At 40.7% G+C, this 71739-nt stretch overlaps 3 protein-coding genes and 1 long non-coding RNA gene across 4 annotated transcripts in view; 3 read left to right on the top strand and 1 right to left on the bottom strand.

Annotated features, from left to right (window-relative positions):
• The window catches only part of LOC121665167 (desmoglein-1-like), a 24865-nt gene extending 10091 nt beyond the window's left edge, over positions 1–14774 (top strand). Inside the window, exons 8-16 of the mRNA XM_042029110.1 lie at positions 543–728; positions 907–1166; positions 2129–2271; positions 2419–2637; positions 3805–4335; positions 6472–6620; positions 7120–7180; positions 8621–8829; positions 10350–14774. Of these exons, the coding sequence (XP_041885044.1) occupies positions 543–728; positions 907–1166; positions 2129–2271; positions 2419–2637; positions 3805–4335; positions 6472–6620; positions 7120–7180; positions 8621–8829; positions 10350–11321 (2730 nt within the window). The 3' untranslated portion in view covers positions 11322–14774. The remainder of the gene's footprint in view (positions 1–542; positions 729–906; positions 1167–2128; positions 2272–2418; positions 2638–3804; positions 4336–6471; positions 6621–7119; positions 7181–8620; positions 8830–10349) is intronic.
• A 9979-nt stretch (positions 14775–24753) lies between these two features.
• Positions 24754–48580, top strand: DSG2 (desmoglein 2). The gene is made up of 15 exons (XM_042029109.1): positions 24754–25002; positions 30928–30963; positions 31837–31971; positions 32891–33049; positions 33318–33462; positions 34563–34723; positions 35568–35702; positions 35852–36037; positions 36999–37258; positions 38053–38195; positions 38816–39043; positions 40477–40707; positions 41726–41868; positions 42979–43329; positions 45369–48580. The coding sequence occupies exons 1-15, from the start codon at positions 24769–24771 to the stop codon at positions 46392–46394; spliced, it is 3573 nt and encodes a 1190-aa protein (XP_041885043.1). The 5' UTR covers positions 24754–24768; the 3' UTR covers positions 46395–48580.
• LOC121665166 lies at positions 30428–31825 on the bottom strand. Its single transcript, XR_006016257.1, has 2 exons — positions 31610–31825; positions 30428–30606 (listed from the first exon to the last, which is right to left on the bottom strand). It is a non-coding gene; the product is annotated as an uncharacterized LOC121665166 (long non-coding RNA).
• Positions 48581–68210: 19630 nt separating the features above from the next.
• Positions 68211–71739, top strand: part of LOC121665163 (transthyretin) — a 7934-nt gene continuing 4405 nt past the window's right edge. Inside the window, exons 1-2 of the mRNA XM_042029106.1 lie at positions 68211–68387; positions 69164–69303. Coding sequence (XP_041885040.1) covers positions 68319–68387; positions 69164–69303 — 209 coding nt within the window. The 5' untranslated portion in view covers positions 68211–68318. The remainder of the gene's footprint in view (positions 68388–69163; positions 69304–71739) is intronic.

The raw sequence follows: 71739 nt of genomic DNA, 5'->3' as shown, positions 1-71739 counted from the left end.
TGATTTAAAACCCTGTTTAAAAGCCCCGTTGATAACAGGGCCCTTACTAACCCATAGAGAACTTTCACAATTACATGGTCCACTGGAATAACATGGTTGTTCCCTTGAAGCAAGCTCAAAATACAATCCATGACTTGTGCACCAATTCTGGTAACATACACATAGGTTATTTTTGTATTCAGAGATGTCAATCCAGACACTGTCAGGACTGACTTCTTTGTATTCAGAGAAATCCTGTCATTCAGGTGCCCAGACCCCTGCAATACGGCCAGATTATGTAGATTAACCCAATTTTTGGAAGATCATTTCTTATGGAAAGCACAAATCCTTTTACTCTATGATGCCTCTGCCTTTGAGCTGATAGAGTTTTTCAAATCTGTAACAATAATCACAATTTGCCCAGAAGACTTTTTTTTTATTGTATTGGCATGGACTGTGCTTTTGAAAGAACAGCTTTCAAAAGAACCTCTTCAGACAGCTGTGTTTTCCTCACATTATATATATATTAATATTTGCTAATAGGTATTTATCTGTCATTTCAGTTTTCAGCAAGTATTTCAGAAAATTCACTCAGTTCAGAACTGCTACGAATACAAGCTCTGGATGCTGACGAAGAGTTTACAGACAATTGGTTAGCAGAGTTTTTCTTTATATCCGGTAATGAAGATAACTGTTTTGAAATTGTTACAGATCGAGCTACAAATCAAGGAATCCTTAGAGTAATTAAGGTATGGAAAAATACTGTGATTCAGCTCTTGAAATAGTCATCTTAAAATTTTAATTAATTGTAACAGAATTAAACAGGCAGTAAAAACACTGTCACTCAACCACTTATAATAAAAAATATTTTTAAAATATTAAAGGAGCTTTTATGTACTATCTAGTTCTCTGTGGTTTACCTTTTAGGAGCTGGATTTTGAACATATCCGAACTCACTCACTGATGATTGGTGTCAGGAACGTAGCTGCCTTCCACCACTCTGTTGCACATGAGTACCAAATATTTGGAACACCCCTCACAGTAGAAGTGAAAAATTTGATTGAACCACCAAAATTTCATCCATCTTCAGTTGTGTTTTCCCTGGCAGAAGGTGCAAGAGCAAATTATGTTGTAGGAACGTACACAGCCATGGATGAGGACACTAGAACTATTGCATCAAATGTTGTGTAAGCTCTGCTCTGCTTAACTTCCTGGATGGAATAATTCTTTTGAGATTTCAATAGGATGAGGAATAGGTATTTTAAAGGATGCTTTAAAAAACAATGTTTATTGATTAGCAATAGAAAAAATAGCAATAGAATAGTATTATATGGTATCATATTATATATTATATAGTATTATATTCTATATTATTATAGAATAGTATATAGCCCATTTTTTGTGCTATAATTGCTTTTCTTTCCTGACTACTTTCCTTAGCCTTATGTACAAGACAAAGAAAATATCATTTCTCTAACAGGCTGTAACTCGAATAAATTAGAACAGGGGGGGTTTCTTACTCAGCCTAAGAATGTGTTTTCTTGAAACTTTTGCTACAAATAGGGAATTCTTTAGCATCTTGAAAAAAGCAGGCAAAAAATCCCAATAATGGTCAATATTATCCAATCAGAATAGAAGATGTCACTACCAGTTCATTCTACAGTTAAAAAAATATTTACACTTATTTCTCTTGAAATCAACGATAATAAGTGGGACCATAATTTGCTTTACAGTGTATGTAGAAATAAATACAGCCTATTTAAAAATATTTGAAAAAAAATTCATAAAACAGAGAAATGTGTCAGCAAATACAAATGTATAGTGTTACAGGAAGGGCTGTGGATTTAAACATTGATGTCAACAATGGTTCTAGTTAAGGTTTACAGGATCAAAAAAAATTTTACTTTTGGACTATGATGCCACTTTCAAACTAAAATGGGCTTCTATGCATTTGCTTTATTCCTAATTACTTTTCTAGTCTACATCTTTTGGAGTCTGTGTGGATTTTGCTTGAACTGGGTGAAATGCAATAGGACTTAGCATAGCCTAAAGAAAAGTGTTCCAAAGTGCCAAGTTTCATCTGGAATATAAATATGTAACACCTATATTCATAGCATAATGCTGAGTATTTTCACTTCACCAAACACAGATATAGTATAGGACGTGATCCAGCTGCCTGGTTCAGAATCAATCAAAACACTGGTGAAATCACACTGAACAAAGTTATTAACCGGGATTCAGTCTATGTAGTCAATGGGCAGTACCAAGCAGAGGTCCTGGCTATCACCCGAGGTAAGAAAAGAGATTAAGTTTTGCAAAATAAACTCTTTCTGTTCCAGATTTCTCTCAGTGTTTTTCCTGTTTCTAGTTTTCCAACCCTAACTGCATTATTTATAGTGTCAGTATTCCCTCCTGACTACAAATATCTTATTTTTACAGGGGTTCCTCGATATACTGCTACTGGCACAGTTGTGCTTTCAATAGATGGCATCAATGCCAACTGCCCAACTATTAATACTGAAATGAGGAAAGTATGTATGCATTCCCCATCGGTGATTATCTCAGCAAAGCATAGGGATGGTGATCTCTATGCTACTCCCTTTACATTCAGCATACATGGTGAACCTCAGACTACATGGATTATCAGGCGAATAAATGGTAAATTAACCTACATTTTATAACAGAATAAATCACAGGAATAAGCTCTTATCTAAGATATCTGACTAGGATGTTATTTTATTAAAAAACAAAACACTTACTAGAATCTATTCAAATCTCAGTTAAATATGAATCTAAGAAGTTACTCCAAATTCGAACATATGCATGCATACATATATCTACAAATCATGTTACAACTAGAATCAGAATTATTACATGTGTTATCATTTAAAGGAAACTGAAAAATTACTGATAAAAATAGAGCAGCAAATCTGTACTTTGAGTATAACTATGACAAGAGCCTTTACTGGTCTAAACATAATGAGGTAAATCAAAAGGAGTAATTTGATACTTTTTTATTTCTATGTTATCTAAAAAATCGTAAGCATACGAAAAAACTCTCACATTTGTGTTAGAATATGAAGTGTATAGTTAGCAGAGCTTTACTTTTATGAGAGGCATATGAAAATGGCAAATTAAGATTACAACTTTTGTAATTTATTGCAGCAATCACACCTACTCGTATTTTAAAGAAAATTGGTTTAGTCAGTGTCCAGTGAAGCTATGCAGTTTCCTTCAATAGGACATGACAAACTAATGAGTTCATCAAATCTCATGCATTACTAATTGACAGAATTTGCATAACTTACTGTTTACATAGAAGACTACATGAAATGGCAAATATCAGAATTGCGAGTATTCTTGAGTCTCCTACCTGTCCTCAACAGTTGCAAATATGTAGTTTTAAATATTCTAAACCTACTGAAAAACTTTTTGAAAAACATATATGAGCTCCTTGAGAGAGGAAAAAGAAATGCATAAAACTTTCAACTTTTATATTTACCATCGTGCAAATAAAATTCAGGAAAAGCAGCAGTGGAAATAAAAAATTTCACTTTCCCCTTTTGTATTTCTCAAGTGTAAAAGTGATAACTAGACTGATTTGGCTCAGGTTTTCCACAAAAAAACCCAGGCATAGATGACTATCATATGTTTCAGCTTTGCATAAGTACTCTAGATGCGTAAGTAATTGAGGTGCTTAGAAAGGGAACAGTTTGTTTCATTCTGTTCTATGAATATAACACACAAGTAGTATAGATTTGTAGAACATTTAAGTCAATACATTCATCTAAATATTTTTCTCTTCTTTTTTTTTCCCCCTCCAAGATTCCTCTGCAGAACTAGTGGGCCAGAACATAGACTTTTACCTTTATAGGATCTATGTCGTTGTGAGAGATAACCAAGGCCGACGCTGCGCTAGACCACATATCATTCCTGTGCAAGCTTGCCAGTGTGATAGTCGGAATTACTGCACCAGCGGGGCCACAAGAATAATTATCATCGGTGGTGGTGGTGCTGGTGGCGGTGGTGGTGCTGGTGGCGGTGGTGGTGGCGCTGGTGGTGGTGGTGGAAGTACTGGTGGTGGTGGTGGTGGCACTGGTGGAGGAGGCTGGGAAGAGGGAGGACAACAAGGTGGTGGTGATCATGGTGGTCAGACTAGACCTGGAGGAGATTTTGAGGACCACACAGACTGGCAGGGTTATACTGATGGATACGATGGAGGTGAGGAAGGATATACTGCCTCCACTGATGACGGCTATGCTGGAAATGAAAATTATGGCAGAGACTACCAATCAAATACCACACTTAGCGGTGCTGCCATTGGCCTGATGTTTCTTGGTGGATTAATATTTGTTTGTAAGTATAAAATTAAGAAAACAATTTTATTACTTTTCTAAATAGTGTAAATAGAATTTTTAATTCGTCTAAAGACGAATTTTTAATTTGTCTAAAATGAGGTTGCTTTTTCAGTTGACTGTTAATCCATGGGCTTGTATTGGCCATTTGACAGAGAAAAAAATGGTCTTTTAAATTAAAAGAATTTCTATATATTTTATGTTATACATACCTACATTTTTCATTCAAAATTAACCATTTCCTTTCTAAGACCTGTTATCGAATTCTTAGACAGAGCTATCCTGTCACTTACATTTTGCAGTTTGTACTTCCATTACACTACTAGAAGAAATGTGCAACTATCAGCTCCAAATTGGGTATGAAAGGATCTAAAGAACAAGATTCCTTTGAACTCAAAGCCAGATTTCAGTAGTGGAACAGTAAATCATCTCAGATTTTGAAACTTTTGGCTACTCCTTCCAAACATTGCATCTAATAAAAAACAAGTCGCATTTATGATAACAGGATCAAAACAGAACATTAATTCATTTGTCCTAGCATTCATAAAGAATTATGAGCTTCATGGATTCAAGTTAGAATTTATATAAGCAATTATTTCTCAGACCACCACAATCATAGGTGATCAACCTTCTTTCATGGCCTGGGCATCAAGTAATCAACATCCAAAATTTCCCATTGAAGAAATACTGACTACAAAACTTGAGGAAACTGAGGGGTTTTCCACTGATTTTTTGAGGAGGGGTGTTTTGTTTGGGTTTTGATCTTTGTTTAGTAGGAACAAACAAACACAAAATCTTGAAGCTTCAAAAGGCTGTTCAGTTTGTAGTCCCCAGATGGTTTATCTTACAGGACAGACTGTCTCTGCCTTTGGAAATCTCCCCTGGTAGCCTGGAGTAAATATGTCCTTAGTCATGCAGCATGAGGCAGCACTTCGTACATGGTATAGCCCCTTCCCATTTTCATTTCACTTTGATGTTCAAGTAATCAGAGGGCTGGAGCAACTCTCCTATGAAGACAGGCTGAGAGAGTTGGGACTGTTCAGCCTGGAGAAGAGAAGGTTCCAAAGGAAACCTTAGGGCAGCCTTCCAGTACCTAAAGGGGGACTGAAAAAGACCTGGAGAGGGACTTTTTACAAGGGCAGGTAGTGCCAGGACAAGGAGCAATGGATTTAAACTGAAAGAGAGTAAGTTTAGGAAGAAATTCTTTACTGTGAGGGTGATGAGTCAGGGGCACATATTGCCCAGAGAAGTTGTGGATGCCCTATGCCTGGAAACGTTCAAGGCTGGGCTGGATGGGTCTTTGAGCAATCTGGTAAGTGGAAAGTGTCACTGTCCATGGCAGAGAGGTTGGAACGAAATGGTGTTTAAGATTTCTTCCAACCCAAGCCATTCTATGATTCTATGAATTAATATTGCATTGCCTTTCTAAAATAAGCAGTGTTTTTGATGCTGGCCATTACAGCATTCTGCAATTTCCAGCACTGAGTTCTTTAAACTACTAAGTATAATACCGCACTCTGGGAAACCTGACTCACTCTACATAAAGATTTGGTGAAACTAGGGCTTGGGATTTGCCCCTACTGCGTTTTCAAATCAAACATTATGCATACGTGATGTGAAAATTGCAACTGGAGCCTTAGCCAAAGATCACTGTAGTGGGTGGATTCTCCACTGATTCGCATATTTCTGTAATTACTAACGTGTATTACTTTTCAATTACTATACTTGAAGAGACAAATGTATGCTTATACATCAGGGAAGAATAGCACTGAATGCTATACATAGCAAGACTTGTCCTGTATGTTTAATTTTCATATGTACGCAATTTATATTGGTTCAGCTGAGATAGATCAAAGTCTATTCCCAGGTGCACAAGCATAAATTTGGAGTAACAGCCCCACCTACCCCTGTGTTGCTCTGCTATAACTAAAGGTACAAATTATTCTGAATTTCTAAATACATGCATCCCCATAAGCAGCTAATGATTCTGAAAGCCAGACTTACAGGCTGCTTGGTTAGAAACATTTTAAAGGCATATTTTCAAAAGTTCATCAGCACCTGCCCTCTGGGGAAAGCAGCTATTTCTGTACTAAATAAGATGTACTAAATCCTTGTTTCCTGTTCCTTTCCTGTTAAGTGATACCAATTTTGATGTCAATGAGCGACTGTTGTGGCTGTGGACCTGGCGCTGCAGGTGGAGTTGGAACTGGATTTGAACCTGTACCTGAATGCACAGAAGGGGCAATTCATCCATGGGGAATAGAAGGTGCACAGCCTGAAGACAGGGTCAGTACATCCCATGTTTCTAAAATCAGAAGAAATTCATATTTAGAGAGAAGGCTGCATTTGACTATAGTAGCACTGTGTCATCTAAAACAAGTCTAGCATTGTCAATAATTGCCAGGCAGATATGACAGGTGATTCTTAATTACATTCGCTGATGGAGTTTATGTGTTTAAAGTTGTGCTCAGTTAGCTTGGCACAACAGCTTGGTGTTACTATTCCTTATGTTCACTTACAATGAAACAATAACTAACAAGCTTCTTCAGCGCAAGTTTAGGAGAAGGGAACACAAATCATCTTCACTGATCATTGTTCGTGTTGACAAGGAAAAACCTTGTAGTCTCTTTTTTTGTTTCGTTTTGTTTGTTAATGGAGATGGTGATAATGAATAACTGTCATTAACAGTTTGGACTGCTAATTCCTTAACATAATTCACAAAGTCTTGTTCTTCATATGGGAATTTCAAGGTAATCATTCAAGGAGTCAAAATGTTGTTTTCCAGGATGTCTCGCACATTCTTGCCCCAACAACAGCAGCAGGAGGTGATTTTGGTGAACCTTCTGGTAAGCAGATCCTTAAATCTTTTATTTTATGCTGTCATAAATCTATCTTTCAGAACCTCATGCCTTCTGATCCATGAAGTCCTTTGGTTTCCTAACTATAACCCAACTCTTCCAATCTTACATCTGCACATAGTCAAACTAATGCTGGTAGGACCTCCAGTATGAATTAAGAATCTGGGGTTTGAGCTTTTGAGCAGATTCATTTCAGCAAACTACACTTACTTTGAAATATCTGCCAAGGCTTTCAAATCCCAGGCATTTTTTTTTTATCAGTGCAGATACTGAATGGAGGGTCTTTTCAAGACACCAGAAATCAATCTTGAGCCAGAATAAGAATATTTCTTTCATAACTTGGGTAAAAGGTTCAGTTCTTCCCAGATTCCAGGCTCTGCTTCCCATAAGGGAGCACGTCAAATAGCTAGTTAATTACTGACTGTCTAGGTGTGTTAACCTAGACAAGCTGGAACATAGCATAGTAAATTTATGCTTCTGAGATAAAGTTCCTCTAGGAAGTCAGTGATCATAGTGAATAAGCCAAGCTGTGCAGTGCCACTTTCTCCCCAATTCCTTACTTCAGAAGAGGAAGGAAGCATGCTGGCACAGATCCATTTTCACTAGCTTCTGACAGGAAGAAATGTTACTCTGCGAGACAACTTCTCTGCTGACTATTATACAAAAATGTTCTCATATTTCTCATTTCATAAAAATGAAAAAAATATATAATTTAGCCTGTTTCCTAGTGTAACCATAGTCAAGGTTACTGCACGCAATTCTTTTATTATAATATGTGCTGATAATTAAGAAAACTATTTCCTTATTATCATGTATTAAAAAAATCTGGAGAAGATAAAATCCTGTAAGTATTACTTTATAACTTATTGTAAAGACCATTTTCATTCTGGATTTTAAACTGGTGGTTATTATGATCCATTGTTGTTCTCCCCTAAAAAATCTCACTACTAGAAAATGTGAAAGGAGTTACAAAACTCTTTATTTTCTAGGATTTACAAAGCTCTTTATTTTCTAAGTGTGTAAGGGAAAAAAATTTCTATGCTTATGTGATCATAAATATATATTTATGTATTTTCATAAATATCCATAATTATCTGATTTTCTAACACAAATCCCATGACAGCATATATATACACTAGACAGAATAATCTTTCCAGCCAATAATAGAAATAAATCACTGATTTTCTAAAACACATGTGCACATGCTGCCTAGCCAGGAATAAAATCAAAGGCTTAGGTATCTGTTAATATGTATGTAATTATTACTGCAGTTTAAATGTTTGGTACTTATGCACGTACCTGTGACTGAAATTGATTTAAAATACCATCAGAAACTCAGTAGTTTCCTTACAGCATTTATAAAAGCAACTGAAAAATTGTGTGTACATTTTCACAAAGCACAGGAAGGATAACTTTTTCTGTTTTCAGAAATATATAATAACACATATGGAGGAGGAGGAGTAGTAGCTTCTGGTGTTGAAGAAACTACAGGGGTTGGCTACGGCACTGGTACAGGCTACGGAACAGCTGGAGGAATTTCTGGAACAGGGGAAGCAAAAGGGTCAATTGGAGGAACAATAAAAGAGTATCGAGAAGGAGGAGTGAACATGGCCTTCTTAGACAACTATTTCTCTGAGGTAATTAGTTGTTTGCTTTGAGTTACATCTGTGAGCATACTTTCTGTTAGATTCTCCTCCACAGGTTACATGGTGGAAATCCAAATTAATTCTACTCAAATTGAAACTTCCATTATATAATTCTGCTGTGAGAGCAAAGTTGACCACACTGACAGGAAGTTACAACACTAGTAGTAGTACTGTCTTAGAGCTGCTGCCATAGTAGATTGATTACTCAACAGTCTTATTGTAAAATTTTTTAAAATTACAAATTTTGTAAAATTTGTACACTGCAGGTATGACTAGGAAGCAATTAAATGATTTCAGCTTCATAAGTAGCAACCAAATTTATGTATTTTCCACCTGTTTCAGTGTATAAATATATAATATCTTCGTGAAATTGTTCCCTCCTACTTCCTGTACAGCTTGTTTGATGAAGTCATTTTAATCCTTAAAGAACTTTAAACATCCATTCTTCCTTATTTTTATTGCCCTTTCTGCTCCCTAAAAGACTTGTGAACTGCCAGTGACACTGATATGCAGTTTTTTCAATTGGCAACACCTTAATTAGCCTTTACATATGGGATTAAAAAAATAGTATGGAATTTACATGATTAATGGTTTCATGGGCTATATTTTTATTCATATGCATGAACTGTGAGGCATAAATATTATAATTGCCTGTCACCAAAATATCAATTAAGATATAAGGATTGCTATATTTCAAAATCTAAACAAGGTTTAGTAGAGGAGAGAACAGAGCAGTCTGTTCTCTCCTCCACTGACATCCTGAGCATGGATTTCTCCCAGACTGCAATCTTCCTGCCTTCGCCTGGAGCCCTATGTATTAATTGTCTGCTGGCCATAGGCCTCCACATATTACTCCTGTTATCCTCCTGGACCATCTCAATCCCCAAACTCTCTGACTCTCCCTCCCAGGCCTCCCCTTCCACCCTTTCCTGCTTCCTTCAACCTCATGCTGCACTTGTTTTAAATTCTCCTCTTTCCTGCCTGATCTCTCTGTAATGACCACTCCAGGATCCCCAACATCATCTCCAGCTGGCGATTTCCTTCTTCCTCAAAATGGACTACCCTCTGCACTCACCAAGTCTCCCTCACTGTGACCATCTTCCATCCCATCTCCTCAATCCTGGTCTCTCCACTGCTCCCCTCGCCACCCTGCTCCACTCCTCTTCCTACCATTTTGTTCAGAAACTGCTGCCCAAAGAAGGCATCTCTTTGCCTGTCCCTTTTGCCCCACAGACAGAACCACTGGTGACAGACCAAATTTGAGATGCTACATGCTGGCAGAAACAAGAATAAAACACAGTAATATTTTAATGAAGTTATTTCAAGGTTAAAAAATGTTGATGGTATAGTCTGTCCTGTTGATGTCCTATGTTTCAAGTCAGCTGGGCCTTACTGTGGTTAGGGAAACTTTACTGTGGTTTGAGTATTCATGGTTAAAAACCTGACGAAATGAATTCTGTTCTTCTGTTCTTTTTTTTTTCTTTTCTTTTTTTTGTTTTTGCAAACTACAGAAAGCATTTGTGTATGCAGATGAAGATGAAGGTCGGCCAGCAAATGACTGCCTATTGATTTATGATCATGAAGGAGTTGGTACTCCTGTTGGCTCCGTGGGTTGCTGCAGCTTTATTGGAGAAGATACAGATGAAACATATTTGGATACATTAGGACCAAAATTTAAGACCCTAGCAGAGATCTGTCTGGGCAAAGAGATTGAACCTTTCCCTGATGTCAACCCACCCTGGCCAGGCGTCAACGTTGCCTTCCCCAGCCCTGAGAGTGATCTAAACCTCCCGCCACCTGGTACCACCATCGTTGTCAATGGAAGTGCACCTATGCCTGCCCCAGTTGGCACTACAACAGTTGTTACCGAAAACACCTACACATCTGGTGCAACCATACAGCCCCCAAGGCCTATGCCGGATCCCTTGCTCCACGGCAACATGACAGTGACCGAGACCTACACCTCCAGCTCCCCCTCTTTTTCCGTTGACCCTCTGCGCGCATCCAACGTCGTTGTGACAGAGAGGGTTGTCGGGCCTGCGTCTGCCTCTGATTTGCGTGGCATGCTAGATATCCCCGATCTCACAGAGGGCTCCAACGTTATCGTCACGGAAAGAGTCATTGCACCTAACTCACGACTTCCGGCATCTCTCAGCATTCCTGATTTGGTAGATGGGTCAAACGTGGTAGTGACAGAAAGGGTGTTCAGGCCTGCCTCCGGAATGCCGGGCAGCCTAATAAATATTCCCTCAGAGTTATCGAATGCCCACAATGTGGTGGTCACCGAGAGAGTAGTGTCAGGGTCTGGGATGAGCAGCCTGGGAGGAACAAGTCTAGGGGGAGCAAATCTGGGCGGCCTGAGCAGCACGGGTCAGATGCTCAGTGCTGACTGTCACCTTGGCCAGGGAATGGGCACAGCGTCTCCAGGCACCTCCCGGAGGCGAGTGACAAAGTACAGCACCGTGCAGTACTCCAGTCAGTAAGGCCTCTGCCGGCACCCCTTCCTGCTGAAATCGCCATTTGCACCGACACTCATTAGCTGCCACCCATCAAGAATATTGTTATTATTTATAACTAAGAAATAGCGCTAAAATTTCAGGGATTCCTACTTATGTGAGGATCTCCGAAGGGTGCCCCATTTTGAGGTCAAGTAGAAGTTAGCTTTAAATTTATTTCTTTCTCTCCACCTAGCACTGCAAGTGTATAAACAGACTCTAGTATTTTTGGAGAGATTTCTGATGACCAAGGAGAGCAGTGAGAGGGGATCCTTGCGTGCACACAGTTCCAGCATGAATTAATGTTGTACAAAAGCATGTTAAAATACTGTGCAGCTGAGCGATCTCTCACAATGAGCAGATTTTGGTTAATAGCCCCTCACTGACAAGAGAGGAAAAGAATGTAGTTAATAATTAGTCAACTCAAGACTAAATAAGCACTTTCAAATGCATCATTTTACTTTGCATGTAATTCAAGAAGCGCTACAAAACAGCACTTTCAACCATTTCTCCCATCACCAACAATAGTTATAAATAATAATTATATAAACATAATACACTTCCATTGCTTTCTGAAGTTCTCAGTAAACAAACACTCTGCCACAGCCTGCCATGCTGTTACTGTCATGGTGAGGAGCATGACCAGCGATTCGTCACAGCTGGTGCTGCCACGTTGACACTGTCACCCAGGAAGATGTTGGCTTCATCCTTTCTCCATTGCTTACAGCTTTGCTTAAATCTAAAAGGACTTCAATGACAACCAGGAACTCTTAGTCAGATTTTTGTGCCAAACTATGACTCCCATTTAAATTGCCAGTGTCAGGTTATATTAAGAGGGCTATAATACACCATGCCAATTCTCGTTTCAAATACTGATAAGAAAAGAAAATCTTAGAAGCTTTGTGATATGAAGAGGCAATAGCAAGTATTGTATTACTGACACTGGTAGCTGAAGTCTTCCTGAAAAGAAAAAAACACTTGGAAGCAATATAGATTTGCTAATAAGCAATGTAGAGAATTTTTATTTCATATGTCAATGTATTTTGCATTGATATTTTGAAAGTTTATTTGAATGTATTAATTGAAAAAGTCTTTATGAGTCTATAAACTTAATTAAATCTGGCTTTTATTTTCCAACAAAAACAGCTCTACTTGACTCTGTTACTCTAATAATACCTTAACGTGTCTTAAAATATGATCTGAAGGAACAAAATACTGAAATATAACTTCTATCTCATTTTACTTCTGTATCATATGTATAGTAACCATAGCATAACCAATATTGCTTCAGTGTAAATAAAATAGAGTTATAGGGAGGAACTAGGTTTTTTTTGCTAGACCACCAAATCAGTAGTTTTCCCGCAAATTTTGCTTCTTTGGCTTTGACAGACAGGTTAGTGAAAAGTTTAAGAGTTGTCTGTGAACCTTCCACTCTATAAAATGGAAAAGAAACTTTCAATTGTGTATCCAGACTAACTTACCTCAGAAGAAATGGGTGACAGGTTTCTGAGTCTGATATCAAGAAAAGGTTTTTTTAAAGATGTCTTTGGAAATGCAGCTAGATCTGCTGTCAACAACAGCCTGCAGTGCCTCCTGAGTCAATGTCACTGCCATTAACATGAGTAATCCCCAGGAGTCATGACCAAATCCAAGGCTACCTCCAGAAAAGGTCCTTTCCATAGCTTCAGGTTCTTTTCTACAGCAGCTGAGCATGCCAGATGCTCTCCCCATAAAATCTGATGTATTGCTGGTTTTGCTTCTTTCTGTAGCCTTGATTATCTTAAGTGTCACTAAAATTGCGTTGACTTCAAAGGGATTAGTCTTTCCTATAAGTTATGTACCAACTGTAATTGTGGTTCCTGGAACCGTTCTTTAAAGAAGGAAAATAGGTACTAATATATAAAGCTGTATCCTTTCATATCTGGAGAATTTGTGCAGAAATTCACTAAAATGCTGACAAACTCCCTTTTATTTTGCTAACCATCTGTTTACATTAAAAAAACCAAATATTTTAAATATATATGACTATCTGGATATATAAATAGCCTATGCAATATAGCCAAAGCCCACAAAAAAAATATTTTAATGTAAAAAAAAAAATAAGTCTTGTGTAAATATTTCTATAATCATCTTAAGAAAATCAGAAATATTTTTCTGAATTGTGTTCAAAGTAATGAAACTAATCTTCAGGAGCATGTGCTGAATTCCTTGAACAGGAATGCTGTGTGAAGTGTGAGTGTCTGAACTATGGTCTCTTGCATGTCTAGAAATAGGGGAAGAATGAATAGAAAAAAAACTAGGGAAATAGAAAACTAATAGAAAAATAGAGAAAAAAATGTTGTTTCAAAGGACATTTTGGTTATGTGGTGGTTGTCTACTCATAGTACTATCTTTTACCAACTTTTTAATTATCAATTATTATGTAATACAATTTCTTTAAATATTTCTAGCATCTTTTAATATTGGTTTCTCACATCAAACAGCAACTGCATTATCCCCCAATGCATTTCCAGTGCACTTCTGAATATTAATTCCTATTGATGTGTAATTTTTACAAACTTCCTAAAAATTGTTTTCTTTGTGAATTGAGGATTTTTTTAGGTTACTACAAATTGTGGAAGAAAAAAATGTGTTTGAAGATGTGAACAAATACTTGGTTCATTAAAAATTCTGTGCAAATTCTTTTTCCAGCCTTATTGGTAAAAAAAATAACATATAGTTTAATTCTGACCAGCAGAAATTAGTTTTGTTTCTTTTCTTCCAGTAGTAGTTTAGAAGCCTGTTTGCTGTCTTACCTTTAATCATATTGTTTAATAATGAAGTAGGAATGGTTTTCAGGGAAGAAAGACAGTAGTGATATCAATTCTGCTCTAAACCGTTCAAGAAAAATGTTCTTACTCAAGAGTCAGCAGCATGCAACACCAAGTGTATCACTTTCTTTTGTTTTTTTAACTCGAGTTAATTTGGGAGTAGGATCCTACAGTTTTAAACAGGTTCTTTGAGACCTTAGCACAATGACAAGTATACTGACATGGAAGAAAACAGAGCCACAAGCTGAGGGTCTCGTTAGATTTCTATCTTAGGAACACTGTCTCAATTTGAACCGCAAGTTTCAATACTTTTTGCTCTGTCCTTAGTCTGTGGTAATAAATAACACTTTTAAACTGTTGTGAGCAGCGCTTACTATGCACAATATGAAAAGACCACACAATCTAAGCAACAATTTTTTTAAAACTCTGCTGTTTTGCTTGAATTAACTTAACTGCATAATTCAAATTCTCCACACTATTGAGTCACCAAATGCATCATTTTAATTTCATTTAAAATATAAGTAATATTACTGTGGGCTTGTGTTTTCATAAATAAAAATATTAGAGATTTGTTTGTAATAATTTCTGAATGGCACTGAAAAAATACAATAAATGATCATTTGGAACATCATGTTTTACATAGAGTGGCTCGGGATATTTTTTTTCCATTTATCAGCAGGAAATACAGTTTCCTTAAAACTGATGGGTTTTTTTCAGAAAAAATGTCATTCTTTCAGGAAAAAAAAAAACCAAAAAGGAACAAAAGGTGTTGATTTAGGAAGTCAGGTCATCCCAAGACAAAATTAGTTCATGATTCAAATTGACTACAATACTTTGTTTCAGGTTGTCAAGCAGAAATGTGTGTCAGGTCTCACAAGAATTACAGTACAATTTCCTCAACCCATCATTCTCTGCATTATTCTCTCTCTTTAGGCAGCCTTTTCTGTGATACCTTGCTATCCTGCAACTCTGAAACAGTGCTTTAGAGGAGTTATAAATTAATGCTGGACTACAAGCCACAGAGAAGAAGGAGAGCAGAAGTCTCTAGAAACAGTATTTGGGCAGAACAGACATCACAGGAATTCACTGCAAACTGGTCAATATGAGTTGAACCAAGCAAAACCACTTTGGTTCTAAAATCAAATTTCTTTCTAATGTCCCAGACTGGTGTTCATGATAATAATTATTTTTTGTACAGAGATTTTTATTTTAAAAGCTTTATCTGAACTCAGTAAATGGCTGTTTTTAAAAATAGTATCATGTATTAAGCAAATGTCATCTAATCTATCATTTTATTTTGCCTTAACATTTTGACATCTTTTTCCTTCAGTGTTTCATACAGAATGATTATTGGCATTCACACATATTTCAGATAATGATTTAAGTATCTTTTCAGGAAGTTAGAAGAAAAAATTGTCCATCTTCAAATTTAAAGCAGCTTTGCTATCAGTCTGATGATAGTGCCAATTCCAGTGCAACAAAGATAATCTATCATTTATCTTTTGTGCATTTAGAACCTGCCTAAATGGAAATGAACCAAAATTATGTTACACAACATTAGTTCTTATGCTCAATCAACTTTAGTTGAAATCTATAGGAGCACAGGTACAAGTCAAAAATGGTTCAGTAGACAAAGTTATTTCATATTCCAAGTGCACTTAAATTTTGTAAAAAGAAGAAAAGAAAAATGACAAAATTACAATTGGTGACAGTTTTGGATGCACACTTATATAATGATGAATTTGTTATATTTTCTTATCGTGACAAGTTGTTAAACAGCATCTTGTAATTCAGGATACAGTGCAAAAAGTTATGAAATGGAACAGTCACAAAATGACAATTTAGGAAGCAAAAGCTGCTTAGTTGACATCCATCATGTATCCTGACTTCTGACATTCATCATGCACTGTTGGGTCTACATGCAAATTTAGATAGTTACCTCTTTAACTGTTTTATTTTTCCTACTTTTTGGGAAAGCTCTAAAAAATGAAAAAAAAAAAACCTATATTATTTCCAGGCTTTCCTCCAGCTCCTTCATTAAAGATTTGTTTCAAGCCAGTCAAACTCTAGGTAAAATAAATAGTCGTTTTTCACCTGCAGGCTTTGATTTTACAGTGATCCAGTACCAAAGATCTAGGTGAGGGTCTGTTCCTATGCCAGTCACTGCAGGCTCAGGTTGTCAGGGAGGTGAACTGTGACCCCAGAAAAGGACTCAAGAGACAAAGGCTCCCCAGGACTCCTTATAGGATCTCGGTAAGTTGTTTAATTTTTCTGAATTTTCAATAAACTGTCTTTGAAAGGGGGAATTGCAACTTAATCTCTTCCCCTTAGGAATATGAGTACAAATTCATCAATGACTGTAAGAGGCTCAGGTGTTAAGGTGTTTTGGTAATCCCTATAAATAGACTGTCAGCAATGCACCTGTAGCACACATGCAGAGGACACTTCTCACATCTTTGATGCTGAATGTCTACTGTAATGAATGTTATTTGACTGTAAAATCCACTCTAGATCAAATGTTTGAATATAAATAGCGAAGTAACAGCTATTGGACATGCAAAATTTATAAACACTAGTAGGAAGGTAATGCTTTTCTTGTGTTGTTTCTGGGTATGTACATCTGACTTTTATCTTCTTGATCTTCTCAGTTAATATATTACCTTATAAAAGTGACCATGGTAAGCTGTAGGTGCACCAAGAGCCTTAGAAAGGGACTGGAGAAATTCATGTGTAACAGGTCAACAAATACAAACTAAATAGACCCATCTGGGTGAGTACCAGGGGATGGACTGCAAATAGTGTCCAGGCTTGTACCAACTTCCTAAATGGCATCTTCCATTGCCATTCTCAAAGAAAATGAAAAGAAATACACCCATTTTTATTCTAAGTCTAATCAGTTCTGCTCCACTGTCATGCGGGGGTTGCTTTAAATTTTATTATACCTAGGTTCAGAATTTAAACTAAAAATACAGCAGTATTGCCAGTGATTGCAAATAGCTTTCTTTATCACATTTGAAAAGCTGTCTAGTCTCAGTTCTAGGAGATTTCACTTTTTAAAGAGGAATTATCTGAAAGCATCTGAAACAGGCAGGTCTTAATGGAAAGTTGTCAGTCAACACTGATGTTAACCAATATGGTTTGCACATTCAGAACAGTGTAACTATTGGGGAAAAAAAAATAGAATGCAGCCCATGGGTTATTTTTTCTTTTTGCCATTTAAATCAGAACGTATTTTGATTCAACAGAATATCAATGGTCTTGAAGTGGTGGGATACACATCCTGTAACCATCCCACACAGAAGTTCATGGCTCTCCCTGACAGAATTCCTAGCAGAGCCAGCTCTTACTTCGTTCTATCACCATTCATGATTCACAGAGTAACTCTGTAGTTGTTTTTTATCAACATAATTTTATATTTCAAAAAGAAAATATTATTAAGGCAAATGTGTGAAAACTACTTCGGCATCATCCTTAATATTTCATTTCTCTAAGAAAAACCTATGCAGAAAGATTACAATTTTAGTAGTTGCATAACCCACTGGAAAATAAAAATGACTGGGCCAGCATGACAGACTTGCAGCTCTTTACAATACTTCAGATATGTGCCCTTCAGTGTAATATATCACAAACTGTGCCCTACCACACACCACAAATGTCACAGAGCAAATCATCAGCAAAGGTTTCATCTCAAAAGTTTCAATGGCTTTATTATACATATCATAAATGAAGAGCTTGCAAGAGGAAGCTGGCATACACAATGAAATATCTGAATACAATATACTCTGATTTCCCTCAGACTGAGGTATGAAAAATGTCAAAAATGTTGAGAGCAATTTTTCTCCCCACTAAGCAAACTGTTGCTGATTTTCTAATTTTACAATCAGTTGAGCTCTCTGTTGAAATCAGCTGTGTCCAGACTGACTCTCTTGATATTTTAAGATCCTGAAACTAGTTCATATTACTTCCTCACTTATCCTGAAAATCTTTTGTTATTTAATTTAGCTAAGATTCAGTTGTGACAGGCCTTTGACACTAATAGTTGGTGACAGGCATGAGTCTTCTTCACAGCATTGCTTCTTTCCACTTTTGTCATCAGTGAGTACTTTTAAACACTTGTAATTGGTCACAGGAAACCCCTACAGTATGAACATAAATAAGTGAAGAGCGAATCTAGGATTCACTGTAAAGCCCACAAGCAGTATTCAAGAGAACAAGGGCTGAGGTGCAAAGTTCATGTAAAACTAGGCAACACGGCCAAGTCTTAGCAACATATATTCTTGTTCTGATTTGTAGGTGAAAAGAGAAAGAGAAGATGAAAGAGCATCTAGACCTTTTCCTTGGGTGTGATGGGACAAAAGGGGAAAAGAGAGGGGGGAAAAAAGTGTAATTCTGGGAAGTGCTTTAGACCACAGCACCATCCAGTCAAGTCATTACAAGAAAAATCAAGTGCACGCAAAGTTACAAGAACAGAGTTTACAGCAGCCTTCCAGTACATGAAAAGGGCCTAGAAGAGAGATGGAGGGGGACTTTTTACAAGTCATGTAGTAATAGACAATAGAGAATGGCTTTAAACTGAAAGAGGGCAGGATTAGATTAGATATTAGATTGGATATTAGGAAGAAAATCTTTACTGTGAGAGTGCTGAGACACTATGCCCCATCCCTGGAAGTGTTCAAGGCCACGCTGGATGGGGCTTTGAGTAACCTGATCTAGTGGAAGGTGTCCCTGCCCCTTTTTGCAGGGCTGCTCTCTGGTCACTCCTCTCCCAATTTATACTTGTGCCCAGTTTTACTCTGTCCAAGGTGCAGAATCCAGCACTTTGACTTGTTAAATTTTATCCCATTAATCACTGTCCAATGCTCCAATCTATCTAGATCTCTTTGGAAGTCATCCCATCCAAGGAGGTTGAAACTAGATCTTTAAGCTCAAAAGATTCTGTGATTCTACATCCCCAATCACTAATAAACAGCACCTGACTACATCAGCAGCCCCTCTCATATCACCAGGAGATGCTTTAAAGGCCAGTGCTTCAAAGGACTGGAGTTCACTGTCCCATCTAACTTGATTGTGTTTTATTCAGTCAAACTTGCCTAATGCAAATGGGAACAGAAGGGACTCAACGGAAGATCAATTCTACCACTATCTTTCCTGACAAATGGCCATCCTAACCCTAAGAATTTCTAGTGAGGAGGATTCAACAGGCTCCCAGTTGTCCTTTAATTCCTACTGGAAAGTTCAACTGGGAGCTTACTTAAATCTTCCTTTTTTGCAATTTGTTATCCTCTGCAAATGCAGAGAGCACATAAGTCCTTTCTAATGCACCTTTTAAAAATCATGGAATCAAAGAACAGATTGTTTTGGAAGGCCTCTTAAAAGATTATCTAGTCCAATCTCCTGGGCTTGTGATTACTGAAGTTTATTGGACTCTGTAAGGACATAGGAACCAAGATTGCCTTTTATCTTCAGATTGACCACTTTATTAGCTTGAATCATGTGACTCCTCCTGAGTGCACTTCTCACTTTATATATCAAAGACTTAGAAAATCTGAGAATATGTATATATATTGCATCTTGAGGGTCTTTTTATTTTGTTAATTTGGAATTACCTTATTAATATATTATATTATTATAACCCAATCTAGTTGAAGATGTTCCTGTTCATTGCATTGGGCTAAATGACCTTTAAATGTCCCTTTCAATCCAAACTATTCTATGACTCTATAAAAATGTGAAGTGACTTTCTGTTATCACCACCAGTCCATTGATAACTGGCAAACACATTATAGAATTTCTGAGTTGACCGAAATCTGCCCCAAAACCCCACTGAGTTCTCATCCCTAAATTTCCAACCAAGACACTCCAAACTCCACCAATCAGAGTTCAACATTCCTCCAATTTCCAGCCTAAACTTCGGGTCAGTCGATATCTGGTTTTGTGCCTGCATCGTTCTTCAGTTTTAAATGGAGCCCTCTTTTTTTTCCTAAGCCAACCCCTTCTAAGGTTACCTACTGACACAGTGCAGAGGCACACACAATAACTTTATATTTATTAGCTCGTGTACCTCAGTTGTGACAGAAAAAAATGACAGAATAATCCTCTTTTTCTTCTGAGACTGGAAATGCCACATTCCTGTTTCTACAGTCCCTGAAAACTTACACGGTACCATTGCAGCTGATAGTGGACGTGACAGATTAGAGTAAGATCAGAAGAGATTGTTTCTAAGGTGCAACTTTTCAAATTATCTTTCTGCTGAATACAGTTCAGTGGTTCAGCATTGATGAAAATTCATGGACCAAAAAGAGGCTAATATTTCCACTTATGCCAAACACAAGCATAAAATGGGAAAGGAGTGGTTGCAGAGCAGCCCTGCAGAGAGGGATTTGGGGGTGTTGGCCAGCAGGAGGCTCAGTGGGAGTCAGCATTGCCCTGACAGCCCAGAGGGCAAACCCCAGCCTGGGCACATCAAACACAGCACATCCAGTCAGTCTTAAAAGGAAATTATCCCATTGTGTTCAGCGTTGGTGTGGCCTCACTTGGAGCACTGTGTGCAGTTCTGGGCCCCACATAAATCAAGAAGGATGTGAACATCCTTTAATGTGTCCAGAGAAGAGCAACAAAGCTGGTGAAAGGTCTGGAAGGAATGTTCTATGAGAAGTGTCTGAGGGATTTTGGGTTTGTCTAGTTTGGAGAGAAGGAGGCTGAGGGGTGACCTCGTAGCTCCCTACAACCTCCTGAAGAGAAGTAGAGAGGGAGGTGTTGATCTATTCTCCCTGGTATCCATGACAGTTCATGTGGGAATGGCTCAAAGCTCCACCAGGGGAGTTTCAAACTGGTATCAGGAAGCATTTCTTTAATGAGAGGCTGTTCAAACACTGGAACAGGCTTCCTAGAGAGATGGTTGACGCCCCAAGCTATCAACAGTTAAGAGGCTTTCCAACTGTGCCCTTAATGACATGCTGTAGCTTTTGGTCAGCCCTGAAGGGGTCAGGCAGTTGGACTGACTGATTGGTGTAGGTCTCTTCCAGCTCTTTTATTCTATTCTGCTAGCTGCACAGCAGAGCAAGTGTTTGTTTGTATCTACCTAAATGCTGTCTGTCATGTGAGTTTTCCCAGAAAGAGAGCTAGACCACCTTGAAAAAAGTCTACAGGCAATTTCACAGCAGTGCCAGTTGCTATGCAGAGGAAAGCAACAACAGGGTTACTCTGCCACGCCTTGTTTCACACACACATAAAAGACGGTATATCACACTGTCAGTAACAAAACGCCTGTGTTCAGGGCAAGGATCTGGCCTGGCTATTTTACAGCTCTGCCAATCCCACAGCTCACAGCTCATCAGGCTTACTCATTTCCACGGCTGCACCTGGCACCCGAAAAGTTAAACAACCTGGCCACACCAGAAAAGGAAAAAAAAACCAACAAAAAACAGGCAAGTGGCAAACAGGAGAATGCATATAAGGGAAAGAGCTGAACAGAGAAAGATAAGGAGAAAGCAGTTGAGTGAGAGAGAGGAGATAAAGCAAAAGAAAGGGGTGGATTATTCCTGCTTGAATTTGTTTAAGGAGCATGACAGGAGGCATGAAGAATCAAAAACATAGTTAACGCACACAGGAACAACAATGACTCCATTTTTAGAATGCCAAGTGTTTGCTTAAAGTATCAAATTCTGGTGCTAATCTACTTCTCTCCTCAGTTAGAGGATTTTTGCCCACAAAAAAAATGTAGGTGCTTGGTCATGCAAGCACATTGAAGCTGGTGACTGTACGTATTGCAATTGCTCCAGTCTCAAGAGCTGTCTGGGGGTTGGAAACCATCTGTGACGTGTATAATTTTTTACAGAATATGCATTATCCATTACCTATTTTGAATAACTAAATGTTCTTTTGATATATTTGTGCAATGCCCTGATACACTGCTTTCTACTGGGATCTTTTCCCAAAAAATGAGTGCCATCTGCAACCACAGTGCAGTAAAGAATCTTTAAACAATGCAGAAAAGATTAATGACATAATCTCAAACAATGCAAAATATTTGTATAATAGCTTCATGTGAATATAAATTAATTTCAACATTTCATTACTAAGACTATACACTGGGTTTTCCAGCTTAACACCATTCGCTAGGTACTGCACTTGTCTCATTTGGTTGAATCAATTTTCTAAAAGAAGAAACTGTATTGTTCTAGAAAAAACAACAACAAAAACCCAAAAAATACAATTGCTGTAAAGTTAACCTTGCTTTTGTAAGAAGCAGAGATGAACTCTGCTGGTCTGATCAAGCATGTCCTTGTCCTCCACCCCAGGGAAGCCAGAAGTTTCCTAGCACTGCTGTAAGGAAGATTAGTCAGCATGAATAGGGAGTGGCAGGCAGAGGTGGGGGCAAGGCAAGGTTTCGGGGGAGTCACCAAGATCCAGTCACTACAGCAAGGGTTTGATAGTAACTCGCTAGTAACTTGTGCTGACCACTCTTATTCCTGAAAGCAAACACTCCTGACAAAAGTTAGGTTGTTTCAGATGATAACTAATTTGCTGTTAAAAGTTTATCAAGAGAATTTAGACAGCTGTTTGTACTTTGAGACAACAGCAACCTGGCACATGCCTCACACCTTGAAACACACTCCCCTCACCAGGCATCAAGAAGGGCTCAGCGGCTTGTACGGTTTGAAAAGCAAAGATTAATTTTCTCTTTGTTCTGCAGTGTCGGTGAACTCTGAATTGCTGCTGTCCCCAGCAGGAAAACAAAGATCATGCTCAATGGATCCTCCAGTGCAAACTGATTGTAGGGACAGAACTGCGGCCTGGTTGTGGGAGGAGGAGTGTTTAGCTGCTCCCAGGTTAAAGTGAAGGAAAGGCAGAAATAAATTAGGCTTCAGTGGTTGTTGACACACTTACTAGCTGTTTTAAAACAAAATTGATACTGTTTGACATTCTTTTTGTAACAGCAGGCAAATTATTTTTGTTAAATATGAATAACAGAAGTTTTTCATACAAGGGAGCCAAGTCAAAGAAACTAAAAAACAACAAACAACATTTTTATGATAGCTGAGGTTCTTGTAGGATGTCCAAGACATGTAGCTGGCCCACACTTAAGCTATAAGCAACTTAAGAACAGACATCTAAGCTCTAGCAAGATAATTTGCAGAAGAGATTCTGTATCCTGTGCTATTGAGCTCTGGGAAAAGATTATTCTATTCATGTCTCCTGTAAGCACATGCGACTTCAAAGGGAAATCAATGCTAACGATTTTTCAAAAGAAATTCATTTAGCCTTTTACTCCATCGTATTGGCATTTAAAGTTGGCAAATAGTTGCAAATATATATATATATATATATATACTATAACCTCATTAACAGTGCACTGGATTGGCAACCAAAAACTGTTTCAGAATTCTACAAAGCAACCTGCAGATTAAGAAGAAAGTTTCAGATCAAGGTTCTTCTCTTATAGCTTTTTGATGCAAAGAAGTACTTAACCGTCTAGGAAGCGTAACAGAAAGCAGAATCTACATCTAAATCACCATATTAAAAGAGTTGTAATATGAATGCTCTCCGAGACATGCTCTGCCTCATTTATCTCAAACAGGAACAACTAAAAGAAAACTCCACAGTGCCTCTACTACCATTAGCTGCAGCAGCTACAATGGCTGTCAAACCTGGGCCAAAATACATCCCTGTCCTCCAGACCTCGAAGAAGATCCTCACAGGATCTCAGTGTGTACTGCTGTGTGAACGTGCGCAGTTCTGTTTGGTTACAAAGTGATAGGTGATTGGTTACAGTGACTCAGTGACAGAACAAGGAAAGAATACAAACCCCCTTAATACTGCGCATTTCACATATATTAGCTTGTTTATGCCTTTTGTTTTCTTTAAATTAAGACAACTATTTTTATGCAGGGGTATCAGCAAACTCTGTAAATTGGGATAGTCTAACTAGATAACACAAAGATATATGTGACTTCAGGAAAACTTGTGAGGTAAATCTCTTCCCCTCATGATGGCCATGGAAATTATAACTGTTGCAACTGACATTGAATTATTTATCGTGCATTGTTACAACATGCAATGAAGGTACATAATGTGATTGGAAAGAATCCCATGAGGCTGGTTCTCCTCTCTGAGCCCCAAAAGTATCACAAATAGTATCATAACCAGCGAGTTCGGCAGTTACTTACCACACTGAGTGTGATCCTGGAAAGATTAACTAGGTGACTGCCTCAAAGAAGAGAGGACGTACAGAAAGCATATTTAATTGTTTCGCCATCACGAAGAATCAGTTATACCTTCGTAAGTACCAATTAATCAGTTGTATCTAGGAAAGATCTCTGCTAGATAGGGGTAGGAAGGATATGGCCCGGAGCGTATAAAAATGAGGATTACAGGGAAGGTTGTCCTCAAAAACACCCACAATTTTATTTTCCCGTGAGACTGCGCTCCCCCCATCAATTACTCGTTAATGTATCCGTTTGTTGTCGCAGCTGCTCTGCGCGTCTCCTGCGCGCTCCGGCTCGCCTTCCTCGGCGGAAGCGGGGAAAACAACCCGCAAACTTTGGGAGCCCTGGGGAAGCTGGGGCCTGGTACTCCGAGGGCTGCCCTGTGCAGCCTCCGCGGGCGGAGCTCGGCGGGCGCGGATGGGACTCGCCGCCGCGGGCCGGGCCGGGCCGGGCGGGGCGGGGCTCGGGGCCGGGCACCTCTTGTCCCGTCCCGGCGCGGCTCCCGCCCGGCACACTCCACCCACCCGCGGCTACTTGTGGCCCCTCCACGAGTGGCCGGCATTCCCGTGGTGGGCGGCCGGAGGAGCTGAGCCCGTGCTGGCGATCATGCCGCGGGGCCCCGCGGCGGCGGTGCGGCTGCTGGCGCTGCTGGTGAGTGCGGGGGCACCGCCGCTGGGGTCCGAGGGCGGCCGCCGGGGAGTGGTGTTCCCGTCGGGGCTTGGCGGCCCTCCCAACGCCGGCTGCGTGTGGCTGGGAACGGGTTTTTTCTCTCTTTCTTTGGGAATTATATAAAAGCCATCGCCGTTCGCTGCCTGAAAGCAGGTGGAGGTAGAAAATCCCAACAGGAACGGTGTCCGGGATGGGTGGGGTTGCTGCGGCGGCGGGAGGAACAGGAACGCAGTGAGGAGTTCACATTTTTGCTGTTTTCATGTTCAGTATAGTATCTGTACTAGTAAATTGTGTTTCCCTTTCGAGGGAATAGTGCCAGGAAGGAAGATGAATCAAAAAGTTTGGAAGTCTTTATCGCCTTAGAAAAATTACACAAAATTCGTAACAATCCAGGACACTTCAGGCTTTCTCCTGCCTTCACTATTTTTCAGCCATCAGCCTTAGACCTCCCATCCTAAAAAATACTTTCTCAGGCCAAACGCAACGACTGTGTCGTAACAAACTGACACCAAAATGCTTGGTTTGTTGGATTTGGACGGATGCTTTCTAGTTCTTTCTAGCTGGTTTACGGCAAACTCTTTGTCGTATCTGCGGCATTTTCTTTTGCTTTTCACCTTTCCAGGCTGGCAGAATGCCTGCGGAAGTCGGGCTGCCGCCACTCAAAGGTGAGGCTGGAGGCCAGGCCCTGGGCTGTGCCGGGAGCTGCGGAGCAGCTGGGCAGGAATTAGTAATGGCTTGTTGCTTAGACAGACTAGAAGGTGCAGGGGGTCGGGACCTTGTTCCCCGAGCTCGGTATCCTGCAAGATCAGATTTGTTATCTGGAGACCTGTTGCCTGATAACTTTGATACAGACATACAGTTGTGCACAAGTTGGCCAGCAACAGTTAAACCTGTTTTTTACAGCAAGCTGGTAGTTGGGGTTTGGTTGGAAAATGTTTTTATCCTCGTTTTGTCCAAAAGAATGATGGAAAACATGGAGTGCCACTTGTACAAAAGTTTTTATGTATTCTCTCTTCAATACCTGAAGCCACACCATCGTCTGTTTTGGTGGGCTTGCACTGGTTCAGGATGCTGTTAGTTTTGACTGAAGAACGTTATTTTTCTCAATCCTCATCGTCCTCAGTTTCGGGTAAGGCTGGGGCAGTATATGATGTACTGAGAGTCAACTCAGTTTGGTGCCCAAAAGCCTCATTGTCGGATAGGATATTAGAGTGAATAAAGCTGCCTTAGTTGGCTGATGTCAGAATAGAAAGAGAGTCACTGCTGGGTTTTGAAATTTTGGGGTTTTTTTCCTAATCTGGACATTCATGTGGCAAAAAGTCAAGTTTCTTATTTGAGAGTATTAGAATAGGGTCATTTATTTCTTATGAATCTTAAGAAACTACTGAAAAACAAAACTAGTCTAAAAGTAGTGTCTTCGCAAAGCATCTTCTACCTTAGAAGCATCAAGAATGGTAGGTTCTTCCTCTCCCAGTTTTTCCTGGAAGTATCTCTCAGTGCTCCCTCCCTGCCTGCAGGTTGCATCCTTGTATTGTCATCCCTGGGTACCTCGCAGAGGTTATGGCAGATTTCCCCAGGCGCCTGCCTCTGACCCTTTTCCAGAAATGTTCGGCTGTGCTGAATGGTGATGTGCCCAAAGGGTTGGGCTTGACTTGGAGCACGTCCAGGGCACACACCCAGAGCCATTGGGATGCCGGGCGGGCGCGGCTATCAAGGATTATTGGACTGGGAGGTTTCTCAGTCGTTTCTAAAGGAGATGGACACCATGTCTTCAACAGAAGAAGTCTTAGAAAGCTTCCTGCATTTGAGTGAAAGAATAGTTGACAGAGATGTATGATTCTTGCTATGGGAGTAGCAAAATACACTTTTTCTCTGAATGTCTTCCTTAGACTGCACTTCATTGATGTTTGGGATGTTAGACTTAGGCTGGGTATGATGAAATTCAGGCCTGAATATATTAGATCGCTACTGTAACGTCAGAGCCAGTAGCAGGTAATTTTCAGAAGTCATAGAAAGAAATTAAATAAAAACCATCACAAAATGATGCAGAGGTGAGCTAATTCAAAGCAACCTAGCTTCTGTTGCCAGCAACACGTTGAAACATGGTAGAAGTATTTACAAGCATCTGTAGATTGATTCAACATTTTAATATTGTCCCAAAATAGAGGGAAAACCCGGCTGCGGTGAGGTCTGAAAGCAGCTTAGAAATATATAAGGTCTAGTATTTTATCCATCCTATTGAACAGAAATGGTGTGTTACTTTTGATGCCAGACTTCAGAAAAAAGTAATCTGTCCATGAGAGACTACAGAACAGCCAAAACAAAATGCAATCGAAAGTCACGAAATCCTGTTTTACGATTTTTTTAAGGGACATTAAAGAACTGGTGTGTGAGAAAAGACAATGAGTAAGATGTTTGATAAGTTTGCAGATACATGAAGGGTAGAAGAAAAGGGAATTGTGAAAAAAAGGGAATTGCACCATACAATGAGAGCATTGTCAACATGACAAAGAAGGAGATTGGGTTTGAGGTTAAGACAACTCAATATAGGTGTTTAAGTTTCTGTTATGGTAAATGGAGATGCAGTGGATGCTGAGTGCACCTGTCTGGTTGGATCGAATTGTGCTTTTGAAGCAAATCTCAGGAGTATATGAATCGTATCCCTCCTGGGTGAAACCACATTGGGAGATTCATCCATCTGCGTGTAGATGCAGGGATCTGTGGGACCAAGCTAATTCTGGTCTGAAGGATCCATCAAAACGTGGGTTGCGTGGTGCTGGGTTCTCTTCATCAAACGCTTTGCTCTACAAATCCTCCTGTGTTAGGTTTTCAAACTGAGCATACTTACAACTAGTAGAGCCCAGAGAGAAATAGATTTGAGCTGGTTTGGGGGCAAGTTGAACAGCGCTCCGATCTCTGTTGATATTGGCTATATTTTTGCTGATCATAATGAAAGTTTAGGCACTTAGCTTTCATTTAGATATGTAAATTAGTGTGCCTTACTCTGAATCTCATGCAAGCAGCAGTATGGTCAACTTGCAAGGAGCTAAAAATTAGGATAACAAAATGAAGATAAAAGTTAACAAAGACTTTTCATCTGTAGGACTATCTAGGCACCCCCTTAGGTTAGTGAGGCTGAGGGATCTCCATCCCTCATTTTTACGAACAGGATAAACAGTTGTCAGGAAGCATTTGAGTGTAGTTTGTCTTTCCCCAGGGCCAGGAGGTGTACTAGTAGATGACCTTGGATGGTCCCCCCTGCTTGCTTCTCTAAGGTCTTCACATGTTGTCTTCAACACCAAACTGACTCACAGGAGGTGCAAGCTCCAAATCTCCTAACACACAGCACATGGAAAAGACCACATTTCTAGGCATTACTGTTTCATGGTGTAGCAAATACAGACATGTACCTTCTTGGTTACTCAGTCTTTATAGCTTTACAGCTTAAATCTGAGCTTTGTGTTGGAAATCTGTCCTTTAGTCACTTCCTGACTATAGATGAGCAGGGATTTGGGCAAGAGCAACCTTGCACTCCCTATACATGGCAGTCACTCCCTTCTTTCCCATGCTCTCTTGCCTATTCCTGTTGCTTTCCTGTAGTATTTCATTCCAATTTCATTACTTCAGACCTCAGACCTTTTTTTTGTAACCATCCAGTTTTCTTCTGACAATGTGTTTCCAGCTCTGTCATCAACAGGTGTCATCAGTAGATGTCTGGTTTTTGAGCCAAGGCTATGTCCCACAGCAAATAACAGAGGTTTCCTACTCTGAGCCATTTAACAGAAGGCAGTTGTAAGATACTAAAAAAAAAGAGGGGGGGAAATTCACATGTTTAATGGGCGCTAAATTCTGACATTTCACTTGCCCTTGAAGAAAATGTCCCTGAAAAGTGCTTTTCCCCCTATTTAAAATTTTTGGAACCTTTGAAAAATTTCAATAAAAAGGCAGGATCCCTTTATATATTTGTTCTCCTTGTATTTGTGCATCTTGTGAATAAAATTGTCATTCTTAAATATTTTTTGTAGATGTCTTCTATGTCCCTTGTGAGGCTACCTGTGGGCTGTGGATTGAATAATACAAGAGCAAAAGTAATTTTTGCTGTCTTAGCATTAATCCAGAATGTTTTGAGGGACATTCGCTACTATGCGAACAAATTGATTTTTACTTATCTTAATGAAAGATTTTCTGTCTATAATGACTAATGGATTTTTTTACACGTTTTTGGTACACATCTCAGTGGAAGATCTGCTTATTCTTGGTCTTCAGACACTTTTGTTTATACTGGGTTCTCAGGTTTCCAATACGAGGAAACTTCTCATCATATGCATCTTGTCCCCATTCAGTGTTGAGGCAGAAGCACTTTTCCCCCCAGTTTACCAGTTAGAGCAACTAAGGATGTTTCTGACGACATCTTGACAGTTATTCACCTTCCAAAAGAGTTGCAGCTTCTGTTGGAAAACCTTGACTATAAAGCAAAATTCTCCTGTCAGTCTTGCTGGTGGAATCTCATTAGTCATGAAAATAAATTTTGAAAATCCATACAATTTATAAAATCAAGTAAGACTAAGAACATACATGAAAACAGCTTGGTGTGTGAGATCCTGTACCCTTCACAATGCATATCCATTAGGAAACTAACTGCTTGATCATTTTTGTCTTCAGAATATATACATTGGAAAAATACCATCTGAAAAACAGTTTTGTTGAACAAGTTGAAACAGAAATCTGCTGTATTGCTCAACACAGTCTGCTGGATTATGTGGGGAAGAGATAACATCTTTAAAAAAAAAAAGCTGTCATCAATTCAGTAATCAAGGCTGAGTCAGAGGGAGGAATAGGGAGAGCGCAGTCAACAGACTAGAAACCAGTCAAAGACTGACTTATTTGAGTAGAAAACCACCTTTTCTGAACCTACTTTGCCTTAGGCAGTAGTATGCCTAAAAAAAATCACCTAAGTTGCAAAATATAAGTAGTAATTGTTTTCAGAACGATAACAGTATTTGCTACCTGTGCAAAGCTCAAAAACTTGATTTGTAGGTCTCCCATGTTGTAACAGCCTACTTTTTATTGTTGCTGTTTCCCAATACCTACATTTTTTGCGGTTTGAGGGGTGGTGTTACTTGCAGAGTCTTTGGTGCCTGGAGAGTGGACATAAATGTGGGGTCTCTGATAAGTTGGCTTCTTCCAGCCAGGATTTGTCACCTAACTGAGTCATTCAAGGGTGTGCATAGCTGTTCTGGTGCGTGAAGAGGTGGGCAGTCCCAATACTGAACATTGGCCTGTAAGGTTTTGTCAGAGCAAGCACTTCTGCCTTGTTTAAATAAGTGGTGCCATTTTTCCTCCCAGCAAGGTGCTGAGTGGCAGCTGCTTCTGTCACATACACTTCAGCAGATGTTTGGGTTAGTCCTTGCCTTTAAACACTATTTATTCAATTTTTTTCTCTGATGTGATTGGTAACCTGCCACAGCCACAAATCCAAGGTTTGCCCAGAAGAGGGAGCTTCTCCAAAGCGCTGCCGGCAACCAACACTTGATTCCATCAATGGCGCATCCTCATCGTTTCAGACTAGTGAAGCATTGTGCAGGACTAAAAAAGGAGTTGTTTGAAAATTACTGTAAAGTCTGAATTTATTAGAAAAAAATACTAATTGCTTATAACCTGTTTCCTGCTAGGAAAAAGGTGCCAAACTCAATTATTACATAGTTAGAGTGTATGTTTTTAATGTCAATGGTTATGGGTGAATTTTTCAGAAGCTGTTATGGGTAAATAATAAATACTGATTTATAGAGGTCAGAAGCCTTCTTCCTTATGGCTTTGTTGCTCTTACGAAGGAGGTCACACAAGTTAAGTTTTAGTACTGCTAAAGTGATATAGAATTAATAATGATTATCATAATTTCCATTGCAGATCTGTTTGAATTATGGAAATGGGCTCTACGTGAAGGTAGGATATAATGGAAAACTTTTTCTTTATCAGTGCCTAAAGAGGGGTTCTCTGAGCAGAGTGTCAAAGCCATGCCTTTCTTCAGTTGATAAATGTCTTGAATTCTACCATTTTCTGAAATGTGAAAGCTGCATAGTGAATAAAGAAATGAAAGCTGAAAAGTAAGTGAATAGATTCCTACATCCATCACACGGAGTGGCTTTGAACTTTGAGAAAATTCCCCTAAACCACTGAATTTGTAGATAGGTTTTTTGAACTCAGTAAATGAAAGCAACCACTATTTTATTGACTATGTTAATCTGGGAGTCAACAGAGGCAGTAGAGACTAAGGTGGACAAAAGGATGAGGGGTGTCATGCAGAGTGAGAGTGAGGGGTGCTTGCACAAGGATAGCAGAGACATTGGGTGGGTTGAGTATACGTGGCCTGCTCTTCCATGCATTCTGTTTCAGAGAGAAGGTTGAATATGCAAGGCAGTATTGGTGGGAAGATAAACATGGTGGTAAGGCAGAATTGGTGGCTCAAAACAGCCTTAGTGCAAAGCTTCTTCCCACATCTGATGACAAGCATTTAAATCTTCCAGAGCAGGTGTATTTTCACCAACCACTGGTCATGGGAACTTGCGCATATATTTAAAGCCTGTCTTACCTAATTCTGCCTTGATGAAAAGACCAGTGTCGTTTTCCTCTTCAGCCAGCTTGAGGACTGTGTAGCTCTTAGATTGTGACTCAGGAGGCTGATGCTGCTCCATGATTTTGAAGTTACTAGCTATTGAAAGAGCAAATGTTATTTAGAAGTCTTGGCTACAGCAGCAATAAAGCATTTATCTGAAATGACTAAATGTAATGCTGACATTCCATCTTGTCTTTTCACAGGTTTATAATCGAAATTACAGGAGTGGCGTGTTGTCTCATCCCAACAGCCTAATCAGACAGAAGCGAGAATGGACGGTCCCTCCAGCTTTCATACGGGAGGAAGAGGACAATTCCTATAAGAATCCAATTGCTAGAGTAAGCCCAGAAAAGAGTTAATATGCAATACACATAAAAATAGAGATGAAAATGTAAAATAAGGGTGTGGCTGCCCTAAACACATGCACAACTGTTTTTTTAATTTTAAAAGACTCTTGAATGCCAGCTGAAGATTGATATATTTCCTTCTTCGTCCTTTACTTTTAAAGCCTGATTTGGCTCAGTCTCTCATCTTTTCATAGCCCCATTTTTCATTAAGCTTTTGGGAATGCATTATCTTTGAGTTTTTTCACCCCACCACCCATACTCAGCTGGGGTTTAACTTGGCAAGTGGGTCCCAAATCTGCCGGTGGTGATTGGGCAGAAGGGTGTACATAGAGCATTATTATGTATGCCTAGTCTTTTAGGAAACAGAGCTAGAAATAACCCTTTGTGAGTGATATGCACTAGTGTTGAAACCTAAATTCACCACTCCTGTCCATTCAGCATATAAAGTTACTACAGGTGGTAGCAAGCTGTTACCCTCTGCTTGGGTTGCCCCTTGATTGTGATGCTGGCACAATGCACACTTTTCCAGATGTTTTGTATATCTGCTGACAGCAGAGAAAGGGTGTAATCTCTAGTCTCTGCAGCCTTTTCTATGTGTTCACCTCCAGATCTGACATTTTTTCCTCCACCCTATCCCTTCTCCAGTCCTGGTCGTATTTGCTACCTTAGGTCTGACCTCCCAGGTAAACTCCCTGCTCCAGATGTTCCTCATCTCCCTGCACCAAATTCTCAGACAGAACATGCAGCCCCTCCTGCATTCATCTCAAGATCTCCACAGTCAAAGGACAGCAGTGAAATTTGTTAAATATTTTTTTTGTTTGTTCATTACAAGATGGTAAAAATATTTTGTTGCCCTTTTTAATGTGATTTTATTTACTGAGTGCTATTTAATTTGTTATATTCCTTCTAGATACATTCAGATCTCGAAGATACAGGGATAGTAGTAACTTACACTATATCTGGTCAAGGAGTAACAGAACCCCCTTATGGATTATTTGTTATCAATGGAAAGACTGGTGACCTGAACATAACAGGAAGGGTGGACAGAGAGAAGACTCCAGTTCTGCTTGTAAGTTGAAAATTAATTTTTTCTTTACAGGTCCACCCTCCTGTCCATTTTTTATTTATTTTCTTTAAATGCGTTTGCTTGAAATAATATATATTTCTGGATATTAGTGTGTGTATACCTGTTTGTATTTATAAGCCTATATAATACGCTTTTATAATACTTAGATTTTTTTTTTTTATATAATAGATGTATTTCTATTTTGCATATGCATTTATATATGTTACAGTCAGTCACTGGATTTGCTTATTGTTTCTGTCTGTACTGTCAGGTCCGAGGCCACGCACTAGATAAGAATGGGGCAAAACTGGAAGAGCCAATAGATCTCCCAATTAAAGTTGTGGACATAAATGATAATTTCCCAGTGTTTTCACATGAAATTTTTGTTGGTTCAATTGAAGAATTAAGTGAAACAGGTAACCTTATTTTTAATTTTTTTTCTTTTAGTTTTTCCCAAGATATGCAAGGGGACATGAGAATATGCACTTTGCAGCAGTATATCTGCAATAACAAGGGCACATTGTTTCGCTGACATAAGCTAGGTTATCCATGTGTGAATGAAAGTTTTTATTAGGCTAGGCTGTGTTGTTTGATTAAGGGAGAGCATCCCCCTAGGGGCGAGAGAGAACAGTATTTCCTCTTGTGGCTCCTTTGGTTTGTTGTCAGAGCTACCACAAATCCAGGAACCAGAGTTCTTCAGCAGGAATTGCACAGGAAATGCGATCTGTGTTCTGGCCTAGTAGTCACAGCCTATTTAAGAGGGACTTCACTCTGCCATCCTCATCCAAAGCCCTGCTTTATCTGTGGGCTGGATGAGGTTCTTTGCTGGTAAGCATATAGGGCTGTGCTATAATCATTGAACAACTTAATGGCCAGTTTCTTATTGACGTCAGTAAACATAAGAGCAACAGATTATTTTCAAGATGATAAGAAAAGCTGGAATAAAACAACCTAAAAAATACCTGGCAGTGTGTCCACTTCAACGTCACTGTAATCAGAAGAGACAAATTCTTGCCCATCCACTTGGTGAGGTATTGAGTAACCTCAGCAATCTTTCAAGTCAATAGCAGCCATATGTATTGACTCTTGGCATGAATTCCAGCTAATGTTAATGTTTAATAATGTTCAAGTAGAGAAATTAATAGTGCTCTCATGAGAATAATGTGTGAGGGAAGTGTAGCTCATTGTTCAAAAGCTTGTACAACTGCTCTGTGTGGTATTTGCATTTTTCTGTCAAAATAGTTGAGAGAATTTAACCTGTTGTTTAATTTATGCATTGAATTCTACGAGTTAGAGGTGTGTGGATACAATCTTTTTGTTGGCTAGAACATATACTTTTAATGTTTTGAGTTTAGGAACATTTCTCCAACTTTATGCATTAAATAAATAAAGTCAAGAGCATCAGAAGATTGTGCGGTGTATCTAACAAAATGCTCTTATCTTTGACATTGCAATAAAGGTATTTGCCAGTGCATGGTGGTGTAAACAAGTGGTGTATTTTGCTTGCATTTTCCAGGTACAATTGTAATGAGGATAAATGCAACAGATGCAGATGAGCCGAATAACCTAAATTCCAAAATTGCTTTCAGGATTGTTTCCCAAAGCCCTAGTGCTGCATTCAGCATGGATAAGAATACTGGCGAGGTTCGAGTAGCAAAAATAAACCTTGACAGAGAGGTAAAAATACCCTCCCAGTTTTGATGTTTGTTAGTAATGGTTTTCTGGTGCCCGTCGTGTCACCCTCAGCCCTGCCTGCAGGGCAAAGAGCTGGCCCTCTTACCTTTAACTTCTCTTGGGATTAAAGCCTTGTCTGGCTGATGCATGCCGTTCAGGGATTGCAGGAGGAGGTGATGGGATCAAGGCTGTAGTCCCCCCATCACCTCCCTAGCGTAGCACCAGCCTGATGGCTGCTGCGTTCTGTCCTTCCCGTGCAGCCAGGGCAGCACTTACACAAAACAAGGCATCATTTCTTTCTGCTGGGGGGTGTATGGCAAAGATAACCTTGATCACCACCTGCAAAGCTGCTGATTGCATCTGCATTTTTGTAGCCTGCTGTGCAAATCGCAGTGCAAAGAGTTAGGATGGGTGCTACTGTGAAACTGCATTGAAAGCCACATATTACCAGTGACACAACCTGGGCTTGCAGAGTTTTCCCTGGCCAGCAGATGGTGATGGGAATGTTAGTTCTGTGGCTGAGGGAAATGTCTCTGCCTCTAGCCATGTCCTAACATGCAGGTGTCACTGGTTGTGTCCCTGTTCATGGCCACTGGAATTTTTTCCTTTGCTGTGTAAGTACAGTCTGACTCTGTGTGGAAGATGGGAAAGTCCCATATCCTTTTCAAAGCCTCAGTTCTACTCCTGCAGAATCTGTCAAGATACTTGTGTGTGAGATTTACTTCTACTGGAGAGGAGTTATAATTGACCATAACAGATATTACCAAAATGTAATAGGGATAATCTAGCAAAGGAAGAATTTTAATCCTTAGCCTGGATTAAGCACCTTTTTTTTTTACCGTGACAGGCACAAAGTAGTTATTCTTTGGTGGTGGAAGCAAAGGACCGTGGTGGTGAAACAGGTGGGAATGCTGCAACGTGTTCTTTAGAAATCAAGATTTTGGACGTCAATGACAATCTGCCTGTTGTTGAAAGTCATACAGTAAGTAAAATTATCACAGGTTTTACCATGTTCCTATGCTTGCCAGTATCCCATAGTAAGACAATGTGTAAAATCCATTGCACTGGTGAAATGAGGTAAACCGTGATATCTTTTCCAAAAGTGGATTTTTTTTTTTTTTTGGATTACAGTTTGAAGGAAGCATTGAAGAAAACAGAGCAAATGTGGAAATTATGCGAATAAAAGTATTTGACAAAGATGAAGAGTTTTCTGATAACTGGCTGGCAAACTTTACTTTTGTTTCTGGCAATGAAGATGGTTTTTTCCAAATTGTAACAGACACCCAAACAAATGAAGGAATTTTGACTGTTGTGAAAGTAAGTATAGATTTTAGAGAATCTGCTTTAAATAGTGGAATAATTTATCCATCTGCTTTGACAAATTGGGTTTATTCAGTCAATATGTAAAGTTCAGTCAATATGTAAATTATGTGAATACTCCTCCTTTGCCGCATTTTTAATGCATTCAGTAATTCCATGCAAAATAATAATTTTGTCAAGCTTTTCCATTTGCATTCTGTGTGATCTCAAATATATCTAGTCGGGCAGAAGTTCCCTTACCCTTTGGGCAGCAGTACTAACATGCTGTAAACTTTCACGTTTCTGCTGTCCTTGTTGATCTCAGTATAAATTTCTTTATTTCCCCTGGCCGCTGATAATGTTGCAGGCAACACCTGTTCCATGAGCCGTGGGCTCCAGACTGTTTTATGAATTTTCATAAGTTGAAATGATGACAAAATTATTTTCCATTAATGAAATGTCTATTTCATAATTTTCACTTTTCTTTAGTCCACAAGAACTGAAGATGCATAGTGCCCTAAGTAGCTTTCTTTATTTCCTACTCAGGTTTCCTTATCTGAAAACTGCTAATTAATTAAAAAAAAATTGAGCATTATTAAGTGAATGATATTGTTTTTAAAAAAAAAAAAAAAACCAACACATAAATTTGGAAGAGCCAAGTAACTGAACATTGATTCACTGAAAGCACAGGCAGAATACATGGGTAGGACTCCTTTCACATACCTTAAAGTAACTTAATTCAATAATATAAAGCCATAGCAATGGTGTCATCCATTAAAATTGAGTGACATTAACAGGTTAACAAACTTCCTCCCACTGTAGCATACTTATTGCTTAAATATTACTTAAATATTTACATCCTTATTGCTTAAAAAAGAATGCTATAGTATTATTTAAATATTAAATGTATGCATGTTGTCTAGATATCAGATTCTGACAAATTCTGGGTGGTTTTTTATTATTTTCTTTATTGCTCTAGGAGCTGGATTATGAAAAAATGCAAAGCCTAAACTTGGGTGTTGTTGTTACAAACAAAGCAGAGTTCCACAAGTCGATTAAACCCAGTTACAAAGCAGAAACAATTCCAATCAAAATTAAGGTGATCAATGTGCGGGAAGGCCCTGTGTTTCCTGGTGGCACAAAAATTATTGAAGCAAGTGAGAAACTGCAGATAAAACAGGTTATTGGACAGTATCAAGCCTATGATGAAGACACTGGAAAAATAGCAGAACATATTACGTAAGAATTTTTTTATAACCATCATAAATGACTATGTCAGAAGTTGTATCTTACTGTAAAAATTTGCATGTTGTACTGAAATAATTTCAAAGGCCATAATTTTCTACTAAGGCTAATTCACACCTTAAACATCCTCATCTTCAATATTCTATAATGCAGAAAACAGGTGATATGAAAATCCTTCTTTTGTTGTATATGGTGAGACGTGTTTGGGCTGAAGTTGTCTGTGTTTGCATGATGTGTTTGTCATACCTGTCTACTTTTGAGAGTAGATTTACCAAACTGATTTCATTGTCTCCAGTAAAATTAGGAAGACATATGCAGAAACATTTATCAGTCAGACAGAAAGGGTCTGCATGTCTGTGCTTGGGTTTTGAATCATAGCTTTTCAGATAGAATGCTATTTCACCACCACCACAGCCTTTACAATACCTCTAATACAGTTTCTCACGGGTGGCTAATGCACAGCTTTTGCTGGGAGTATGGATGGAGGGGAAGAGGATGGTGACCAGCAGTGCAGCTCCATCTCCTGTTCCAGTCTCACTCCCTAATTATATTTTCTGTAATGTATCCATACCTAAATCTTTGATTTAGAGGGAAAAGCAGCTCTTAACATTCAGGGTAGGTTTATAGTTGTAACCAATTACAGTGGCAGAAGCATCATACCTCAGATTTAGGGATTTGGTCTCTGTTGTAAATGACGAGTAAACATACTGTGAAGCTGCTTTTTCTACTGAACAAAATGATTGTTTTTCTCATTACAAATGTGTCCATCTTCATGTGATTTTCATCAGATACAGGAAAGAAAAAGATGCCGCAAACTGGATCACTGTAGACTCAGTCACAGGTGAAATCCGACTTGCTAAAAATCTTGATTACGAATCACCTCATGTAGTAAATGGTACCTACACTATCACCATGTTGGGTGTAACTACTGGTAAGTTGAGAGGGTTTTGTTTTCACACAAAATGGTTTGTTTGCCTATCTACGAGGGTAGTTGGTTTAACCTACCTATCTCTAAAGTTAGGCACCAAGTGCAGTCTCGGTATTCAAAGGAGAGACACAGGCAAGTCATTTTTTGGAATGGGTTCCCACAGTGTCTGTTTCTCCTGTTTGACTAGATGGAGATGAACTTTCATAAAAGTTTTCAAAAATAGGTCTGATAGGAAAATCTGTTGTCAAGGTGGGAATTGCCAATATCTCAGGATGCCTATCATCAGACTTCATAGTCCTAAGTTTTCTTGAATGCTGAGCAAGAAAGACTCCCTGAGCTTCCTGTGTATCTAAGTAGAATTTTTCATTTATACTCTGCATGTTACTCTGTAACCATATAGGATTTTTTTTTCAAGTTAAAGTAATAAAACCACTTGCCTTCAGAAGAACTTGGTCAATATATTTATTAACATTGGGGATGAATCACTGCTCTCATAAGCTCCAGGAAGATCTCTTTAAACTTACTTCAGCAATGTTGGTGTCTTGGAAAATACTAAGTTTTTTTATTTTAAGATAAATTTTTGTGCACAAATCAATTTAATTTTTCATGTTTTAAAATCCTAGATTCCCCAAAGAAAACAGTCACTGGCACAGTTGTCATTCAAGTTAAAGATGAAAACGATAACTGCCCAGTTATTGTGAACCCTGTGCAGACAGTGTGTTCAGATACAAAACTAGTTGATGTTACAGCTCATGATTTGGATGGTTACCCAAACAGTTATCCCTTCAGCTTTACTGTCATTGATGAGCCACAAGGGACAGCAGAAAAATGGATAATTGCATCTGGAAATGGTAAGAAAATGTATTTTTAATTACTTTCAGTTCTTTGAAGTCCTAAGGTTGTAATTTATTAATTCCAGTCAAACTGACAGTTTGGCTGAGTCAGACCGAAAAAACAACCCTATATATGGAGTTAGGCATTAAGAACATCATTTGCATTCTGCTCCCTTCTCTCTAAAGGTTATAAAAGCCCAGTCATGGCCTTTGGGCTGTGTTGCTTCCCTCAGCTGGACTATCTTTGCCTGGCTTGATGCACCATGTGTGGTGACCATGATTTCATGAATAATGCTGGAATCAAGCTATCCCCATCTTCTCACGAAAAACATGCAGTGATGCATTATCTGGGCATAGACGACAAGCTGTCCAGGAGCCAGCAGTGTGTCCTTGTGGCCAAAAGGGTCGATGGTGTCCTGGGGTGCATTAGGAACAGCATTGCCAGCAGGTTGAGGGAGGTGATCCTGCCCCTCCTCTCAGCCCTTGTGAGGCACGTCGGGAGTGCTGTGTCCAGTTCTGGCTCCTTGATGTAGGAGAGACACAGAGCTCCTGGAGCATCCAGCAGAGGGCAACAAAGATAATTAAGGGGTTGGAGCATCTCTCTTATGAGGACAGGCTGAGTGAGCTGGGCCTGTTCAGCCTTGAGAAGAGACAACTAAAGGGGAGACCTAATCTATAAGTATCTGATGAAGGGAGGGTGCTGAGAGGATGGAGCCGAAGTCTTCTCGGTGGTGCCAAGCAATAGGACAAGAGGCAATGGGCAGAAACTGAGGCACAGGAAGTTCCACCTGAATACAGGGAAGAACTTCTTTACAGTGCAGTAACTGTGCACTGGAACAGTTTGCCCAGAGAGCTTGTGGAGTCTCCCTCACTGGAGATAGTCAAGAACTGTCTGGATGTTATCCTGTGCCATGTGCTGTAGGATGACCCTGCCTGAGCAGGAAGGTTGGACTAGATGCCCCACTGGGGTCCCTCCCAGCCTTAATCATTCTGTGATCTTCTGCCTAGTTAGTCCTTGACATGACACAGCCACAGGAGCAGGTGTTTTGTTGGCTCCTGATCTCTGTCTGTGGCGTACAACACATTAATCTCCTCAAGACTGAAGCTGCTTTTTTGTGAGTTCAGCCTTTATCTATCCAGATGATGTGGCTGATGCTATACAGGTGACCGGGCTGTCTTCCATGTGAAGTCTCTGGTTGTGTGAAACATCACAATTGTCTGAGGCTGTAGGTGAGCATGGCTGCCCACTTACCACCATAAATTACTTGATAAAAACACATATACTGTAGCAGCAGCTAATTAAACTTAATTCCATTGCATTGGCTGGGCTTAACTGGAGGGGGTTTGTTGGAAGACTGTAGCAGCTATATTTTAGTTAGTTTACAGGAGTCAATTTTCTCTCTGCTCACTTCTTGTCTTTTTTTTTTAACCTCTCCCCACTCCTGCCTCAGACACCAGCATACAGCTGGTACCACAAAACCTGAAGCCAGGCAGAACGGAAGTTCCCATGCTAATTAAAGACTTCCAAGGGGTCAGCTGTGCTGTGCCACAGTCACTGCAGCTGACTGTTTGTGAGTGTGCAGATGATGGAGTATGCCAAGAGAAGTTTATTGGCACGAAGTCGGTGGGTCTGGGACCAGCAGCGGTTGCACTAATCATCTTGGCGTTTTTACTTCTGCTGCGTAAGTAATTCTTTCGTATTATCTCAGAAGCACTGTAAATGTGGTCTGCAAAGCATCAGGAAAGAAACAGTCCAGCTCCCAGGTTTTATCATCTTGATACATTCTGTGTAAATTCCTAGTCTTGTGTGAAGTCATGGCAGATCCCCAAATAATTTTGGTAATATCAGCATTTCACCCTCAAAGGATTTCAAGCTGTGCATTTTAAAATTGATGTGAACAACATTTAATATTTGTTTATGGTGCTGTAAATAACAGGTGGCGAAGCAGTGGGGAATGCTTTTGGTATTCCCACATGTCCCCAGGTGAACCCTAGCTCTTGTTACTCAAACCACAGCACATTCTCCACTCTCTTTTCTGTCACTGCAGGTTCACTGCCTTGCTCAGAGCAGCATGTGACATTGTTCTTTGGTGAGATAAAATAGAAGAGAAATAAGAGAAGAATATTTGTAGTTATGGTATGGCCAGGTGTAGCAGTGCTGCATTTAAACTCCCAATAGTTTATTGCTTGTGCTGGCAGCAATCTAACTGTGATAAAACAAAGTTCATGCCACAGGAATAATCTCTGTTTCTGAAACTGGATTATTTTGAGTCCCCCAGGCAATGCTCTAGGCATGTCAAGGGAGTGGTGAGGTGGAATTTACATGACACCATGTCGTTATCTAGTAGTAAAAGAAGAGGAGGAGTTAGAAATGCTGAGGTTGTACAGTGATAGCCAGGGCTTGGATTTGGTATATGAGATCTTTGATAGAAGCATAACTACATACATGTGTGGTCATCTGCAGGATTCAGGCCCTGACGTGTTTTCAGTTTGCTCCCCAGAAAACTGGCCTGGCATATGCTTCTAGGAAATGCCTTGACTATATGGGAACCTGTCTTCAGTCTTGTCAGCCCTCATGCTGATCACTAGCTCATTGAAAATACATTTGGGTATGGGAGCTGACCAAACTTAACAGTGGCTGTTGGTATTCTTAGGCCCTAATAATCACATAGTTAATGGCTACCTTCTGTTTCCCTGTAGTTGTTCCACTGTTACTGCTGCTGTGTCCTGGTGGCTTGGGAGCAAAGGGATTCGGTGGAGCAAAGACATTTGCTGACATACCAGACCACAGCGAAGCGATGTTGCGTGAGTGGAACAGTGAAGGAGCAGCTCCGGAGGAGAAGGCATGTATCCCTAATAGCCTTTCTCTTTGATTTCTATCCCAGTGTTCACTTTGGCACTTGAGGCCTTTTCCACGCTACAGGTGGATATTTCAAAGCTCTACAACAGATATTAGCAACACATGAAAATTAATTAAAATTAACCCTGTGAGGCCCAGTTAAGGATGTGTGGGAGATGTCTTCCACCAGCAGCTGTAGGAAAAAGCAACCATAGCATTTAAATCCCAAAGTATAGGGAAAGCAGTCAAGCAAATGTTGATCATATCTGAGCAGAAGACAGGACTGTGGGAAAAACATTGAACCAATAGAGAGTGAAACATTTTCATTTGCAAGCCTGGAATGCTCTGCACCCCTTTGGGAGCAAGGTAAAGCAGCAAAGTAATGGGTTGTAATGCTGAGTTTCCCTTCATTGGTTTAAAGTTTCGGACTGTTTTAAATTACTTCCCTATTTTAAACAGAGGAAATTCCTTATTAAAAAAGAAAAAGGCAGAAAAAGGTGCAAATCTGCAGAGGGAACAATAAATGCCAAGAGAAGTTTGCCCTTTATTGTTATGCTACAAAACAAGGTTTTCAAAAAAAGGGCATGACACTGACATGCTTTTGCACAATAACAGAAACAGAAGGTAAAAGACTTTGATTTAGGGCCAATGCTCACTGCTCACACCAAATTCTTGTTAAAAGATAATTAACAGGGAAGCCAAACTGCTAGAAAAAAAGAAAGGGCCAGGCAGTGCATACTTCCGCATTTTGTGTCTGAAGAAAACTGGGCAGTTTTTCTTGGAACAGCTGAGCTCCCTAGAGTTTTGCAAGCCTTTTTTTAGTGGGTTTTTTGTTTGGTTTTTTTTTTTTTTCATTTTCAATCCTCTGAATTTCAAGTGAACAATGATCTATAGAAACATTTCCATGAACCTTCTTGGCAGTACGTTTGTGGAAGCTGCACCTTGTTTTAGGAGGCCTTTTACTCTTTGCAGCAACATGTACAAGTGCAAATTCAAACAAGTTGTAGGACAGCACCCTCCCCATTCCCGCCCAGCCCCACTGCTGGTTTGGTGAGTTCCATGTGCTACACAGCGAAGCTTTCATGTCACATTTTAATTTGTCTTACTTATGTAGCCAGTGCTAAGCTTCATTCCACCCACTGCGCTTGGGAACTTGAGAGGAGCAACAACAGCAGCAGCAGCCGGAGCAGCTGGAGCAGCAGCGGCAGCAGGAATGAGTGGAGAAACTGTAGTAGGAGCAGGTAGCTCTGCCTCTCACGTAGGAGAGCATCACAGCACTATTACCAGGGAAAGATGGGAAGAGCAAAGGCGTCTTCTTTCTGGTGCCAACTATGGAGCCATGGCAGCTGGAGCGGCTGAAGGCATGACAGGTACAGACAGCAGGACAGTTGTGTCTGGAGGAGGAGTTGCTGTGGGAGCAGCAGGAGCCATGAATGAAGAATTCTTAAGAGACTACTTCAACGACGTAAGCATATGACCCAAAAATAACAGTATTTTGGTGTTTACACTTAGTCTTGTGAAATATCGTTCATGTTTTGACAAACAGATGAGTAGATAAGTAGGTATAAACAGTCCTGGTATTGTGCATGTGCAGTAAGGGGGCATTAAGGATTTTTGGGTTAGCCACACATGTGGGACTTGGAGTGTGACAATGCTCAGTCTTGTAGCACTGAGTGCTTGCAAGGTGTCACACAAATAGACCTTTCTCTCAAGGAAGGAATTTGGGGTGGGATCCAGAATATTCAGCAATAGCAAAGGAGCACCTTGCCCAGGAAAAAGCCCTGAGAAAGACTCTGTGATCTAAATCTTCGGGACTTAAGCACACTAAACTGGTCTCTAGGGAGGTACCTGTGACTCATCATGAGTCACAGCTACGGAGCAAAGTAGTCAGCTACAGAGCAAGTTTTACTATGGAGCAAGTTTTTGAAAGATAAGGTGAAGATGTCACACCAATGGGTGGGGCTGTATTTTCAAAGTAGCTGATGTAGTAAGTGATGCTGACTTGTCTGTTTGCCCAGCAGCCTGGGTAAAGGGCCATTCATCCAAAGTGTATGAGGCACATGTTGCAATCCCCTTTCTTTTTTTTTTTTTTTTACTGACCTAATCATTGGCCACTAGGTTGTTCCTACTTGTAGCTATTTCTCTTCTCATTATGCACATCATTAGTCCTTTGGCTGGTGAGCTCCTTGTAATGAAAGTTTGGCTTCCATGCGCCATCACCTGTACAAACAAAACATCTTCACACCCTACAGCTGGCAGCTGATGCGGTTTTGCAGGGGAGTAGCTGTGCGGATTTGAGTCACCACCTCAGGCCAGGGAAGGATTTGAGCTTTAGGTACTTGTATGTCTCAGAGTGCTCTAGCTACTGGTCTTCTGGGTGAACAGATGCAGCAGTAGGAATCTATTTTTCTTCCACTCTTTGTGACATACTTTAATCATAACTGCCTGATTAAGTCTGAAGGAGGGAAATCATACTCAGTATCCATACAACTTCTGGGAGGCTAAAATATCTCAGATTACAGGGATGGGGAAACAGATAAGTAACCAAACCAAATAGTTTCAGATGCTGATTTTTGTGGCAGAATTTTGGATTATGTGCGTACTTCCAGGATCAAATGCAGTTAAACATGCAGAGTCAATTTGGGTCTGGCTATATACCACATTACACAGATGCCTGATCTAATTTGCAATCCAGAACTTCAAATGTGGCAGAAAGGTGGTTCTGAGCGCAAGCCAGAAGCCATATTAGATAAAGCTGGTTCAGCAGGCCCAGAGAATTTGGGTGCCTTCACTTTTGGAGCTGGAGCTGATGCAAGCACATACACAGATATTTGTGCCAGCACTGCAGCAGCTCCATGGCAGATGCTGCTTTCAGATTGAGCTGACCCTGTAGCCAGAACTTGTGAGGCCTCTTTTGCCAGATGACCTGCATAGAGCCTAAGAATTTACATGATGGACTATGCGTCCATACTTCACCAATCCATTAAACTTTTTGATTTGTTTCCTGTTGGGCATCTTGGGTGTGATCCTGTAGGCTGCACTAGTGAAAAGGGCCACGGTAGGTGATAACATGTCAGCATGTGCTCATTAAATGTTTGTTTAAATGTTAGGATACTCTCAGAAATGGTCTTGGCATTCTCCCACAAAAACCTTGTTAGAGGTGAAGTTCATTCACTGAACTAAAACTAGAACAATTTTTGTGAATATGGAGCAGTATCACAAATGGCACATTTACTGGAAGGAACAGTAGCATGTGGTGATGGTATCCAAGGTTTTAAATTTAATCTCAGATTTTTCTTCTCATCAAGTGTACTGTCAAGTTCAGACTAGTTTTGAAAAAGAAAAAAAAAAATGTTAGGTACAACCCTCACTTGGTTGACAGTTTCTGTGGGTTCAGTTAAATTTATTTCAACCTTTTTGACCAAGCATTTCTGCTTTTTCAAAATTACTAAGTCTAGAGCTGGCATTAATGAACTTTTGCTTGCTTTTGTTTTCTGTCTGCAGAAAGCTGTCTCTTTTGCGGATGAAGATGAAGAGCAAGCTGCAAAAGACTGTCTCCTGATTTATTCCCAGGGAGAATCAGGCTCCCCTCACGGCTCTGTCGGCTGCTGCAGCTTTATTGAGGGGGATCTTGATGACCATTTTCTTGATGATTTAGGAGACAAGTTTAAGACTCTAGCAGAAATATGTATAGGCAGACAGATCAACCTGAAAGACGGTGGCTCCAAGAATGAATCAGGTTTTGGTCTCAGTGAAGCAAAGTCGCAGTTCTTAGATCAGCAAAATGCTTCCAGCTCTGAACAAGCCTTTGCCTCAGGCAGTCATTTCCAATCCATCCCACCCATGCACACAGGCAGTAGCACAGCAGAAAGCACCCTGTCCAAGGAGGTGGTCACAGAAACAACCTTTTCATCATCCCATTCTGGGCAGTACAATGGCCTGCACCTTCCCACAGGCCATGCGGAGACCAATGTCACCATGACAGAAACATCCTATTCTGGGGGGGCTACTGCTCACTCGGCCACTGTGTTTTTAGACCCCCAGTGTAAGGAGAACGTAGTGGTGACAGAGAGAGTGCTGGCACCTGCATCGAGCGTTCAGGGGATGGTGAAAATCCCTGATTTGCCCCATGGAAGTAACATGGTGGTTACAGAGAGGATGGTGAAGTCGGCAGGTGTGGGGCCAGGAACCCTGACAGTTCAGGATCTTCCTGACTCCCAGTACGTCGTGGTGAGGGAGCGAGAGAGGGTGCTTGTGCCCGCTGCCGAGCAGGGCTTGCTCAGCTTCCCCACTTCGACAGAGGAACGCAGCACGGCGCTGAATGAAAGGGTGGTGACAGCCTCGAGGCTGCAGAGCAGAGCTGAACAGGCAACAGGTGCCAGCTCAGGAAGGCAAGAGCACGTGCTGATCACAGACTCCCCGCTTGATCTGATGGGCTCTGACTTACAAGGGCCACCTCCTGCCAGTGCCACACTGAGCAAGTCTTCCAGGGTCACCAAATACAGCACAGTGCAGTACTCTCGCTCATAGCCTGGCTCCTTGTGGGGGTGGCAGTGTCCCGCACCCTTCTGTCTGCATGCATCCTCAGGCTTTTCCATGAGATCCAAATTTGCTGGAGCTTTCAGAATGACATGTACTCATTTGCACTAGTTTGTATAAATATGGATTATATGACCAGGAAGTAAGTAAGGAAATTTGGTGTTATGTTACATTGGCAGGCATGCTTTTGAAGTGGAAAGATGTGGGAAATACATTTTTTTTTTCCTGGTTTGCTATTTTTGTTTTTGCTTTTTATTATACAGATAGTGTGACAATGCCACATAAGCAGAGCTGCATAATTGTGGGACAACAGGAAAAAAGTCCCAAATCTAGTGAAAGATAGTAGCCTGCAAAGCACAGGTTAGGTTTTTGAACTGCTATTGAGTGTTTCTGAAGTCCTCCTGTAAGGGGAATCAGTTTCTCATTGTGTGTTTGCCATTGTGTTGTGGGCCATGGTAGCTCCTCCTGAGCCTTGCTAGGAAACCTTCCTGAGAAGCCAAGGCCACCAAAGCTAGTGTGTCTTCAGGGCAGTGGTGTGTTGATCTCCTGAAGGGATGTCACAATTTCAGGTTATGAGAATTTGTAACTTAAGCAATCAATACTTGCATGTTACCACAGCAGTTAAAGAGAGCAAGTAGCAAAAATGCTGAGAACTGCAATTCTTTTGTCACTTCATTGTAAAAATTCCGTTATTTGGTGTGGGTCTACGCTGACCTGGACAAGTAAGCATTTTCATCATGTACATTTTCCACTTTATTTAACTTATGAGAAACAGCCAAGACCTAACCTTAACTTTAGAGCCAGAGATTTAGTCAGTAGCTTTGCCAGCAAAGTTTATGGCCCTTAGACATCTGTAGGATCTGATTTACAGGTGCAGTTAAGTATTTGCAATCATGTCTGTGAACTGACAGACAGAGAAATCAGCCTGGTGTGTGTGAGGTTCTACTGGTTTCAGTACCAGAGCTTGAGTGGCTGGTACAGTGCTGTGTAATGGCAGCTTTCCTTGGCTGTGACAACTCAAGGGGAAGCTCCCTTTAGCTCTGCAACATTTAAGTTTACTTTGCTTTCCTTGAAGTTTATGTGGTAAAAGCAGGAGACACTGCACTGTTTGGCAGTATGTATATATGCACATGTAAATATCTGTATGCCATTTGGAACATTCTGAAGTTAATTTTATACAGGAAAAGCTGTCATACACTCCTTATGTTTTCTCAGAGTAGAAGTATTTTTGATGAGGTATTGGTACCGTATTTATCTCATACCTGTGAAATCAGCAAGTTGGTCATAAGGTAATGCAAAGCCTGTGGACCTGCAGAGCTTCCAGGTTGTCTCCATCTCCTGGAGTGTTCCTGCAGCTGCAGTATTGTGTTTTCCACTGATGTGTTCTGCCTTTGACTGGAAATGCTCTCAGTGTGTTTCATTTTACTAATAGTCAAGTTGCTTCAAAAACATAAATATACAAACTAGGAACCATGGCTATGCTCAACCATGACAGATGGGCCATTACATTAATTACATTTCCAAACATATCAGACTACTTGCTTGCGTGGACCTATTGGTCATTTGTCTTTTACACTACATTTTAAAATATGTGTATTTACTTCTAAGCAAGCCTGCAATTCGAAGTGGTCACCACTTTTATGACTTTCTAATAGAGTATCTTTGTGGGTTTATGCAATCTTAAAATAAAGAACTCTACTGTATTTTTTATTTCTTCATTCAAACAGCTACCCCAGTGAAAACATTGGCTTTCCTACTGCAAATAAAGAGTAAAATAAAGACTAGAATGAGGACTGGGATTTCCCAAACAGCTTCAAGGAATATCTGAAAGGTGCAGATGTAAAAAAAGTTGGTGCACTGCTAACACTTAAAGATTCTGACAAAAATGTGAATTCTGCCTTGCAGTTAGGTGCTCTAAATTCTGTAATAACTTGATGCAGAATCCCCTCCACAGATTTACTGGGCTTTGAGTCAAACCCTTCTAATCAGTTTTTGCTTCCAGACAACATGGCATAAAATAGCCTCGGTTTTATAATGTGTTCAACATGCAGTTGTTAACATCCAGAAGATGTAAGAGTCAGGATAGTGTCACAGAAATCCTGACTTCCCTGTGTAATGTTTGTATGTAAACTTCTTTCACAGATCTGCTTGTGCTGTAAAGAGTCTATTTGAATAGATTCATTACAAGTGAGTCTCCATTATTTGAGGTACTCTTGTACCAAGGCTTCAGCTGCTATCAGCATATCAGCATGTGTTAATGCTGGCAGAGCATCCATCAGATTAAGGCAGTCACTTCTAATGGAGCTGTGTTTTGTAAACAATAGTGACTGGTGGGAGGAATGTACAGACCCAAATTAATGGAAGGTCCTGGTTAGCATCTGACTACTAGATAACCCTGAGAGGGGGACTATCCCCAGACACTTATCTTTGTGAGAGATGCCTTGTTGTGACTTCAAAAGGAAAAGCAAAGTCTGTAATTTTCTTATCTAAGACTAATAGAGCACAGTTATGCTGAAATGCCAGCATGACAGGGATTATACTCATGCTGCCCTTCTGTGATTTATGTTACCTGTGAATTCTTGCTGAGTATGTTGGACTCCATGGGTATGAACCAGCCTGCCACAACAACGGTGCAGCCTGTGTCCTGCATACTCACAAGGAAGTATTTCTGTGTCATCTCTCAGTGTATACTTGGAGCTAGGTTAGACTTCACAAGACAGTACAATCTTTTCCAGGCTCCCTTCTTTCCTGGGAATTTGACCATAGTCCACCATCAAAGGTTTAAGGCTGGTCAGGGTTATCAGCAGTAAATCAGTTTTTAAAAAGTTAAGTAAATCAGCTGCTATCCCTAGGAGAGTGATGGTTAGTGTTTATGGCCTTGAGGCATCCCAAAAATGCATCCTCCTTCAGCATGCACTGCAGTAACAGAGCTAGTGGTGTTGGCTGTCTCCACTGCTGGCCCCTTCTCCTTCCTCGTGGCCTTTGAATTCCAGTGAACTCAGAGTGCATTGACAGCCATCTGTACTTCTTACCTTATGGGCAGGAAGGTTGGCCTCTGCCTGCTGCTAGTGCAGGCTATCAAACATGTAGAGCGTGCATGGTTTCAAGGTAGCTTTTCAAGGCCCAAGCACATGGAAAAGCAAGGCATTGAGGGTTACTGAACACAGAGAAATGGCTTCCAGACATGGCAATAGCTGAGAGCCCTGTTATGAAAACCTTCCACAGACATCTTTGTGTGGCTGCTGCAGATGGGATACTGGGTGACAAGGACTTTTGGTGTGATCCAGGAGAGGCTTGATGTCAAGTTATGAGGCAAAATGATGGGTTGTGACCGGATGAGGAGAAATGATGTTCTGCTTTCCCTGCAGAGAGAGCAATCACTGAATAAAAAACCAATGTGGGGCAGGGCCCTGATTGCCTAATAAGCCATGCCCAGTGCCCCAACCTTCCACTGTGACTAGTGAGTCACTGCAGGAAACAACTGCATAAATGTAGCACATTGTGACTCTTGAACCAACAAAGCAGTGGCAGCCACCAGCTCCCAGTTTCTCCTTGTGGCCTCACCCCAGGAGCCAGCCCTGCAGGTGGTCAGGTCTCCCAGGCACATCATATTGCTCAGTACCCTGGCAGCCAAAAAATCAGATGCAGAGCTGGACACCTGTTCCCTGTTGTGTGGGGGTGGTATGTGGGGAAATTATCCTCGTTTTTACAGCTACCTGTTCATGGAGCCACGGAGGCTATAATGAAAGGGGGCATGGCAGCAGGGGCCACAGCTGAAAATGGCATTTTTATGTAATTCTAAGCAAATGTTTTTACATGCCAAGTGGTGAGAGAACTTCCAACATTACTTTGTATTAGATAGGGAAGCCCAGGGCCAGACGGATTCACACTGTGCAAATGTGCCCTCTATTTACTTATTTTCTGTTAGATACTGACATGTACAGCGCTGGTTTTAAAATTGCCCTGAAACTCATTTCCTTGAAATATATAACAGAAAGCACCTTCAGCCATATGGTAGGAGTGCATCCAGATCCATGTGGATGTGCTGGGGGAAAACCACATGGCAAAGTTTGTTCTACTGGGTGCAGGGGAAGCAGGAGGGTTTATGGCCTCCCCGTCTCAGCTCCCAGCCGGTTTCTGACCTACGTTTCAAATGTTTCATCAAACTATTTCTCTTAGATCTGTTATCTGTTACTTGCTAGAACAAATAGAACTCAGAGATAACACCTCACAATGATTACGCAACAAACAGCATTGATTCCCTGGCTAATGATTATCCAAGATCTTTGGAGTGTAGCTAAAGTTTAAACCCTGGGGGAGAGCAGGAGTTTGAGCAGACAGTGCTGGTACTAGCTGATGTATCCAGCCTTGTATCCAGCCTCCCAAACAGCTGTGGGACATGGGATGGTGGCACACACTGAGCTGGGGGGAGTAGCTGAGTGGCAGTGGCACGGCACTGTGCAGCAGGAAGGCACAAACCCTGGGCTGAGTACCAGCAGCAGAGCTGACATAGCCCAGGACAACCTCCATCCCAGCTGGGTGCCTTCACCACCTTCTCTTGCCACCCACTCTGGTCAAGCTGGTGCCTTCCTTGCTTCCCTAGATTTCTTCCCCTCATAAAAAGCTCCCAGCACTGCCTTTCTACGTAAGCCAGATTTACTTCTTTAATATTATTACTATTACCCCCTAAGTATTACCAATTACTTCTTTCTTGAAAATAAGACTAAAAGCAAAGCTTCCAAGTAAGAGGAATTATGTACTTACAGCGTCAGCTTTTAAATGGAGCCAAATCGCATCTCCCAGGTGATGCCTCTCACCTGATCTATCCCACACCTGTCAGTGACACAGCTGTACTGATGGGCAGATTTGCCCTGTGTGCCCTGTTTTGTTATTTATCATCCTGTGTTACACTTCTGTAATCAGCAAGCTTGATTTTTGCAGCAGCAGAAAAGACAGAAAGCCTCTAACACCCTTCTTGAATCAGAACCCCAGGAGAGGTACTGTCAAAGTAATAGATCTGTTAAAGAAAAGTTTCCTTATTATCCATCCTACTTTGGTTTTGTGCAGAAGAGGTGGGGGAGATGAAATACAGATCCGTACAAATATTTGATTTTTCATAGTCCTGGTAACTTGAAACTCCCTATACTTTGCCTTACTGGAATAAAATATTTTTCCCTAACACAAACAAACCAAACCATATCAGTCAGGGTTCTGTTTGGCATTTTTCAGGCATCTCTTTAAGCAAGCAATCAAATTACACTTAGTGTCAGATGGGTAAAAAAATGCTTCAAATACCCTTTTCCAAGTGGTGCTAGTGGAATTGGTTAGTAGTTGAGCTTCCTGCGTTTTGGATAAATGGCTGTCACCCGGGGCAGATGAAGTCCAGACTACAGCAGGTAAACAAGCTGGAATTGATCTCAAGGACATGTCCTGAACAAGGAGCACAGGGTCATTCTCACACCCCTGTTCTTTGCATTAATGAGCATTTAAATATTTGATACCATGTGAAGCAAGTCCAAAGAGAGTGACCTTACAGCACCCTTGGTGTTAGTTAGGATGCTCTTATCGAAGAAAGGGAAGATAGAATGGAACTGAACAAGGTCTTCTCTCACATGAAATTCCCCTTACAACTTGAATAGAGTCAACTATCATCATAAACTCTGATAATTTCCTGGCTCACTCTGCTTGTGTTACTTCAAAAGATTAGTTCAAAATACTTGTGAGGCACACAGGATAATTTTTTTTTTGAAAGATAGGGTTAAAATAAGAAAAAATCTTAGCTGCCTTTAAATCCTCACCCCTTTCCATTGTGTTCTCCTTCCAAATTGAAGAAAATTCCTGCAAGCCAGTGTTAAATTAAAAGAAGATACAAGTGCAGTAACACAGTAACAGGAGCTGGGAAAGCAGCCGCAGTAAAAATTGACTTGTAACTGAATCCAGGTCAGTATAGAAGTGTAGTTAGCTGTTTAAGGCTTAAGGAAGTCTTTTGAAGGAGGTATTTAAATGAACATTCTGCTAACAAATCATAAACTTTCAAGACACCCACTAACACACAAGATGTATTTCAGTGTATCATTTACCAAAGATCTCACCCCTTTATTGTGATCCCCTTTCTACAAATCACACTGATAACCTGTAGTGCGTCCCACTGACATCCCACTGTATTGGTTTGGGCTGGGATAGAATTAATTTTCTTCATAGACCTCCTGTGGTACTGCTTTTCATTTGTGACCAGAACAGTGTTGCTAACACGGGGATGTGTTAGTTATTGCTGAACAGCACTTGCAAAGTGTCGAGGCCTTTCTGCTGCTCACATTGTCCTGTCAGAAAGTAGGCTGGGGGTGGGCAAGGAAGGGACTGAGCTGGGACTCTATATCCACAGTGTAAAATCCAAAGAGAAGGGCAGAACATGATGCTGTCCCAGAGTGTCTTCACTTATTTCTCAGATATTTTATTCAGGTGTTTCACTAAGAGGGAGTGTTCTGACCTAGGACAAAAGAAAAAGAATACTTTCGAAGCACATGAATGGAACAAAAACATTCTTGATGTGATGTGGTTTGAGGAGCAGTAAAATAATTTGAGGTAGAAAGCCTCCAAGCAATGAGGTTCTGCTGTAAACACAATTTTAGGTTCTCTTACTGCATCAGCTGAAGTTTGAGATTAGCAGAAAAGGATAATGTGACACGGTATGTGTCAATATATTCATGTGGAAGAAGGAGAGAAGCTGTTATTTTTTAAATTGTTTCTGGAAGAGAATGTGCTGAACATAATGCTCAGTCTGAGTTCACAAAATTATCTACTGTGTGTTAGGGAGAAATACTCTGTGAGGAATGTTTGCTGCACTGGAAGGAATTTGTAGCACAAATAAATCAGCAGTTAGTACCACCAGAGTTCATTTCAGAGAGAGTCTTCTTTGGAAGGCCCTGTCCCTCAGATAACCCCTCTTCTTTGCTCTCCCACATCTACCTTTTCCTGCTGTGCTCTACAGCCAGATTAAAGGATCAACAGGAATTGAAATACTCCACAGTGCCGCCCACTCATCCAGCAGACTGCATGTCTTTTTATTTAGAGGAGTTGGAGTTTGACAAGATCTATCTAAGTGCATTAAGTTTGTCTGCAGAGCACTAGAAAAGAAATACAGGCTTTCAAAGGGAAGGGAAATCTGCCTTCAGCATATTTTTTTTTGTTTACGTTGGTAACAGTTATTTTTGTGGGGGGATTTTTTTTTTATGTCTGGCTCTGTCTGCCACCACAGATAAGCTTCTGAATCACAGTAACAGAGGAATGGCTGACATTTTTCCTGGTGTCAGTGAAAAGAAAATAAGAGAATTGGTTTTTTATCTTTATTACGAACAGATGACCAGCTGCTTCCCAGGAGGCACCAAAGGTGTAACACATTTCACGAAGCAGAACCATTAAATCTTTCCTTCACATTACAGAATTACAGAATTTTTAGGGTTGTAAAGGATCTCTGGAGATCATCTACTCCAACCCCCCAGCCAAGGCAGAGTCACCTAGAGTAGGTTACACAAGAATGCGTCCAGGTGGGTTTTGAATGTCTCCAGAGAGGGAGACTCCATGACTTCCCTGGGTTCTGCCAGTGCTCTGCCACGCTCAATGGAAAGAGGTTCCTCCTCATGCTGAGGTGAAACATCTTGAGTGTTTGTTTATGGCCATTACTCCTGGTCCTGTGCCTGGGCACTGAAAAGAGTCTGGCACCATCCCCTTTACACCTGTCTTTAAGATATTTATATGCATTAATGAGATTCCCTCTCAGTCTTCTCTAGACTGAACAGACTGCTCCTGCAGTCTCTCCTCTTAAGAGACGTGCTCCAGACCCCAAATAATCTTTGTGGCCCTCTCCAGTATCTCCTTGTCTGTCTTGTACTGAGGAGCTCAATCAGGATCTGAGACACAGTTTTTTAAAAAATTTTAGTCTAAGAGCTGAATTGACGTAATCATGACAGTACCCAGGGATCACTCTAGAAGTAAGGGCCTGGGAGAACTTGCCATGTGGAGAGGAGATGGTGGAAACCAGAGAAGTGAGCAGGCAGATGTGAGCTGGGCACAGCACTCCAGGTGTGGCCTCGCCAGGGCCGGCTAGAGGGGGAAGATCACCTCCCCCAGCCTGCTCGCTACACCCTTCCCGATGCACCCCAGGATACCATTGGCCCTCCTGTGCAGGAAAGCTCCTGCCCCACTGCCTGGGAACCAAAACCAAACCAACAAAAACAACAAGTATTTTTCCTGGAACTGGAGGAAAACGCCCAGGGGTGTGAGGAGGAGGCGAGCGGTGCCTGAGGCCACCAGGTGGCAGCCGGTGACCGCGGGTCCCCTGCCTGCCGGGGATGCGGGAGGCTCGCACGGCGACGGGCGGAGCGAGGTGCGCGGACACCGCTGCAAGGGACGGGCAGCGGAGCGGCTGCGGGACAGCCCTCGCACGCCCGCCACTGCCGGCGAGACCGCTCCAGCCTCGTTGCGTCTGAAAGGTTTTTGGTTCGGTTACAAACACATCGTTAGGGGCATTAAAATGTAACCAGCTGGGCTCAGTAAATCCCATGGGAACAAAGGACAATGTCCTGCACTGCAATACAGCCTCTCTTTTTTAGTGCTTCCTTTCGTGTAGGTAACAGATCCCTTCCAAATAATAACGATTTTTCCAGCTTGGTCATTGATCTTTTAAATAAGACATTGTCTGGCAATGTACCGACATTTTCCTGCTCTCAAAAGATGAATCCCTTAGGACTTTCTTACAGGATTTTTCTTTCAGAAGTTTTGACGCATGCGGTAATGAAAAAGAAACAATACTCAACCCAATTAGTAGAACCAGAGCTAACAGTGCCCTGAGCGATCAGCACTCTAATCATCAAGTATTGCCAGAGCAACGTCTCCTTCCCCTTTTCCATCACTCTTCTTCTCAATTTTGCACAGTTTTAACCTGAGATAGCTCTGCCCATGCGCTGGGCTTATACAGGTGATGAGTCAAGCTACAGGAGGAGACAAAAAGGCATCCCAGCATGGCAGTTCACTGTGTGGTGGTTTCTGTATGGCTGTCATCCTAAGTCAAAAGGAACAACCTACCAATGACATCTCTAGAAAGGGACCTATTATGGATGTTGACTTTATTTTATCAGCAAAAATTAAGAAGAGATTGAGAAAAAGTATTGCACAACACGGCACAGGATGTCACCTCGGAAAAAGAAAAAACTTGTTATGTGCTTTGCAATATGATATGTTTTCCACCCCTTTTCTCTGTCCATGCTTTATTGGTTTTCCTCAGAAAGCAGTTTTTCTTTTATTGGTGCTTCTTTCTTTTTCCACCTCACTATTCTGGAAGATTTATAAGAGGAGGCTAAACTTGACCTAGGGTCAAGACTAGACCCTTTTTGCCATGAAGGCACTGTTGTGTTTGCTTCATCAGGGTCCTCTTGGTAGTTTCCTGAACATCTTGGCAAGGACACCGTGAGAGAGTCCAGAAGTTTTTTTTCCTTGTGGGCAGAGCTCAGCCTGGGATGAGAGGTAAGTGTCGTTCTAATGGAAGTTTCTGTAAATCACATCAGTCGTATAGGGGAACATGTGTAATTACAAGGTGAGGGATAAATTAGTCATCCTGTCATAACTGAATACTCTGGCAAACAGCAAGGCTGCCATTGTCCTAGTAATTTATTTTTCATGGGTACAAGCAACTTAGTTTTTGATAACTCTGGGCAAAGTTGGAGTTTAGACTGCAGATGCCTAACCACAAAAACAGCAGGATGTCTGTAGGAATGAAAAGAGGATGCTCTTTATTTTTGAAGAGTATTTTTCTTCCTTCCAGAATGACTTCAGAAGAGGGGGCCGTACCTATTATTAGACAAAACTTTCCACACCCCCCCCCGCAAAATCTGTCTGCTCATGTGGTCAGCAGTCACAAGCTGGATAACGCTGCTCAGAAGTACAAGCTGGTTCATCTGCCTGCTCACTTCTCTGGTTTCCACCATCTCCTCTCCACATGGCAAGCTCTCCCAGGCCCTTACTTCTAGAGTGATCATTGGGTACTGTCATGATTACGTCAATTCAGCTCTTAGACTAAAATTTTTAAAAAAACTGTGTCTCAGATCCTGATTGATTTGAATGGTGAGGAAAGAAAGGGAGAAGCATCCTGTCCTCATCCAGGGTGCTGTGCCCAAACCTCACGGGCAGCAAACACCTCCTGCAGTTTGCCAATTCTCTTGTTTGAGTCTGAAGGAGACCCATAATACACACGGGAAAAATCTGTTCTGATGTAGGAGCCACAAAGTGAATGTTTACCTGGTGTTTAAACAGCTGATTCATCCCAGCAAGAGGAGTTTCATTTGTGGACCCACTACTCTAGGCAGTAGTTACCCTGCTGCAGCCCCTGGGCTAAAACTGATTTTAGCGAGCACAGTGTCCTGTTTGGAAACAGCACAGCTACCTCCAAAGAGAAATTACATGCAAAGCTACAGCAGAGTGGGTTGACAGGAGAATTACACAAGCTCTTCAGAAATAAAAGACAGTGTGTATTCATTCCTTCTAAAATTTGAAACCAAAAAACCCAGTGTCTCCTTTGCAAAGAGTTCTGTAAGACAGGATGTCCAGCAAACACAGTCTTGAGTAGGCACAGGGGCAGCACATGTTTAATGTCAGCTACAGTTTAAATCACAGAGACTGACTCAGAAAATATTATTTCAGCCTTGTTTGTTCTGAGTCACTGCTTCCCTTAGAGGTTTAAGCATAAGACACTGAAAATACCAGTCCCCTGTAAAGCAGGTATATTGAACTCCCAATAGATTTGCTTTTCTATACATTGCTGCTTTCTGTTTCTGTGTTTTATTTGCATGACAGTCTGTGTCCATGGCCTCCTGAAAGTGTATCCTCTCTCCCTGCACACAGCCTTCCCTTCTGTTGTTTTTGCAGGTCTTGTTTCTCACCATCCCTCCATGCCATTCCTTCCTTTTAGCTACATTTTCGCCAGGCAATTCCTCCAAACACCCCCCTTCCATGCTCCTGTTAAATGGTCAGCTCATGTTCTTTCCTCCCGCTCAGTCACAGAGATGGGTTCCCACACAGTTCTGCCCTTCTTCTGTCTCCTCTTCCTTGCATGGTTCTCCCTGGTGCAGCTTTTGTACTTAAAATAATCAAAATATTTTTCTTGCATAAGGAGGCCTTTGCTCCTCACGCTTCTATGAATGCACGTGCTGTTACTAAAACCTTCTCCTCCCAGCTGACAAACTACATCTCCTTCCCAGACTCCTCCTTCCCTTTCTGTCTGCATTCCCAACACTAGCCAGATATGCTGTTTCCTGATTTTTCTGTGCCCTTTCCACTGTGTTCCACTCAAACCGCACTCTAAGCAATTTCTGCCAGAGGTTCACCCTTAACATTTAATAATTGCCTCAGCCACTCAGGCTTGTGTCTTCCTCCACTTTCTGATGCTGCTTGACCACTTCTGCCTGAGAGAGTGGAACATACTAGCTTGGAAAGAGACAAAGAAATAGGAAATTTATCAGTGGGGGAAGAAAATGGGTGACCTCTGAAGGGTCTGAATTCTTCAAACCATTTTATATACCCTTCCTGCTTTCTCCCAGAATAAATAATTCCAAAAGACTAGGGTAGGACTTTAGTTTCTGAGACCCCCTGAGAGCAGAGACTCTTGGGGTACTCTCATAGGCAGAGCCACCCCAGGGTGCAGAGGCTAAGAGTGGAAAGCAAAGGCCAGTTTATCAGGATCCTGATCAGACACGGAGGATAAAAATCTCTGGAGGGGTGAGGCTGAGGTAGGAGCACAGAAGCTAAAGCTCAGTTCTCAAATAAGTAACTGAAATGTATAATTACACAAGAGCACTGAATAGAGGTTTCTGTTAATCTGTGATCCGATAATCTTCTTTCATTGCCACTTAGCAACAGAATTACAAACTGAGGATGGAAAGCCAGGCTGACTTAAAATTCCTCTCTTTGCTGGGCAGAGATGGAAAAAGGTCCCTCTCTGAGCACGCACAACAGGTTTCCCAGGTACTGGGAATTGTGCCTTTCAGCACAATATAAGTACAGACACCTGAATTTCAAGTTGCCCGAAGTACAGCTCAGTTGGGCAAAAAGCATTGTTTGTAAGAATTAGTAAATTTTACTCACAGAAACACAAGATTAATCCAGACACACATGTCCACAAACTCCATTAAAATCATACATCATCAGAAAGGGGAATGTGGAAGAAGGGACCATTGGGCCAAAACTGCTGCACTGGAAATTATTCTTAACTGGTGGGTCAAGCCACAGTCATCATACTTTAGGGGGATCCACAATGTCACAGAGATGCTCAGGAGAGATGCAGGAGGGTGTTATCCTTCAGCAATGATCCCTACCCAGAGCCACTGACCTTCATTGTCCTATCGTTGGGAGACATTCTGCACCCAACAGAGTGCCAGTATACCTGAGGCCTCTCTTGGTTTTGGCTATTTTCATAAACATCACAAAAGAGGTGGATTTAGGTGCCTGACATCATGCTCTTTATATCTCAGCCTCTTCTTTCCATCTCCTTCTTACCTTTTTTTCCCTTCTTTTTCTACATTTTTCCTTTTCCTGTGCTTCTTGTCTACAGAGTTGAGCAGTCAGACAAGGCATCATCTTTCGCAGTGCTGTTGTGAGTCTGAGGCAGAGAGGCAGCTCAAAGACATGTTAAAAGCTGCTTAACAGCCAGGCTCAGCCACATCTTGGAGTGCCAGGTGAGACTGCAGGGCCTGCTTGGCATTCAGCAGATTCTTCTCCATAGTCCAACTTGGATGCCTTTTTCTTTGCACGTGTCATGATCCCCAGAGACAAGACTCCTACGGCGACAGCTTCTTCCCACCTTGAGCAATTTTTTCCCCATACTGTGGAAAGGATGGCTCCCATCCCAGTAGTGGTGCCCAGCAGCAGAAGAGAGAGGGGAGGTATTCCAGCCAAATGGAGACCTTGGGTCTCCAAGGGTGCTGTTAAAACGAAAGTTTAAATTAATATTTACATTTTGAAAGGATTTAATTTGCTTTGCTGGGTTTATCTTCAGCCAAGGACATGGCTTTTTTTTTTTGTTTGTTTTGTTTTTACAGTAATGTTTTGCTCTGAAACTGAGCAGGCAAGACCTTGCTATGCAGACCCATGCACCCTGTTTAAGAGAGGCTGTTGCTGCCTCTTTGTACCACAACATGGCTCTGCTCCAGATTGCTGGAGTTCTTCATTCCTAGGCCAAGCAAAACACGGTGGCAGGGGTCTGTTCAAGGGGCCTACAGAATTCCATGGCTGCTGGGTGCCCTGCCATGGGACAGTGTCCCCTCAGGAAGGAGTTGATGGGCAGGCACTCTGTTACCTCTTCTCTACTGTTTTGGGCAGCTGTGTGCAAAGAACAGCCAGAGGAGTTCTGCCTTTCAAAAGCGCCCAGGGGGTGGTTTCTCAAAGCAATTACACCTGTGCTGGTAGAAGTTACGAGAGCACTTACAGACTTGTGCAGGAAATAAATCCACCATCCACAAACCAGCTGGATGTATGCAGCACACAGATGTGCTTGCGCTTCAGGCAGAGGGGGTAAAAAGTCTCATAAGCGATGTATAACTCAGTGCTTTCCTGCACCAAGATCTCCCCAACTTCTGCATGGCAACCCTGGGTGTAAAAAAAAAGACAAATTGCTCAACAGAAAGGAGTGTGACTAGCAATTACACACTTGGGCTATTTACAGCCTTCCTCACATAACAGCACAAAGAAAGAGCAAAATTAGTATGTGTTCCTCTTTTCATGTGACTTTTTGTACTTTGTGGAGGAACTTCAATAGACTCATCAAGCTGATACTAATAAAAGATCTACAGTTCTGTCTATAGTCAAATATTCCCCAGATAATAGTCGTGGGCTGGAGTTATTTGCTGGTTTTTCCCACCTCAGGCTATGCTTCTTTCACCATTTTTCAAAGACTAAAGCACCTACTTGCTGAGTGTCATCTTTAAAGAAAAAGCTAAAATTTACCTTTTCCTTGCTGCCAGGAGCCCAATAGCTAATGATGTCAAGCTCATTGGAAATCATCAGTACAAAGCAGTAGCCAACAGTGTAGTGAAGTCCAATAACAAGGACTGAGGGAATCTTTTAAATTGCAAGAAGGAGAGCAGAATAAAGCAAGTCATTCAGAGTGCATGAGTCTTTTGTCCTCTCTTGAGGGAGAATGCTAGTTAGCAAGAGTGGGTAAGGATTTTGGTATGACATTTCAAAGCCTTTTGAGGCATCCAGGCAATTCTAAGGACTTGTCTGTTTGGCCATACTTGAGAGTTTGTTAAGGCAGAATGTGAACGTAAGGTGTGGCAACTGTTCTGCTAGGTATGGACAAGCTGCTGGCCTCGGTGCCTTCTCTGGCCTACATGAGAGGGATTAAAATTCTTTTGAATCACGCTTAGAGGAGAAAATCACAGAGATGAAGGGGATTAAATGAATTTAGTTTACCAGTACATATTTCCCTAAGCTGGTTTCCAGTGGCTCCAATATTATGGGCTGTGATGGACTTTCAGGAAGACATGGGATGCTGTGCACTGCATTGTGTAGTAGCGAAGGGACCACAGTGCTGCTCTACGAACAGGGAGGGCACTTCCTGGCCTCTTTAGGGCCTCGTGTTCAGTCCAGATCAGCTCTGCATGAAGGCAGGGGTGATGAGGAGCAGGAGTGATCTAGTCTGGGAACTGCTGTTAGAAGGGCAGTACAGCAATCTCAGTTCGTATTTGACCTCTACACCTCATGAGAGTGAGCAGTGGGAATAATTCCCCAATAGCTCCGTACTCATCCAGCACTGTGGATCGCTCCACTTGCAGAGTGATTTTTTTATAAAATTCTTAAAATCACTCTGTGGACTCCACGTTTGTAAAGCAAGCTCTTGGGAGTCAGGAACTCGAACTTCCTACCTCCTTGACTTGAGTATGGGCAATGATCACTTTTCTTAACTCTAGCAGAGACCTAACTGGCTGCTGTAAGCCAGCTACTGTTTCACCCCCTGGACACTACACACTGCATAACACATAGAGTTGGATAAGATGGTTGTTGTTCTGCTTGAGTTTGTCCTAAAGACACAACAGCCTCTGCTTTGCTACCAGTATTGATAAAGCACACCTGGATGCAGAAAAAGTCTGCATCAGCCCAGTTTCTCAGCAATGGTGTGTGGGGGCCTATATGCTATGCAGGCCAAGAAAGAGAAGCTAAATACCCCCCAGAATGAATATACACCGACACAGGGCGGTGATAAAACTCACCTCAACTGCAAAAAGCAGATTCTGTAATAGCTGTATCTATGGCTGTTGTGCCACTGTTCTAGATCTACAATCACAGCTAAGTTGTAGGCTCAGCTGATATTTATTTTATTTTTGTGGTACAGGAGGTGTTCTGCACCTAGTGCAGAGACAGTGAGAAAAGAAATTGCTATTTTTGTCTGCAGCAACTGTTACACTGAACTATTCACAAGCTTGTACTCTATAAACCTGAGCATGTATCTGCTGTGATTGGAATTCAGTCTCCCAGCTTGGCTGGCAGGAGGTAAAGGGGGATAAAACCACAGAGGTTTAATCATGGAAAAGTATACATATTGCCTTTGTCCATCCATTTAAAGCAGCAATCTGTATTTGCCGCTATGTAAGGCAGGCAGCAGTTCATGGGGAAAAGGCACCGGAGAGTTTGTGCATTTACATACACAAGCAAGATTTTCCTTTGCAATATACCAAGGAATAACAGCCAGTTAATCTCCTGTTGACTCATGTACCCCACTGCATTTCAAAGCATGCAATTTATTTTTGTCTGTACAAAACTAGCTCAGCGTAACATGCTGAGAAGCACTACCTCAAAGCTACTCCTATTTTTTTTAGTACACCTTCACCAAGTGTTTCCTGCCTGGATCACAGACCTAGTTTTCACATCTGCTACAAGCAGAACTAGCAAGAGCTTTTGGCTCAGAGAAGCTAAAAAATCTACAACCAGTGGCTTTTCTACAATAGCTATTAACATTTTTCTTCTGCTGGTTCCACATCACAAAGATGTCTAGCCCTTAATTTTTTCTCCCTGAAATGTCGTAGTATACTTTTAGTCTTGTCTTTAAAATTTGAGGAAGAACAAAAAGAAAAAAAAAAGAAAAAAGGAAATACAGATGTTATTAATGTATTGTACATAGGGTCGTGATCTGTTCTGTCCCTTCCCTTTTGAAATACCTTTTTCTTTTTATCCCTTACAAGATACAATGCTGTTTCCTCTCAAATCTATTTTCATGAGGCATTCATTTGGTTTTGTCAGGCCAGTGACACTGGTAAATCTGCGTGGAAGCTGATGCCAAAGTTCAGTGAAGCCATGGCGGATACAGGAACTCTGTTTATGAGATAAAATGGTTAGTATAGCACTTCCTCAGAGCTCTTGGCAGGAAGCAGGCACCAGTTCAATTAATAAAAAGAAAGGCATAAATGTGTGACTGTCACAGTCACTTGGTAACTTCCCACTCAACAACATGCCCAGGGGATTTTATTGCAGGCCAGATGGGGATTTTGTTACAAGGTGGGGCAGATGGACAGGAGGGAGATGTGGTCTGGTGGCCCAGGACACATGACAGAGTGCAAAGGCACTCATGGGCACACCAGCCACAGTTCACATAGAAGCTGCGTCCATGTGAGTCCATGTGGTGATCTACCTGTATCTAAAATGACCTCCACTAAACAGAGACTTGAGTAATTCAAGTGATGCTATAGGATGATTAGCCATTAACTGAGGCTAATTTGACCCTGTGCATATTTGCAGAAGCTTTTCAAGAGCCTACCCAGGTGGCCCTGCATGGTGGAAAAACAGGCATTTCCTCACACCTATTTGTATTCAGGTACCAGAATGAAGTGCCCTAGACTCAGCATTTTACAATCTTAAACTGCAAGATGATGAACAAAGTACATAGCTGCAATAGCTTAGCAAATATCTATAACCTAAGAAAAGAACATAATTTAACCCTTCAGAACCTCTTTTGGTCTTTGTAGCTGGAGGAAGATTTTTGTTGTCATGTCTGCTCCTAATTAATCGTTTGACATCTGCAGTCCACTGAGAACAAATTGATAATTGATGGAAATTCACTTAAAAATATCATACACTCCCAGAAGAGTCTAGACAAGACCCTAGGAAAATAGTGACCTCTGTTAAGGTTTTATTTGCTATCAGAAACATTTTCGTCATGTTGTAGATTTATTATGGATGTCTCACTGTAAGAATGGCACAAAAAAATAAACTTAAAATATAAACCACCTAATCATTTTACTAATAAATAGATTGACCTTTAGAAACATTGACCTCATGGCAAGTTCCAGCATCTTTCAGACACAGGAAATATTAAGGCTGGCGCAAGGATATTCAGTTAGCTTTGAGCATAAACTGAATTAGGGCTAGTTTTTTTTAAATCACTTGTCTAGACTGATAGATTAGTATGTAGACATGAATACATGTTAAAGTTGAATAACAGAAGTTTGTTTCTGAGTGATCACAAGACCTATAGGGGCAGTTTATGAAGTAGTAATGATCAGTGCCCAGTGACCTTGGAGTTTAAACACTTCAGAGCAAAAGCCTGCTGAGATGAGCAGGTGCCAGGTGAATTCACACATTACAAATACCCTAAAGCAAGAATCATCTATTCATATTTTTCTTTTTTTTGCACTTAGAGCTATATCCCAGGATGCTCCTTGGACACAGCCTTGGAAATGATAAAAACCCCTGTGATTTTATACCAACCCAGCCCATCTGTCTTCAAAATTGTTTCCTAGCAGTATCCACTTCCGCATATTTGAATTAACAGGATTTGATTTAAGATACAAAATAAGGATGTTTTTCTTATTTTTCTGCATAAGATCAGTAATGTTTCCATACTTCCAATTAAAATAGGCAGTGTTTGTCCTGTGAACAAAGAAATCTGAGAATGATCATTAAAACTCAAAATACAGACATACTCCTCAGTGAAAATGAAAATTAAAAAGGTTGATAAACATGCAAACACCACGCAATCCTGAAATGCCACCATTTTTAATGCCATTCTTTACAAACTGAAGTTCAAGCTCAAACATGAACCTCCCTGAGCACATTTATTAATTAGAAAAGCATTATCCCTGGCTTTGCAGAGAGGGGAAATGTTACATAATTAGCAAATAGTGAAAGCGACAGAAAATTTCCGTCTGGCTTCAGGCAGTTAGTGCACTGAGCACTCTCCTTGTGTGCCAGAGCTCTGCCACAGCAACTCAGCTGGCAGACACCTGAAGTAAAACTCATAGAGTTCTTGACTCTAGTTCCGAAAATTCAGGCAAACTCCTTTGAGACGTAAATCTCAGGTCTTTTCCTGTAAGTCCCTATGGAATGTTACTCCGGAGAAGTGAAAAAGAGGTGTCACATTCAGGTCTCGATGTTATAGAAAGGATTTTTTCAGAGCCCAGGAATTCATTAATTCTTTGAACGGTACTAGGGTATTCTATCCAGATTACTGAATGGTTTACCATCTATCAGGCCCTTTCATTCCAGTGTCACAGGAGAAGCTTACAGGTTTTTACGGTCAAAGTCAGGTATTCCAGGCTGTCTGAGCATTTTGTCATGTTGAAGCAGTTGGCTTTCTAAAAAAAGTCAAATAGAGGGAATGCAGCAGAGAATAAGGAGCTTATCTATGTGAAACAAGCCTAAGTGTGTGAGACTACACAGAAGAGAGAGAAAAACACTGTAGCACAGTGGGAAAAATCCCTGACATAAACAAGAGTATTAATGGGACATGTTTGCTCTTGACCTGAACACTGTAATGCTTCCAAGCAGGGAACATGCTTTCATTAGAAATAGGCATTAATCCTAATTCTTCAGAGATGAACTTCAATTGATTTGGAATTCAGATAAGCCTTAAAGCATTCACATATTTGAAGATTATCTAAATTTTTTCATAACTGGGGGTCTCACACTTGTTGGCTTCCATAAAGCTGAGGTGATTACTGGGCACACCAGGGGCTCTTGGCCATTCTCTTCTACAGCACCCTAATCACCCTGTATGCTGGGTGACCACCTCTCTCCTGGGTTTCATGTGTCCCCTAGATCCCAGGTACTTGCACTACTTAGCCTTATACTATCTCTGTTTTAGTTACGTAACCCTACAGCATCTTCCACACCAGGATTCCTAAAAATCTCTTTCTGTTGAGTTGTCAGTAACTCTGTTTACTCTTTTCTTACAAAAGGGCATTTATGCTTCTGCTCTGTGCTAAGGCTCCGAGTTGATCACCTTTCTTGTAGCATGTATCCTGCTAGCAGTCTCTGGGAACTGCCTTCTTTCCTGCTCTTCATGGCAGTTTCCCTGCTCCTTCAGAAAGCCTTGAGTTTCCCAGCCCCACTTACATCTCAGAGCTCAGTCCCTTTTCATTTCACCTTCTCTTATTTTTTTCCAAGTAAGTTATTTGGTTTATAAGCTTCAGAATCCCACTGCACAGAAAAGGTTTAACAACAACAGACAGACAACAGTCAGTCAGCACCTGTTGGATGCTCAGCAGTTATCCATCCTCTTTCTCCTTTTCCCTCCCACAATCAAGTTTCGATTCTCTACCAAGGGAGAATCATCCTTCTCAGCCAGCTGTTCTGAAGCCCTGAGCCTTCATATACATTTTATGGAAAATATTACCATACTGTGGTACTAGGTTGAGGCTGACGATGGAAGGAGGAAGGTTTACCTAGCATTGCTTTCCCTAGGCTGTAGTAATTTTAAAATTAGGTTCACATGGGATTTTAATAGAATCAGAGATTTAGTAGATAGGGGTTTTTTTACTTTCTTGCTGAGTCCACCTGTATCTTAGAATGTATACAAATAATCTAGTTGTGTGCAAAATGTGTGAATGGAGATTCACAAACACACAAAGTCTAATTTCCACTCAGACTGGTGTCCCTGTTAGCAGTCAAAGACTCACTGCCTGGGTTATGTATGGGATGCTGAGAGTTGAAAAAAACAGCAAATGAAGGACAAGGAAAAAAAATCATGTTGGGGTTAGAATTTTTTGTGCTCATTGTTCAGTCTGAAAAACAGCCACCAAAGGTCAATGTTATAAGAGGGAAGCAAAATAGATAATATGGACAGCTGAAATCTACTATCCCTGTAGACCTGATTTTTCAGAAACTGCTACTTTGCAGAGAAACCTATCAGAAGAAAATCATTATTTTTTAAGTAATTTTCCCATAGGAGAGCAATTTGTGATGCAGACAAGTGCCAATATAATTAACTCCTTGGCATTATTTCCTTGAAGAACAGCTGACAGCAAAACACAAGACAGCCTACTTGCCCTAGAATACAGGTAATTTCTCTTCCAGACATTCAAAGCTGCATTGCTTCAGAGAAATATTCACAAATAATAAGAACAAAATAATGAAGTAATGTGTTGGTGCACAGATCTAGGAGCAGTATTTAACTTTCCAGGATCTGAATACAACCCACAAGCACTAGATTGCAGCATGGCTTGTCACTGCTGGGCACCTTGCACTGACTTTTAGGTGCAGACAAAGTGTGTGTAGAATGTTACCTCCCTATCAGCTTGCTTTGCTGTAAGGACAAAGGGCACTTTGATCCCAGTGCAGGAGGTTACTGTATTATAGATTTTTTTCTCAAAAACCAACTTTGCCTAGAGAGAAAAACTGCGTAGAGCAGCCTGAAGGTATGAAAGTCTCTGGAGAATATCATCCATGATCTCTCTCTAAGACCTTCATCATATCCTATTCAAGTTAAGGGGGAAAAACTGCTTTATGTTAGAATACTGTGAAATCAGTAAAAAATGAGTGCCAGCTCCTGAGAAGTGTGGGCTCGAGGTTGTTTAGGATGTGGGGAAAAGGAACAGCTAAATAGGGCAGTTTCTTTGTCTCTCAGCTAGCACAAGGTACAGTATGGACAATTTATGTGATGCAGCTGAAGAAAACCAGCTATACCTTGCCATCTCCCCCAGATGTCTTCTCCCAACTTATTCTGGGGCTGGGTTCACCCCTGAAAGACCTCTGAAATGTGCATTTGTACTTACAAATGTAGAAATGAAGAAATGTAGATGTAACAGTAACGTTCCCAGCATTATAGGGGTTTGGCTACTAGAACCTTAGCCAAATCTTAACAAAAGCTACCAGCCTTTGCTGGCTGCCTTGGCTCCTTCTGGGGTGCACGGTGCAAAAGAGGGCTCATTCCACTTTTCTGAGACCTTTAGCTTCCCAGGGGGACACATCTCTACAGGTCTTTTCCCAGTGACTAAGAGGAGACCTCAGTGTCTAACTGAAGGTTGGGCAAGATCAATCATTAGGAACTTGCGGTGAGTGGCAGATTGTGTCAGATCCCATCTAAATTGTGTCTCAGAGACATTTCTCCTTTCCAACAAGCAGGGAGACTGATTGGGAATCCAGCACTGCTTGAGCCAGACAATGAACAAACTCCATCACCCATATACTGAGCCTGAATCCGTATGTGGGATCTGGTCCTCAGAAAGCACTGGATATACTGAGAAGACACATGGGGCAGGTGCAAAGAAAGCATTGGGGCATTATCATGCCCAACCTGAGGGCAAGGTAAAGGAGTTCTCCTAGAACTGGTTGGATTTCTGGGTAAACAAAGGTCATTTGTGTTATTTTGTGGAGGGCTTTCTATGAGTGCAATCTCCCCAGGCAAGGGTCATGTTTGTGTCCGTTACATATTTTCTTTGCTCTAGCGATCCTGCAGTCCTTCCATTGACTTCAATGGCAGTGCTATTCATGGACTGACTCTAGGATTGGGCTATTTACTAAGCAAATAATCAGAATCAGCAGTTTTGGAGTCATATGGGCACCCAATAAGCAGCCTGTTTTGTTGTTGGATTGGCTATAAAATCCCAAATCCCCTCAGCTCCTGGCTGCTGGCACCAAGGCTCACTAACAGCAAGCAGAATGGCCTTTCAGTCTGCACTCTTTGTTTTCTTAGCTGGACTGGTATTTTTCTCTGAAGCTGCACCACTGGTGAGTCTCTTTGTATTCAAACTCAATCATTACAAGAATGATAATCTAGATTTTCTAGATGACTAGCATCCTCCTCATCCATGAAATTCTGTAACAATTAGGCTTTGCCAGAATGCTATTTCTGGGTGGTTTTTTATAGTAGCATCTTCAGAATTCTTAAAACTTTTTATTTTCTTGCCATTTACCTACCTATTTTAAGGAATTATGGAAGGGTCAAGGACCCAGGTGGTGTGACCTTTCTTTCTCTTCCTTTGTGTCTGTTCATGACTCACATCCCGTATCCTCAAAAAAGAGGCAGCTTTGCCAAACAAGTGCTTCTCTGAAGCACTAAAAAATATTTTTTAAGCATGACTAAGGATTCCTTATAGTGTAATGAAGCCTAAGAGAGGGATATTCTTTCAGCCTTAGGATATCATATGTATTTCTTTGTTGGTTTCCCTAGCTAACACACTTTGTCTGCACTTACAAGAATTTACTATTTTCTTATTTGTGATCTCATTATAAAGGTATAATATTATAACATTTTCCTAGAGCCATATGCAGCTCTAAATATTGAACAAGAAGTCTGTGTGTGTGCAATAAAGTTATCAGTATAAAGTTCTAAGATGCTCTGCTTAAGAAATAGATGTTTGTAAATTAGCTTTGAATAGCATTTCGCAAAGAACTTATTTTAAAGTGAACGGTAATTCTGCAATTAGAATCCATCTTTCCTTTGGGAGAAGGTTTTTGCAGGCTTGGTGGACAGCTCCTATACAACTTCTCCTCCTTTCCCCAAGGTCTCCCATGGCTCTGTTGATTCCAAATGCCCTCTTATGGTGAAAGTGCTGGATGCAGTCAGGGGAAGTCCTGCATCTGATGTAGCAGTTAAAGTTTTTAAACAGGCTGAAGATGGAAGCTGGCAGGACTTTGCTGCTGGGTAAGTTGTGTGTTCTTCTGGAGCCAATTTCAAGGTGCCTTGGCCAAACAGTTGAGGAGTTAATGGAACAGAGCTCTGATCAAAACAGCAACGTGTTTTCTGACGTGTCACACTATCAGTGTTAACAGCACATGAATTCTGATCTAAAATCCATTAGATTTAAGTGGAACTTATCCATGACATTTAAGTGAAACTTACCCATGACTGAAATGCTAATTGCAAAAATATGTTCAGGTGCTCATCTTATCTTTGTAAGGGAGTAGTTTTAACACTTAATTTTTCTCCTAGCTTCAGTATTATCTTCCCTTCCTATAGAAAAAAAAAAGAAAAAGGAAGAGCCTATTTACCAGCATTTTGTAGGTAATCCAGACTAACTTCTATTCATATGCAATGGATATAGAGCTTTATTTGAAGCAGTCACATACAAAATCCTCTCTGTAAGATTTGTCTGCACACATACAAATAATAAGTGCATTGTTCATCTTCTGCTGTGTACCAAATGTGCTGGTTGGAAGAAACTCCTCGACCAGAAAGTTTTAGAGAGTCCCATTGTAACACAACACAGAGGCAGAATCTCAGCATTTGTTTGTGGCCATTTCTATAGCTCTGAATGTCTTTGCTAGAATGACAGCCCAATACCTACAAATACCTAGTGTCCTTAGGACATCACAGAGGGTCAGACAATAATACCTTCGGTCTGTGAAAAGTGGATGAGTAACAGAAGAACACAGTTTACTAAAATTCAAATAGCTGAGGTATTCAGACATTTACCTTTCATTGCATCAACTTGTTGAATCAGATTTTTAAATAACTCAAGAGAAGCCTCCAGTAGCAGCAGAATATTCAAGCACTGAATGAGAAGCAAAAGAATGGACAGGAGTCGACAGCACATTTAACTGCCTTTCACTAGGATTTTCTATAGCATTATTTACATAAACCTGCAGAAAAAAGAAAGAAAGAAAACTCTAGAGGAGAAGACTATAAGGAGAGATACTTTTCTCTCCATCTGAATGGTTTCTTTTTATATAATGAAAAATGAAAAACACTTTTCCCCACTGAAAAGTAGCAAGAAAATTTGCAAGATTGAAAGAGAAACAAACAACTCCGCTCCCAAATGCTGAGTGTTAACCTAGGAACAAAAGCCTCTTAAAATGGATTTATGTACTTTAACGAACAGAGAAACTCCATGAAAAATGACACATTTTTTTCAAGAGACAAGGATAATGTCTTATCCCTAGTGAGCATTTCTTTCATTATTAGGAAACCAAATTATTTCAAATGTTTCATCAAGTGCTGTGTAACATCTAATACAAAATACAATTTACAGAGGACTAAGATAAATGTAATGTCATTGTTAAATCCCCTTTATTTGGGGGGCATAACAGTGTTTTCTTGTTTAGTTTGCAATGCTGCTTTCAACAAGCCCAAGGAGACAAATCCTGTAGTTGTTGGGCAACTTCTGTTGAAACTTTAGGTTAGCACACTCAAGAAAATCAAATCACTTCTTCTTAAATATATATTGAGAAGATTAACCCTAGGCAAGTGAGAGCCATTTTGCTGGGGGATGGCAGTGAAGGAACATTAAATCACAATTTTTATTGCAGGTAAAGATTTTGACCTTTTCCTTGACTTGCATCTTAATCAAGGCTGCTTTCCTTTCAAGTGATACCATTGACTTTAGCTGATGACTCTTGTTTGAACCAGATTTTCATATGTGCTTACAATTTTATTCTTTTGGAGAAGCCAGACTTTCCCTGTGTTAAAACAGCTGAAAATATGAATGCAGTCCAGGAATGCAATATGTAAATACTCCTGTCAGGTGCATAATATTTTGAAGTTACAGTACCTAGCAGATACATATGGGAAAGTTACATTTTGTACAAATGTCTGTTGTAGTTATTTTTTCACCTCTGTGTTTGCTTGTTTTTACTTTGCAAGCACACTTTATGGAATCACGAAAATGTACCTGGCAACTGTTGAATTTGAGTAATGGTATTTAAGGGGCAGTGGGGGAGTTGGAATAGTAGCAGATTACTTTACTAAGAGGCTTATTTCAAAATGACTCCAGCTAAAAATACACAAGAAGAGATAACTTGAGCTGAGACACATACTGAGGAAGGGTTTAGGGCACAGAGCATGTGATTTGGATTCTATATGAGCTTCTCCCATGACTAGCTTTGACCTTTCTGCTCCTCACAAGTTTTTGGAAATATAGGTCTTATCATGTGGTTCAAGAGTTGCAGTCACCAAACATAGTTTTTATGTGACCTAGGTTACAAGTAATCAAAAAGGCTTCTGTGTATTTGAAGTGGTTCCCCAACCCTCGTTTTTTTTTCTTTTAACTCCAAAATAAGAATTCATGCTCCTGAGATATTTCCTCATCAGTCTGCATCTGAGAGCACAGTTTATCTCAATGCAGTACGTGTCCTAAGAGTT

This window comes from Corvus kubaryi, unplaced genomic scaffold (assembly GCF_017639235.1).
Source record: "Corvus kubaryi isolate FWS band 111438036 unplaced genomic scaffold, C.kubaryi_AGA036_p1.0 37312, whole genome shotgun sequence".
NCBI classification, from domain to species: domain Eukaryota; kingdom Metazoa; phylum Chordata; class Aves; order Passeriformes; family Corvidae; genus Corvus; species Corvus kubaryi.
Note: the sequence above shows the minus strand (reverse complement) of the source record. Positions and strands in the feature narration are given on the sequence as shown.

Bases quoted from the DNA above. Each gene is read 5' to 3' on its own strand.
- DSG2 (XM_042029109.1), top strand. From the start codon at position 24,769: ATGGGACTCGCCGCCGCGGGCCGGGCCGGGCCGGGCGGGGCGGGGCTC. The intron at 36,038-36,998 runs GTAAGTATAGAT...TTATTGCTCTAG, and splicing joins GAATTTTGACTGTTGTGAAA to GAGCTGGATTATGAAAAAAT. The intron at 37,259-38,052 runs GTAAGAATTTTT...GATTTTCATCAG, and splicing joins AAAATAGCAGAACATATTAC to ATACAGGAAAGAAAAAGATG.